Source organism: Pristiophorus japonicus, chromosome 8, assembly GCF_044704955.1.
Source record: "Pristiophorus japonicus isolate sPriJap1 chromosome 8, sPriJap1.hap1, whole genome shotgun sequence".
In the NCBI taxonomy this organism is placed as follows: Eukaryota; Metazoa; Chordata; class Chondrichthyes; family Pristiophoridae; genus Pristiophorus; species Pristiophorus japonicus.
In genome coordinates, this window is record NC_091984.1 from 150,266,862 (window position 1) to 150,336,526 (window position 69,665).

Below are 69,665 nucleotides of genomic sequence, written 5' to 3' on the forward strand. Positions count from 1 at the left end.
TCTGAAGTGACTCAAGATTCTGAAGTGTCTGAAGTGCCTGGTGCCTGAAGTGACTCAAGTGTCTGAAGTGTCTGAAGTGTCTGAAGTGTCTGAAGTGACTGAAGTGACGGAAGTGTCTGAAGTGACTGAAGTGATTGAAGTGTCTGAAGTGTCTGAAGTGTCTGAAGTGTTTGAAGTGTTTGAAGTGTTTGAAGTGACTGAAGTGACTGAAGTGTCTGAAGTGTCTGAAGTGTCTGAAGTGACTGAAGGGATTGAAGTGTCTGAAGTGTCTGAAGTGACTGAAGGGATTGAAATGACTGAAGTGTTTGAAGTGTTTGAAGTGTTTGAAGTGTTTGAAGTGTTTGAAGTGACTGAAGTGTCTGAAGTGTCTGAAGTGTCTGAAGCGACTGAAGTGTCTGAAGCGACTGAAGTGTCTGAAGCGACTGAAGTGTCTGAAGTGTCTGAAGTGTCTGAAGTGTCTGAAGTGTCTGAAGTGACTGAAGTGACTGAAGTGACTGAAGTGTCTGAAGTGTCTGAAGTGTCTGAAGTGTCTGAAGGGATTGAAGTGTCTAAAGTGTCTAAAGTGTCTAAAGTGTCTGAAGTGTCTGAAGTGTCTGAAGTGACTGAAGGGATTGAAGGGATTGAAGTGTCTGAATTGTCTGAAGTGATGTGACTGAAGTGTCTGAAGTGAAGTGACTGAAGTGTCTGAAGTGTTGGAAGTGTCTGAAGTGCCTGCAGTCACTGAAGTGTCTGAAGGGATTGAAGTGACTGAAGGGATTGAAGTGTCTGAAGTGTCTAAAGTGTCTGAAGTGTCGAAAGTGACTGAAGTGTCTGAAGTGACTGAAGTGTCTGAAGTGACTCAAGATTCTGAAGTGTCTGAAGTGCCTGGTGCCTGAAGTGACTCAAATGTCTGAAGTGTCTGAAGTGACTGAAGTGTCTGGATTGTCTGAAGTGACTGAAGGGATTGAAGTGTTTGAAGTGTTTGAAGTGTTTGAAGTGTTTGAAGTGTTTGAAGTGTTTGAAGTGTTTGAAGTGTTTGAAGTGTTTGAAGTGTTTGAAGTGACTGAAGTGACGGAAGTGACGGAAGTGTCTCAAGTGTCTGAAGTGACTGAAGTGTCTGAAGTGTCTGAAGTGTCTGAAGTGTCTGAAGTGTCTTAAGTGACGGAAGTGTCTGAAGTGACTGAAGGGATTGAAGTGACTGAAGTGTCTGAAGTGACTGAAGTGTCTGAAGTGTCTGAAGTGACTGAAGGGATTGAAGTGTCTGAAGTGTTTGAAGTGTTTGAAGTGACTGAAGTGTCTGAAGTGACTGAAGTGTCTGAAGTGTCTGAAGTGTCTGAAGTGTCTGAAGTGACTGAAGTGACTGAAGAGTCTGAAATGACTGAAGTGACTGAAGAGTCTGAATTGTCTGAAGTGACTGATGTGACGGAAGTGACGGAAGTGACTGAAGTGACTGAAGTGTCTGAAGTGACTGAAGTGACTGAAGTGTCTGAAGTGTCTGAAGTGTCTGAAGTGTCTGAAGTGACTGAAGTGTTTGAAGTGTTTGAAGTGTTTGAAGTGACTGAAGTGTCTGAAGTGACTGAAGTGTCTGAAGTGTCTGAAGTGACTGAAGTGACTGAAGAGTCTGAATTGTCTGAAGTGACTGATGTGACGGAAGTGACGGAAGTGACTGAAGTGACTGAAGTGACTGAAGTGTCTGAAGTGTCTGAAGTGTCTGAAGTGTCTGAAGTGTCTGAAGTGTCTGAAGTGTCTGAAGTGTTTGAAGTGTTTGAAGTGACTGAAGTGACTGAAGGGATTGAAGTGTCTGAAGTGTCTGAAGTGTCTGAAGTGTCTGAAGTGTCTGAAGTGACTGAAGTGACTGAAGAGTCTGAAGTGTCTGAAGTGACTGAAGTGTCTGAAGTGTCTGAAGTGTCTGAAGTGACTGAAGTGTGTGAAGTGACTGAAGTGTCTGAAGTGTCTGAAGTGTCTGAAGTGACAGATGTGAATTAAGTGACGGAAGTGACGGAAGTGACTGAAGTGACTGAAGTCTCTGAAGTGTCTGAAGTGACGGAAGGGATTGAAGTGACTGAAGTGTCTGAAGTCTGAAGTGTCTGAAGTGACTGAAGTGTTTGAAGTGTTTGTAGTGTCTGAAGTCTCTGAAGTGTCTGAAGTGACTGAAGTGTTTGAAGTGTTTGAAGTGTTTGAAGTGTTTGAAGTGACTGAAGTGTCTGAAGTGTCTGAAGTGACTGAAGGGATTGAAGTGACTGAAGTGTTTGAAGTGTTTGAAGTGTCTGAAGTGTCTGAAGTGTCTGAAGTGACTGAAGTGTCTGAAGTGACTGAAGTGTCTGAAGTGTCTGAAGTGACTCAAGATTCTGAAGTGTCTGAAGTGCCTGGTGCCTGAAGTGACTCAAGTGTCTGAAGTGTCTGAAGTGACTGAAGTGACTGAAGTGTCTGAAGAGTCTGAATTGTCTGAAGTGACTGAAGGGATTGAAATGACTGAAGTGTTTGAAGTGTTTGAAGTGTTTGAAGTGTTTGAAGTGTTTGAAGTGTTTGAAGTGTTTGAAGTGACTGAAGGGATTGAAGTGTCTGAAGTGACTGAAGGGATTGAAGTGTCTGAAGTGACTGAAGTGTTTGAAGTGTTTGAAGTGTTTGAAGTGTTTGAAGTGTTTGAAGTGTTTGAAGTGACTGAAGTGACTGAAGTGACTGAAGTGACTGAAGTGTCTGATGTGTCTGAAGTGTCTGAAGTGTCTGAAGTGTCTGAAGTGACTGAAGTGTCTTAAGTGACTGAAGTGCCTGAAGTGTCTGAAGTGAAGTGATTGAAGGGACTGAAGTGACTGAAAGGACTAAAGTGTCTGAAGTGTCTGAAGTGACTGAAGTGCCTGAAGTTCCTGAAGTGTCTGAAGTGATTGAAGTGACTGAAGAGATTGAAGTGACTGAAGTGTCTGAAGTGTCTGAAGTGACTGAAGTGACTGAAGTGTCTTAAGTGACTGAAGTGCCTGAAGTGTCTGAAGTGAAGTGACTGAAGGGACTGAAGTGTCTGAATTGTCTGAAGTGACTGAAGGGATTGAAATGACTGAAGTGTTTGAAGTGTTTGAAGTGTTTGAAGTGTTTGAAGTGTCTGAAGTGTCTGAAGTGACTGAAGGGATTGAAATGACTGAAGTGTTTGAAGTGTTTGAAGTGTTTGAAGTGTTTGAAGTGACTGAAGTGACTGAAGTGTCTGAAGTGTCTGAAGTGTCTGAAGTGACTGAAGGGATTGAAGTGTCTGAAGTGTTTGAAGTGTTTGAAGTGTTTGAAGTGACTGAAGTGACTGAAGTGACTGAAGTGACTGAAGTGTCTGATGTGTCTGAAGTGACTGAAGTGTCTAAAGTGACTGAAGTGTCTGAAGTGTCTGAAGTGTCTGAAGTGAAATGATTGAAGGGACTGAAAGGACTAAAGTGTCTGAAGTGTCTGAAGTGACTGAAGTGCCTGAAGTTCCTGAAGTGTCTGAAGTGATTGAAGTGACTGAAGAGATTGAAGTGACTGAAGTGTCTGAAGTGTCTGAAGTGTCTGAAGTGACTGAAGTGTCTTAAGTGACTGAAGTGCCTGAAGTGTCTGAAGTGAAGTGACTGAAGGGACTGAAGTGACTGAAAGGACTAAAGTGTCTGAAGTGACTGAAGTGTCTGAAGTGAAGTGACTGAAGTGACTGAAGTGTCTGAAGTGACTGAAGTGTCTGAAGTGTCTGAAGTGACTGAAGGGACTGAAGTGACTGAAAGGACTAAATGGACTGAAGTGTCTGAAGTTTCTGAAGTGTCTGATGTGTCTGAAGTGTCTGATGTGTCTGAAGCGACTGAAGTGACTGAAGTGACTGATGTGTCTGAAGCGACTGAAGTGACTGAAGTGATTGAAGTGATTGAAGTGTCTGAAGTGACTGAAGTGTCTGAAGTGACTGAAGTGACTGAAGTGTCTGAAGTGTCTGAAGTGACTGAGGGGACTGAAGTGACTGAGGGGACTGAAGTGACTGAAGGGACTGAAGTGTCTGAAGTGTCTGAAGTGCCTGAAGGGACTGAAGTGTCTGAAGTGTCTGAAGTGTCTGATGTGACTGAAGGGACTGAAGGGTCTGAAGTGTCTGAAGTGTCTGATGTGACTGAAGTGACTGAGGGGACTGAAGTGACTGAGGGGACTGAAGTGACTGAAGGGACTGAAGTGTCTGAAGTGTCTGAATTGACTGAAGTGTCTGAAGGGTCTGAAGTGTCTGAAGTGTCTGATGTGTCTGAAGTGACTGAAGTGAAGTGACTGAAGGGACTGAAGTGTCTGAAGTGATTGAAGTGTCTGAAGTGTCTGAAGTGAAGTGACTGAAATGCCTGAAGTTCCTGAAGTTCCTGAAGTGCCTGAAGTGACTGAAGTGACTGAAGAGATTGAAGTGACTGAAGTGTCTGAAGTGTTGAAGTGTCTGAAGTGTCTGAAAAGTCTGAAGTGTCTGAAGTGTCTGAAGTGTCTGAAGTGTCTGAAGTGTCTGAAGTGTCTGAAGTGTCTGAAGTGTCTGAAGTGTCTGAAGTGTCTGAAGTGTCTGAAGTGACTGAAGTGACTGAAGTGACTGAATGGATTGAAGTGACTGAATGGACTGAAGGGACTGAAGTGACTGAAGTGTCTGATGTGTCTGATGTGTCTGATGTGTCTGAAGTTTCTGAAGTGACTGAAAGGACTAAAGTGTCTGAAGTGTCTGAAGTGCCTGAAGTTCCTGAAGTGACTGAAGTGTCTGAAGTGATTGAAGTGATTGAAGTGACTGACGTGTCTGAAGTGTCTGAAGTGTCTGAAGTGTCTGAAGTGTCTGAAGTGTCTGAAGTGTCTGAAGTGACTGAAGTGACTGAAGTGACTGAAGTGACTGAAGTGACTGAAGTGTCTGATGTGTCTGAAGTGTCTGATGTGTCTGAAGTTTCTGATGTGTCTGATGTGTCTGAAGTGACTGAAGTGACTGAAGTGACTGAATGGACTGAAGGGACTGAAGTGACTGAAGTGTCTGATGTGTCTGAAGTGTCTGATGTGTCTGAAGTGACTGAAGTGACTGAAGTGACTGAAGTGACTGAAGTGACTGAAGTGACTGAATGGACTGAAGGGTCTGATGTGTCTGATGTCTCTGATGTGTCTGATGTGTCTGAAGTGACTGAAGGGACTGAAGTGTCTGAAGTGACTGAAGAGATTGATGTGTCTGAAGTGTCTCAAGTGTCTAAAGTATCTGAAGTGTCTGAAGTGTCTGAAGTGTCTCAAGTGACTGAAGTGACTGAAGTGACTGAAGTGTCTGAATGGACTGAAGTGACTGAAATGTCTGAATGGACTGAAGTGACTGAAGTGACTGAAGTGACTGAAGTGTCTGAATGGACTGAAGTGTCTGAATGGACTGAAGTGACTGAATGGACTGAAGTGACTGAATGGACTGAAGGGACTGAAGTGTCTGAAGTGTCTGAAGTGTCTGAAGTGTCTGAAGTGTCTGAAGTGACTGATGTGTCTGAAGTGACTGAGGTGACTGAATGGACTGAACGGACTGAAGGGACTGAAGTGTCTGAAGTGACTGAAATGTCTGATGTGTCTGAAGTGACTGAAGGAACTGAAGTGTCTGAAGTGACTGAAGTGTCTGAAGTGTCTGAAGTGTCTGAAGTGTCTGAAGTGTCTGAAGTGACTGAAGTGTCTGAAGTGATTGAAGTGACTGACGTGACTGACGTGTCTGAAGTGTCTGAAGTGTCTGAAGTGTCTGAAGTGACTGAAGTGACTGAAGTGACTGAAGTGCCTGAACTGTCTGAAGTGAAGTGACTGAAGGGACTGAAGTGACTGAACGGACTGAAGGGACTGAAGTGTCTGAATTGACTGAAGTGTCTGAAGTGACTGAAGTGTCTGATGTGTCTGATGTATCTGAAGTGTCTGATGTGTCTGATGTGTCTGAAGTGACTGAAGTGACTGAAGTGACTGATGTGACTGAAGTGACTGAATGGACTGAAGGGACTGAAGTGACTGAAGTGTCTGATGTGTCTGAAGTGTCTGATGTGTCTGAAGTGACTGAAGTGACTGAAGTGACTGAAGTGACTGAATGGACTGAAGGGTCTGATGTGTCTGATGTCTCTGATGTGTCTGAAGTGACTGAAGGGACTGAAGTGTCTGAAGTGTCTGAAGTGACTGAAGAGATTGAAGTGTCTGAAGTGACTGAAGTGACTGAAGTGTCTGAAGTGTCTGAAGTGATTGAAGTGACTGAAGTGTCTGAAGTGACTGAAGTGACTGATGTGTCTGAAGTGACTGAAGTGAAGTGTCTGAAGTGACTGAAGTGTCTGAAGTGATTGAAGTGACTGAAGAGATTGAAGTGTCTGAAGTGACTGAAGTGATTGAAGTGACTGAAGAGATTGAAGTGTCTGAAGTGACTGAAGTGTCTGAAGTGTCTGAAGTGTCTGAAGTGTCTGAAGTGACTTAAGTGACTGAAGTGTCTGAAGTGTCTGAAGTGACTGAAGTGTCTGAAGTGAAGTGACTGAAGTGACTGAAGTGTCTGAAGTGACTGAAGTGCCTGAAGTGCCTGAGGTGACTGATGTGTCTGAAGTGACTGAAGTGTCTGATATGTCTGAAGTGTCTCATGTGTCTGAAGTGTCTCAAGTGTCTAAAGTATCTGAAGTGTCTGAAGTGTCTGAAGTGTCTGAAGTGTCTGAAGTGTCTGAAGTGTCTGAAGTGTCTGAAGTGTCTCAAGTGACTGAAGTGACTGAAGTGACTGAAGTGTCTGAATGGACTGAAGTGTCTGAATGGACTGAAGTGACTGAATGGACTGAAGTGACTGAAGTGACTGAAGTGTCTGAATGGACTGAAGTGACTGAATGGACTGAAGGGACTGAAGTGTCTGAAGTGTCTGAAGTGTCTGAAGTGTCTGAAGTGACTGATGTGTCTGAAGTGACTGAGGTGACTGAATGGACTGAAGGGACTGAAGTGTCTGAAGTGACTGAAGTGTCTGAAATGTCTGATGTGTCTGAAGTGACTGAAGTGTCTGAAGTGTCTGAAGTGTCTGAAGTGTCTGAAGTGTCTGAAGTGCCTGAAGTGCCTGAAGTGCCTGAAGTGCCTGAAGTGCCTGAAGTGCCTGAAGTGACTGAAGTGACTGAAGGGATTGAAGGGACTGAAAGGTCTGAAGTGTCTGAAGTGTCTGAAGTGTCTGAAGTGTCTGATGTGTCTGATGTGTCTGAAGTGCCTGAAGTGACTGAAGTGACTGAAGTGACTGAAGTGACTGAAGTGACTGAAGTGACTGAAGTGACTGAAGTGACTGAACGGACTGAATGGACTGAAGGGTCTGATGTGTCTGATGTCTCTGATGTGTCTGATGTGTCTGAAGTGACTGAAGTGACTGAATGGACTGAAGTGATTGAATGGACTGAAGGGACTGAAGTGTCTGAAGTGACTGAAGTGACTGAAGTGCCTGAAGTGACTGAAGTGCCTGAATGGACTGAAGTGACTGAAGTGTCTGAAGTGTCTGAAGTGTCTGATGTGTCTGAAGTGTCTGATGTGTCTGAAGTGACTGAAGTGACTGAAGTGACTGAAGTGACTGAAGTGTCTGAAGTGTCTGAAGTGTCTGAAGTGTCTGAAGTGTCTGAAGTGCCTGAAGTGCCTGAAGTGACTGAAGTGACTGAAGGGATTGAAGGGACTGAAGGGACTGAAAGGTCTGAAGTGTCTGAAGTGTCTGAAGTGTCTGAAGTGTCTGAAGTGTCTGAAGTGTCTGATGTGTCTGAAGTGACTGAAGTGCCTGAAGTGACTGAAGTGACTGAAGTGACTGAAGTGACTGAAGTGACTGAAGTGACTGAACGGACTGAATGGACTGAAGGGTCTGATGTGTCTGATGTCTCTGATGTGTCTGATGTGTCTGAAGTGACTGAAGTGACTGAAGTGACTGAAGTGTCTGAAGTGTCTGAAGTGACTGAAGTGTCTGAAGTGAAGTGACTGAAGTGACTGAAGTGTCTGAAGTGACTGAAGTGCCTGAAGTGCCTGAAGTGCCTGAGGTGACTGATGTGTCTGAAGTGACTGAAGTGTCTGATATGTCTGAAGTGTCTGAAGTGACTGAAGTGACTGAAGTGACTGAAGTGTCTGAATGGACTGAAGTGACTTGAAGTGTCTGAAGTGACTGAAGTGCCTGAAGTGCCTGAAGTGACTGAGGTGACTGAGGTGACTGAATGGACTGAAGGGATTGAAGTGTCTGAATTGACTGAATGAACTGAAGTGACTTAATGGACTGAAGTGTCTGATGTGTCTGAAGTGTCCGATGTGTCTGAAGTGTCTGATGTGTCTGAAGTGACTGAAGTGACTGAACGGACTGAAGTGTCTGAAGCGTCTGAAGTGCCTGAAGTGACTGAGGTGACTGAACGGACTGAAGGGACTGAAGTGTCTGAAGTGTCTGAATTGACTGAAGTGTCTGAAGTGTCTGAAGTGTCTGAAGTGTCTGATGTGTCTGAAGTGACTGAAGTGACTAAAGTGACTGAAGTGACTGAAGTGACTGAAGTGACTGAAGTGACTGAATGGACTGAAGTGATTGAATGGACTGAAGGGACTGAAGTGTCTGAAGTGACTGAAGTGACTGAAGTGCCTGAAGTGCCTGAAGTGACTGAATGAACTGAAGGGACTGAAGTGTCTGAAGTGTCTGAAGTGTCTGAAGTGACTGAAGTGTCTGAAGTGACTTAAGTGACTTAAGTGTCTGAAGTGTCTGAAGTGACTGAAGTGTCTGAAGTGACTGAAGTGTCTGAAGTGACTGAAGTGTCTGAAGTGAAGTGACTGAAGTGACTGAAGTGTCTGAAGTGACTGAAGTGCCTGAAGTGCCTGAGGTGACTGATGTGTCTGAAGTGTCTGAAGTGTCTGAAGTGACTGAAGTGACTGAAGTGACTGAAGTGTCTGAATGAACTGAAGTGACTGAAGTGACTGAAGTGACTGAAGTGACTGAAGTGACTGAACGGACTGAAGGGACTGAAGTGTCTGAAGTGTCTGAAGTGTCTGAAGTGTCTGAATTGACTGAAGTGTCTGATGTGTCTGAAGTGACTGAAGTGACTGAAGTGACTGAATGGACTGAATGGACTGAAGTGATTGAATGGACTGAAGGGACTGAAGTGTCTGAAGTGACTGAAGTGCCTGAAGTGACTGAAGTGCCTGAAGTGACTGAATGAACTGAAGGGACTGAAGTGTCTGAAGTGTCTGAAGTGTCTGAAGTGTCTGAAGTGACTGAAGTGACTGAAGTGTCTGAAGTGTCTGAAGTGACTTAAGTGACTTAAGTGTCTGAAGTGTCTGAAGTGACTGAAGTGACTGAAGTGTCTGAAGTGTCTGAAGTGACTGAAGTGTCTGAAGTGAAGTGACTGAAGTAACTGAAGTGTCTGAAGTGACTGAAGTGACTGAAGTGACTGAAGTGCCTGAAGTGCCTGAGGTGACTGATGTGTCTGAAGTGACTGAAGTGTCTGATATGTCTGAAGTGTCTGAAGTGTCTGAAGTGTCTGAAGTGTCTGAAGTGACTGAAGTGACTGAAGTGACTGAATGGACTGAAGTGACTGAAGTGACTGAAGTGTCTGAATGGACTGAAGTGACTGAAGTGACTGAAGTGACTGAAGTGTCTGAAGTGACTGAAGTGTCTGAAGTGTCTGAAGTGTCTGAAGTGTCTGAAGTGTCTGAAGTGTCTGAAGTGTCTGAAGTGACTGAAGTGTCTGAATGGATTGAAGTGACTGAAGTGACTGAAGTGTCTGAATGGACTGAAGTGACTGAAGTGACTGAAGTGACTGAAGTTACTGAAGTGTCTGAAGTGTCTGAATGGACTGAAGTGTCTGATGTGTCTGAAGTGTCTGATGTGTCTGAAGTGACTGAAGTGACTGAAGTGACTGAAGTGACTGAAGTGACTGAAGTGACTGAAGTGACTGAAGTGTCTGAATGGACTGAAGTGACTGAATGGACTGAAGGGACTGAAGTGTCTGATGTGTCTGATGTGTCTGAATGGACTGAAGTGACTGAAGTGTCTGAATGGACTGAAGTGACTGAAGTGTCTGAATGGACTGAAGTGACTGAAGTGTCTGAATGGACTGAAGTGACTGAATGGACTGAAGGGTCTGAAGTGTCTGTTGTGTCTGAAGTGTCTGATGTGTCTGATGTGTCTGAAGTGACTGATGTGTCTGAAGTGACTGAGATGACTGAATGGACTGAACGGACTGAAGGGACTGAATTGTCTAAAGTGTCTGAAGTGTCTGAAGTGACTGAAGTGACTGAAGTGTCTGAATGGACTGAAGTGACTGAAGTGACTGAAGTGACTGAAGTGTCTGAATGGACTGAAGTGACTGAAGTGACTGAAGTGTCTGAATGGACTGAAGTGACTGAATGGACTGAAGGGACTGAAGTGTCTGATGTGTCTGAAGTGTCTGATGTGTCTGAAGTGGCTGATGTGTCTGAAGTGACTGAGGTGACTGAATGGACTGAACGGACTGAAGGGACTGAAGGGACTGAAGTGACTGAAGTGACTGAAGTGTCTGAAGTGTCTGAAGTGTCTGAAGTGTCTGAAGTGTCTGAAGTGTCTGAAGTGCCTGAAGTGACTGAAGTGACTGAAGTGACTGAGGTGACTGAAGTGTCTGAAGTGAAGTGTCTGAAGTGTCTGAAGTGTCTGAAGTGTCTGAAGTGTCTGAAGTGTCTGAAGTGACTGAAGTGCCTGAGGTGACTGATGTGTCTGAATGGACTGAAGTGACTGAAGTGTCTGAATGGACTGAAGTGACTGAAGTGACTGAAGTGACTGAAGTGTCTGAATGGACTGAAGTGACTGAATGGACTGAAGGGACTGAAGTGTCTGAAGTGTCTGAAGTGTCTGAAGTGACTGATGTGTCTGAAGTGACTGAGGTGACTGAATGGACTGAACGGACTGAAGGGACTGAAGGGACTGAAGTGTCTGAAGTGACTGAAGTGTCTGAAATGTCTGATGTGTCTGAAGTAACTGAAGTGTCTGAAGTGTCTGAAGTGTCTGAAGTGACTGAAGTGTCTGAAGTGTCTGAAGTGCCTGAAGTTCCTGAAGTGACTGAAGTGTCTGAAGTGTCTGAAGTGATTGAAGTGACTGACGTGTCTGAAATGTCTGAAGTGTCTGAAGTGTCTGAAGTGACTGAAGTGACTGAAGTGACTGAAGTGACTGAAGTGACTGAAGTGACTGAAGTGCCTGAACTGTCTGAAGTGAAGTGACTGAAGGGACTGAAGTGACTGAACGGACTGAAGGGACTGAAGTGTCTGAATTGACTGAAGTGTCTGAAGTGACTGAAGTGTCTGATGTGTCTTATGTGTCTGAAGTGTCTGATGTGTCTGAAGTGTCTGATGTGTCTGATGTGTCTGATGTGTCTGAAGTGACTGAAGTGACTGAAGTGACTGAAGTGACTGAAGTGACTGAAGTGACTGAAGTGACTGAAGTGACTGAATGGACTGAAGTGACTGAATGGACTGAAGTGACTGAATGGACTGAAGTGACTGAAGTGACTGAAGTGACTGAAGGGACTGAAGTGACTGAAGTGTCTGAAGTGTCTGATGTGTCTGATGTGTCTGATGTGTCTGAAGTGACTGAAGTGACTGAAGTGACTGAAGTGACTGAACGGACTGAATGGACTGAAGGGTCTGATGTGTCTGATGTCTCTGATGTGTCTGAAGTGACTGAAGGGACTGAAGTGTCTGAAGTGACTGAAGAGATTGAAGTGTCTGAAGGGACTGAAGGGTCTGAAGTGACTGAAGTGACTGATGTGTCTGAAGTGACTGAAGTGAAGTGTCTGAATGGACTGAAGGGTCTGATGTGTCTGATGTCTCTGATGTGTCTGATGTGTCTGAAGTGACTGAAGTGACTGAAGTGACTGAAGTGACTGAATGGACTGAAGGGACTGAAGTGACTGAAGTGTCTGATGTGTCTGAAGTGTCTGATGTGTCTGAAGTGACTGAAGTGACTGAAGTGACTGAAGTGACTGAAGTGACTGAAGTGACTGAATGGACTGAAGGGTCTGATGTGTCTGATGTCTCTGATGTGTCTGATGTGTCTGAAGTGACTGAAGGGACTGAAGTGTCTGAAGTGACTGAAGAGATTGATGTGTCTGAAGTGTCTCAAGTGTCTAAAGTATCTGAAGTGTCTGAAGTGTCTGAAGTGTCTCAAGTGACTGAAGTGACTGAAGTGACTGAAGTGTCTGAATGGACTGAAGTGTCTGAATGGACTGAAGTGACTGAATGGACTGAAGTGACTGAAGTGTCTGAATGGACTGAAGTGACTGAATGGACTGAAGGGACTGAAGTGTCTGAAGTGTCTGAAGTGTCTGAAGTGACTGAACGGACTGAAGGGACTGAAGTGTCTGAATTGACTGAAGTGTCTGAAGTGACTGAAGTGTCTGATGTGTCTTATGTGTCTGAAGTGTCTGATGTGTCTGAAGTGTCTGATGTGTCTGATGTGTCTGATGTGTCTGAAGTGACTGAAGTGACTGAAGTGACTGAAGTGACTGAAGTGACTGAAGTGACTGAATGGACTGAAGTGACTGAAGTGACTGAATGGACTGAAGTGACTGAATGGACTGAAGTGACTGAATGGACTGAAGTGACTGAATGGACTGAAGTGACTGAATGGACTGAATGGACTGAAGGGACTGAAGTGACTGAAGTGTCTGAAGTGTCTGATGTGTCTGATGTGTCTGATGTGTCTGAAGTGACTGAAGTGACTGAAGTGACTGAAGTGACTGAACGGACTGAATGGACTGAAGGGTCTGATGTGTCTGATGTCTCTGATGTGTCTGAAGTGACTGAAGGGACTGAAGTGTCTGAAGTGACTGAAGAGATTGAAGTGTCTGAAGGGACTGAAGGGTCTGAAGTGACTGAAGTGACTGATGTGTCTGAAGTGACTGAAGTGAAGTGTCTGAAGTGACTGAAGTGTCTGAAGTGTCTGAAGTGACTGAAGTGTCTGAAGTGATTGAAGTGACTGAAGAGATTGAAGTGTCTGAAGTGATTGAAGTGACTGAAGAGATTGAAGTGTCTGAAGTGTCTGAAGTGTCTGAAGTGACTTAAGTGTCTGAAGTGTCTGAAGTGACTGAAGTGACTGAAGTGTCTGAAGTGTCTGAAGTGACTGAAGTGTCTGAAGTGAAGTGACTGAAGTGACTGAAGTGTCTGAAGTGACTGAAGTGCCTGAAGTGCCTGAGGTGACTGATGTGTCTGAAGTGACTGAAGTGTCTGATATGTCTGAAGTGTCTGAAGTGACTGAAGTGTCTGAAGTGAAGTGACTGAAGTGACTGAAGTGTCTGAAGTGACTGAAGTGCCTGAAGTGCCTGAGGTGACTGATGTGTCTGAAGTGACTGAAGTGTCTGATATGTCTGAAGTGTCTGAAGTGACTGAAGTGACTGAAGTGACTGAAGTGACTGAAGTGACTGAAGTGACTGAAGTGACTGAATGGACTGAAGTGACTGAAGTGTCTGAATGGACTGAAGTGTCTGAAGTGACTGAAGTGACTGAAGTGACTGAAGTGTCTGAAGTGTCTGAAGTGTCTGAAGTGACTGAAGTGACTGAAGTGTCTGAATGGATTGAAGTGACTGAAGTGACTGAAGTGACTGAAGTGTCTGAAGTGTCTGAATGGACTGAAGTGACTGAATGGACTGAAGGGACTGAAGTGTCTGACGTGTCTGAAGTGTCTGAAGTGTCTGAAGTGTCTGAAGTGTCTGAAGTGTCTGAATGGACTGAAGTGACTGAAGTGACTGAATGGATTGAAGTGTCTGATGTGTCTGAAGTGTCTGATGTGTCTGAATGGACTGAAGTGACTGAATGGACTGAAGGGACTGAAGTGTCTGACGTGTCTGAAGTGTCTGAAGTGTCTGAAGTGTCTGAAGTGACTGAAGTGACTGAAGTGACTGAAGTGTCTGAAGTGTCTGAATGGACTGAAGTGACTGAATGGACTGAAGTGACTTAAGTGACTTAAGTGTCTGAAGTGTCTGAAGTGACTGAAGTGACTGAAATGTCTGAAGTGTCTGAAGTGACTGAAGTGTCTGAAGTGAAGTGACTGAAGTGACTGAAGTGACTGAAGTGTCTGAAGTGACTGAAGTGCCTGAAGTGCCTGAGGTGACTGATGTGTCTGAAGTGACTGAAGTGTCTGATATGTCTGAAGTGTCTGAAGTGTCTGAAGTGTCTGAAGTGTCTGAAGTGTCTGAAGTGTCTGAAGTGTCTGAAGTGTCTGAAGTGTCTGAAGTGACTGAAGTGACTGAAGTGACTGAAGTGACTGAAGTGACTGAATGGACTGAAGTGACTGAATTGACTGAATTGACTGAAGTGACTGAAGTGACTGAAGTGACTGAAGTGACTGAAGTGTCTGAAGTGTCTGAAGTGTCTGAAGTGACTGAAGTGACTGAAGTGACTGAAGTGACTGAAGTGACTGAATTGTCTGAATGGATTGAAGTGTCTGAAGTGTCTGAATGGACTGAAGTGACTGAAGTGACTGAAGTGACTGAAGTGTCTGAATGGATTGAAGTGACTGAAGTGACTGAAGTGACTGAAGTGACTGAAGTGACTGAAGTGACTGAAGTGACTGAAGTGTCTGAATGGACTGAAGTGACTGAAGTGACTGAAGTGTCTGAAGTGTCTGAATGGATTGAAGTGACTGAAGTGACTGAAGTGACTGAAGTGACTGAAGTGACTGAAGTGACTGAAGTGACTGAAGTGTCTGAATGGACTGAAGTGACTGAAGTGACTGAAGTGTCTGAAGTGTCTGAATGGACTGAAGTGACTGAATGGACTGAAGTGACTGAAGTGACTGAAGTGACTGAAGTGACTGAAGTGACTGAAGTGACTGAAGTGTCTGAAGTGTCTGATGTGTCTGAAGTGACTGAAGTGACTGAAGTGACTGAAGTGTCTGAAGTGTCTGAATGGACTGAAGTGACTGAATGGACTGAAGGGGCTGAAGTGTCTGAAGTGTCTGAAGTGACTGAAGTGTCTGAAGTGTCTGAAGTGTCTGAATGGACTGAAGTGACTGAAGTGTCTGAATGGACTGAAGTGACTGAAGTGTCTGAATGGACTGAAGTGACTGAAGTGTCTGAATGGACTGAAGTGACTGAAGTGTCTGAATGGACTGAAGTGACTGAATGGACTGAAGGGTCTGTTGTGTCTGACGTGTCTGAAGTGACTGATGTGTCTGAAGTGACTGAGGTGACTGAATGGACTGAACGGACTGAAGGGACTGAAGTGTCTAAAGTGTCTGAAGTGTCTGAAGTGTCTGAAGTGACTGAAGTGACTGAAGTGTCTGAATGGACTGAAGTGACTGAAGTGACTGAAGTGACTGAAGTGACTGAAGTGTCTGAATGGACTGAAGTGACTGAAGTGTCTGAATGGACTGAAGTGACTGAAGTGACTGAATGGACTGAAGGGACTGAAGTGTCTGAAGTGTCTGAAGTGACTGATGTGTCTGAAGTGACTGAGGTGACTGAATGGACTGAACGGACTGAAGGGACTGAAGTGTCTGAAGTGACTGAAGTGTCTGAAATGTCTGATGTGTCTGAAGTGACTGAAGGAACTGAAGTTTCTGAAGTGTCTGAAGTGACTGAAGTGTCTGAAGTGTCTGAAGTGTCTGAAGTGCCTGAAGTTCCTGAAGTGTCTGAAGTGATTGAAGTGACTGACGTGTCTGAAGTGTCTGAAGTGTCTGAAGTGACTGAAGTGACTGAAGTGACTGAAGTGCCTGAACTGTCTGAAGTGAAGTGACTGAAGGGACTGAAGTGACTGAACGGACTGAAGGGACTGAAGTGTCTGAATTGACTGAAGTGACTGAAGTGACTGAAGTGTCTGATGTGTCTGATGTATCTGAAGTGTCTGATGTGTCTGAAGTGTCTGATGTGTCTGATGTGTCTGAAGTGTCTGATGTGTCTGAAGTGTCTGATGTGTCTGATGTGTCTGAAGTGACTGAAGTGACTGAAGTGACTGAAGTGACTGAATGGACTGAAGTGACTGAATGGACTGAATGGACTGAAGGGACTGAAGGGACTGAAGTGACTGAAGTGTCTGATGTGTCTGAAGTGACTGAAGTGACTGAAGTGACTGAAGTGACTGAAGTGACTGAATGGACTGAAGGGACTGAAGTGACTGAAGTGTCTGATGTGTCTGAAGTGACTGAAGTGACTGAAGGGACTGAAGTGTCTGAAGTGACTGAAGAGATTGAAGTGTCTGAAGTGACTGAAGTGTCTGAAGTGACTGAAGTGTCTGAAATGTCTGATGTGTCTGAAGTGACTGAAGCGTCTGAAGTGTCTGAAGTGTCTGAAGTGCCTGAAGTGCCTGAAGTGACTGAAGGGACTGAAGGGACTGAAAGGACTGAAGTGTCTGAAGTGTCTGAAGTGTCTGAAGTGTCTGAAGTGTCTGAAGTGTCTGAAGTGTCTGATGTGTCTGAAGTGACTGAAGTGACTGAAGTGACTGAAGTGACTGAAGTGACTGAAGTGACTGAACGGAATGAATGGACTGAAGGGTCTGATGTGTCTGATGTCTCTGATGTCTCTGATGTGTCTGATGTGTCTGATGTGTCTGAAGTGACTGAAGTGAATGAAGTGACTGAATGGACTGAATGGACTGAAGTGATTGAATGGACTGAAGGGACTGAAGTGTCTGAAGTGACTGAAGTGACTGAAGTGCCTGAAGTGACTGAGGTGACTGAACGGACTGAAGGGACTGAAGTGTCTGAAGTGTCTGAAGTGTCTGAATTGACTGAAGTGTCTGAAGTGTCTGATGTGTCTGAAGGGACTGAAGTGACTGAAGTGACTGAAGTGACTGAAGTGACTGAAGTGACTGAAGTGACTGAATGGACTGAATGGACTGAATGGACTGAAGGGACTGAAGTGTCTGAAGTGACTGAAGTGACTGAAGTGCCTGAAGTGACTGAATGGACTGAATGGACTGAAGTGATTGAATGGACTGAAGGGTCTGAAGTGACTGAAGTGACTGAAGTGCCTGAAGTGACTGAATGAACTGAAGGGACTGAAGTGTCTGAAGTGTCTGAAGTGTCTGAAGTGACTGAAGTGTCTGAAGTGACTTAAGTGACTTAAGTGTCTGAAGTGTCTGAAGTGTCTGAAGTGACTGAAGTGACTGAAGTGTCTGAAGTGTCTGAAGTGACTGAAGTGTCTGAAGTGAAGTGACTGAAGTGACTGAAGTGTCTGAAGTGACTGAAGTGCCTGAAGTGCCTGAGGTGACTGATGTGTCTGAAGTGACTGAAGTGTCTGATATGTCTGAAGTGTCTGAAGTGTCTGAAGTGTCTGAAGTGTCTGAAGTGTCTGAAGTGACTGAAGTGACTGAAGTGACTGAAGTGACTGAAGTGACGGAAGTGTCTGAAGTGTCTGAAGTGACTGAAGTGACTGAAGTGACTGAAGTGACTGAAGTGACTGAAGTGACTGAAGTGTCTGAAGTGTCTGAAGTGACTGAAGTGCCTGAAGTGACTGAGGTGACTGAATGGACTGAATGGACTGAAGGGACTGAAGGGATTGAAGTGTCTGAATTGACTGAATGAACTGAAGTGACTTAATGGACTGAAGTGTCTGATGTGTCTGAAGTGTCCGATGTGTCTGAAGTGTCTGATGTGTCTGAAGTGACTGAAGTGACTGAATGGACTGAAGTGTCTGAAGCGTCTGAAGTGCCTGAAGTGACTGAGGTGACTGAAGGGACTGAAGGGACTGAAGTGTCTGAAGTGTCTGAATTGACTGAAGTGTCTGAAGTGTCTGAAGTGTCTGAAGTGTCTGAAGTGTCTGAAGTGACTGAAGTGACTGAAGTGACTGAATGGACTGAATGGACTGAAGGGACTGAAGTGTCTGAAGTGTCTGAAGTGTCTGAAGTGACTGAAGTGTCTGAAGTGACTTAAGTGACTTAAGTGTCTGAAGTGTCTGAAGTGACTGAAGTGTCTGAAGTGACTGAAGTGTCTGAAGTTAAGTGACTGAAGTGACTGAAGTGTCTGAAGTGACTGAAGTGCCTGAAGTGCCTGAGGTGACTGATGTGTCTGAAGTGACTGAAGTGTCTGAAGTGTCTGAAGTGACTGAAGTGACTGAAGTGACTGAAGTGACTGAAGTGTCTAAATGGACTGAAGTGACTGAAGTGACTGAAGTGACTGAATGGACTGAAGTGACTGAAGAGTCTGAAGAGCCTGAAGTGACTGAGGTGACTGAACGGACTGAAGGGACTGAAGTGTCTGAAGTGTCTGAAGTGTCTGAAGTGTCTGAATTGACTGAAGTGTCTGAAGTGACTGAAGGGATTGAAGTGACTGAAGTGTCTGAAGTGACTGAAGTGTCTGAAGTGTCTGAAGTGACTGAAGGGATTGAAGTGACTGAAGTGTCTGAAGTGTTTGAAGTGTTTGAAGTGACTGAAGTGTCTGAAGTGACTGAAGTGTCTGAAGTGTCTGAAGTGTCTGAAGTGACTGAAGTGACTGAAGAGTCTGAAATGACTGAAGTGACTGAAGAGTCTGAATTGTCTGAAGTGACTGATGTGACGGAAGTGACGGAAGTGACTGAAGTGACTGAAGTGACTGAAGTGTCTGAAGTGACTGAAGTGACTGAAGTGACTGAAGTGTCTGAAGTGTTTGAAGTGTTTGAAGTGTTTGAAGTGTTTGAAGTGACTGAAGGGATTGAAGTGTCTGAAGTGTCTGAAGTGTCTGAAGTGTCTGAAGTGTCTGAAATGACTGAAGTGACTGAAGAGTCTGAATTGTCTGAAGTGACTGATGTGACAGAAGTGACGGAAGTGACTGAAGTGACTGAAGTGTCTGAAGTGACTGAAGTGACTGAAGTGACTGAAGTGTCTGAAGTGTCTGAAGTGTTTGAAGTGTTTGAAGTGACTGAAGTGACTGAAGTGACTGAAGGGATTGAAGTGTCTGAAGTGTCTGAAGTGTCTGAAGTGACTGAAGTGTCTGAAGTGTCTGAAGTGACTGAAGTGACTGAAGTGACTGAAGTGTCTGAAGTGTCTGAAGTGACTGAAGTGTTTGAAGTGTTTGAAGTGTTTGAAGTGACTGAAGTGTCTGAAGTGTCTGAAGTGTCTGAAGTGACTGAAGTGTTTGAAGTGTTTGAAGTGTTTGAAGTGACTGAAGTGTCTGAAGTGTCTGAAGTGACTGAAGTGACTGAAGTGTCTGAAGTGTCTGAAGTGTCTGAAGTGACTGAAGAGTCTGAAGAGTCTGAATTGTCTGAAGTGACTGATGTGACGGAAGTGACGGAAGTGACTGAAGTGACTGAAGTGTCTGAAGTGTCTGAAGTGTCTGAAGTGTCTGAAGTGTTTGAAGTGACTGAAGTGACTGAAGGGATTGAAGTGTCTGAAGTGTCTGAAGTGTCTGAAGTGACTGAAGTGACTGAAGAGTCTGAAGTGTCTGAAGTGACTGAAGTGTCTGAAGTGTCTGAAGTGTCTGAAGTGTCTGAAGTGACTGAAGTGTGTGAAGTGACTGAAGTGTCTGAAGTGTCTGAAGTGTCTGAAGTGACAGATGTGACGGAAGTGACGGAAGTGACGGAAGTGACTGAAGTGACTGAAGTCTCTGAAGTGTCTGAAGTGACGGAAGGGATTGAAGTGACTGAAGTGTCTGAAGTCTGAAGTGTCTGAAGTGACTGAAGTGTTTGAAGTGTTTGTAGTGTCTGAAGTCTCTGAAGTGTCTGAAGTGACTGAAGTGTTTGAAGTGTTTGAAGTGACTGAAGTGTCTGAAGTGTCTGAAGTGACTGAAGGGATTGAAGTGACTGAAGTGTTTGAAGTGTTTGAAGTGTCTGAAGTGTCTGAAGTGACTGAAGTGTCTGAAGTGATTGAAGTGTCTGAAGTGACTCAAGATTCTGAAGTGTCTGAAGTGCCTGGTGCCTGAAGTGACTCAAGTGTCTGAAGTGTCTGAAGTGACTGAAGTGACTGAAGTGTCTGAAGAGTCTGAATTGTCTGAAGTGACTGAAGGGATTGAAATGACTGAAGTGTTTGAAGTGTTTGAAGTGTTTGAAGTGTCTGAAGTGACTGAAGGGATTGAAGTGTCTGAAGTGACTGAAGTGACTGAAGTGACGGAAGTGTCTGAAGTGTCTGAAGTGTCTGAAGGGATTGAAGTGTCTGAAGTGACTGAAGTGTTTGAAGTGTTTGAAGTGTTTGAAGTGACTGAAGTGACTGAAGTGTCTGAAGTGACTGAAGTGTTTGAAGTGTTTGAAGTGTTTGAAGTGTTTGAAGTGACTGAAGTGACGGAAGTGTCTGAAGTGACTGAAGGGATTGAAGTGTCTGAAGTGTCTGAAGTGACTGAAGTGTCTGAAGTGTCGGAAGTGTCTGAAGTGCCTGCAGTCACTGAAGTGTCTGAAGGGATTGAAGTGACTGAAGGGATTGAAGTGTCTGAAGTGTCTAAAGTGTCTGAAGTGTCTGAAGTGACTCAAGATTCTGAAGTGTCTGAAGTGCCTGGTGCCTGAAGTGACTCAAGTGTCTGAAGTGTCTGAAGTGTCTGAAGTGTCTGAAGTGTCTGAAGTGACTGAAGTGACGGAAGTGTCTGAAGTGACTGAAGTGATTGAAGTGTCTGAAGTGTCTGAAGTGTCTGAAGTGTTTGAAGTGTTTGAAGTGTTTGAAGTGACTGAAGTGACTGAAGTGTCTGAAGTGTCTGAAGTGTCTGAAGTGACTGAAGGGATTGAAGTGTCTGAAGTGTCTGAAGTGACTGAAGGGATTGAAATGACTGAAGTGTTTGAAGTGTTTGAAGTGTTTGAAGTGTTTGAAGTGTTTGAAGTGACTGAAGTGTCTGAAGTGTCTGAAGTGTCTGAAGCGACTGAAGTGTCTGAAGCGACTGAAGTGTCTGAAGCGACTGAAGTGTCTGAAGTGTCTGAAGTGTCTGAAGTGTCTGAAGTGTCTGAAGTGACTGAAGTGACTGAAGTGTCTGAAGTGTCTGAAGTGTCTGAAGTGTCTGAAGGGATTGAAGTGTCTAAAGTGTCTAAAGTGTCTAAAGTGTCTGAAGTGTCTGAAGTGTCTGAAGTGACTGAAGGGATTGAAGGGATTGAAGTGTCTGAATTGTCTGAAGTGATGTGACTGAAGTGTCTGAAGTGAAGTGACTGAAGTGTCTGAAGTGTTGGAAGTGTCTGAAGTGCCTGCAGTCACTGAAGTGTCTGAAGGGATTGAAGTGACTGAAGGGATTGAAGTGTCTGAAGTGTCTAAAGTGTCTGAAGTGTCGAAAGTGACTGAAGTGTCTGAAGTGACTGAAGTGTCTGAAGTGACTCAAGATTCTGAAGTGTCTGAAGTGCCTGGTGCCTGAAGTGACTCAAATGTCTGAAGTGTCTGAAGTGACTGAAGTGTCTGGATTGTCTGAAGTGACTGAAGGGATTGAAGTGTTTGAAGTGTTTGAAGTGTTTGAAGTGTTTGAAGTGTTTGAAGTGTTTGAAGTGTTTGAAGTGTTTGAAGTGTTTGAAGTGACTGAAGTGACGGAAGTGACGGAAGTGTCTCAAGTGTCTGAAGTGACTGAAGTGTCTGAAGTGTCTGAAGTGTCTGAAGTGTCTTAAGTGACGGAAGTGTCTGAAGTGACTGAAGGGATTGAAGTGACTGAAGTGTCTGAAGTGACTGAAGTGTCTGAAGTGTCTGAAGTGACTGAAGGGATTGAAGTGTCTGAAGTGTTTGAAGTGTTTGAAGTGACTGAAGTGTCTGAAGTGACTGAAGTGTCTGAAGTGTCTGAAGTGTCTGAAGTGTCTGAAGTGACTGAAGTGACTGAAGAGTCTGAAATGACTGAAGTGACTGAAGAGTCTGAATTGTCTGAAGTGACTGATGTGACGGAAGTGACGGAAGTGACTGAAGTGACTGAAGTGTCTGAAGTGACTGAAGTGACTGAAGTGTCTGAAGTGTCTGAAGTGTCTGAAGTGTCTGAAGTGACTGAAGTGTTTGAAGTGTTTGAAGTGTTTGAAGTGACTGAAGTGTCTGAAGTGACTGAAGTGTCTGAAGTGTCTGAAGTGACTGAAGTGACTGAAGAGTCTGAATTGTCTGAAGTGACTGATGTGACGGAAGTGACGGAAGTGACTGAAGTGACTGAAGTGACTGAAGTGTCTGAAGTGTCTGAAGTGTCTGAAGTGTCTGAAGTGTCTGAAGTGTCTGAAGTGTTTGAAGTGTTTGAAGTGACTGAAGTGACTGAAGGGATTGAAGTGTCTGAAGTGTCTGAAGTGTCTGAAGTGTCTGAAGTGTCTGAAGTGTCTGAAGTGACTGAAGTGACTGAAGAGTCTGAAGTGTCTGAAGTGACTGAAGTGTCTGAAGTGTCTGAAGTGTCTGAAGTGACTGAAGTGTGTGAAGTGACTGAAGTGTCTGAAGTGTCTGAAGTGTCTGAAGTGACAGATGTGAATTAAGTGACGGAAGTGACGGAAGTGACTGAAGTGACTGAAGTCTCTGAAGTGTCTGAAGTGACGGAAGGGATTGAAGTGACTGAAGTGTCTGGTGTCTGAAGTGACTGAAGTGTTTGAAGTGTTTGTAGTGTCTGAAGTCTCTGAAGTGTCTGAAGTGACTGAAGTGTTTGAAGTGTTTGAAGTGTTTGAAGTGTTTGAAGTGACTGAAGTGTCTGAAGTGTCTGAAGTGACTGAAGGGATTGAAGTGACTGAAGTGTTTGAAGTGTTTGAAGTGTCTGAAGTGTCTGAAGTGTCTGAAGTGACTGAAGTGTCTGAAGTGACTGAAGTGTCTGAAGTGTCTGAAGTGACTCAAGATTCTGAAGTGTCTGAAGTGCCTGGTGCCTGAAGTGACTCAAGTGTCTGAAGTGTCTGAAGTGACTGAAGTGACTGAAGTGTCTGAAGAGTCTGAATTGTCTGAAGTGACTGAAGGGATTGAAATGACTGAAGTGTTTGAAGTGTTTGAAGTGTTTGAAGTGTCTGAAGTGACTGAAGGGATTGAAGTGTCTGAAGTGACTGAAGTGTTTGAAGTGTTTGAAGTGTTTGAAGTGTTTGAAGTGTTTGAAGTGACTGAAGTGACTGAAGTGACTGAAGTGACTGAAGTGACTGAAGTGTCTGATGTGTCTGAAGTGTCTGAAGTGTCTGAAGTGTCTGAAGTGACTGAAGTGTCTTAAGTGACTGAAGTGCCTGAAGTGTCTGAAGTGAAGTGATTGAAGGGACTGAAGTGACTGAAAGGACTAAAGTGTCTGAAGTGTCTGAAGTGACTGAAGTGCCTGAAGTTCCTGAAGTGTCTGAAGTGATTGAAGTGACTGAAGAGATTGAAGTGACTGAAGTGTCTGAAGTGTCTGAAGTGACTGAAGTGACTGAAGTGACTGAAGTGTCTTAAGTGACTGAAGTGCCTGAAGTGTCTGAAGTGAAGTGACTGAAGGGACTGAAGTGTCTGAATTGTCTGAAGTGACTGAAGGGATTGAAATGACTGAAGTGTTTGAAGTGTTTGAAGTGTTTGAAGTGTTTGAAGTGTCTGAAGTGTCTGAAGTGACTGAAGGGATTGAAATGACTGAAGTGTTTGAAGTGTTTGAAGTGTTTGAAGTGTTTGAAGTGACTGAAGTGACTGAAGTGTCTGAAGTGTCTGAAGTGTCTGAAGTGACTGAAGGGATTGAAGTGTCTGAAGTGTTTGAAGTGTTTGAAGTGTTTGAAGTGTTTGAAGTGACTGAAGTGACTGAAGTGACTGAAGTGACTGAAGTGTCTGATGTGTCTGAAGTGACTGAAGTGTCTAAAGTGACTGAAGTGTCTGAAGTGTCTGAAGTGTCTGAAGTGAAATGATTGAAGGGACTGAAAGGACTAAAGTGTCTGAAGTGTCTGAAGTGACTGAAGTGCCTGAAGTTCCTGAAGTGTCTGAAGTGATTGAAGTGACTGAAGAGATTGAAGTGACTGAAGTGTCTGAAGTGTCTGAAGTGTCTGAAGTGACTGAAGTGTCTTAAGTGACTGAAGTGCCTGAAGTGTCTGAAGTGAAGTGACTGAAGGGACTGAAGTGACTGAAAGGACTAAAGTGTCTGAAGTGACTGAAGTGTCTGAAGTGAAGTGACTGAAGTGACTGAAGTGTCTGAAGTGTCTGAAGTGACTGAAGGGACTGAAGTGACTGAAAGGACTAAATGGACTGAAGTGTCTGAAGTTTCTGAAGTGTCTGATGTGTCTGAAGTGTCTGATGTGTCTGAAGCGACTGAAGTGACTGAAGTGACTGAAGTGTCTGATGTGTCTGAAGCGACTGAAGTGACTGAAGTGATTGAAGTGATTGAAGTGTCTGAAGTGACTGAAGTGTCTGAAGTGACTGAAGTGACTGAAGTGTCTGAAGTGTCTGAAGTGACTGAGGGGACTGAAGTGACTGAGGGGACTGAAGTGACTGAAGGGACTGAAGTGTCTGAAGTGTCTGAAGTGCCTGAAGGGACTGAAGTGTCTGAAGTGTCTGAAGTGTCTGAAGTGTCTGAAGTGTCTTAAGTGACGGAAGTGTCTGAAGTGACTGAAGGGATTGAAGTGACTGAAGTGTCTGAAGTGACTGAAGTGTCTGAAGTGTCTGAAGTGACTGAAGGGATTGAAGTGTCTGAAGTGTTTGAAGTGTTTGAAGTGACTGAAGTGTCTGAAGTGACTGAAGTGTCTGAAGTGACTGAAGTGTCTGAAGTGTCTGAAGTGTCTGAAGTGTCTGAAGTGTCTGAAGTGACTGAAGTGACTGAAGAGTCTGAAATGACTGAAGTGACTGAAGAGTCTGAATTGTCTGAAGTGACTGATGTGACGGAAGTGACGGAAGTGACTGAAGTGACTGAAGTGTCTGAAGTGACTGAAGTGACTGAAGTGTCTGAAGTGTCTGAAGTGTCTGAAGTGTCTGAAGTGTCTGAAGTGACTGAAGTGTTTGAAGTGTTTGAAGTGTTTGAAGTGACTGAAGTGTCTGAAGTGACTGAAGTGTCTGAAGTGTCTGAAGTGACTGAAGTGACTGAAGAGTCTGAATTGTCTGAAGTGACTGATGTGACGGAAGTGACGGAAGTGACTGAAGTGACTGAAGTGACTGAAGTGTCTGAAGTGTCTGAAGTGTCTGAAGTGTCTGAAGTGTCTGAAGTGTTTGAAGTGTTTGAAGTGACTGAAGTGACTGAAGGGATTGAAGTGTCTGAAGTGTCTGAAGTGTCTGAAGTGTCTGAAGTGTCTGAAGTGACTGAAGTGACTGAAGAGTCTGAAGTGTCTGAAGTGACTGAAGTGTCTGAAGTGTCTGAAGTGTCTGAAGTGACTGAAGTGTGTGAAGTGACTGAAGTGTCTGAAGTGTCTGAAGTGTCTGAAGTGACAGATGTGAATTAAGTGACGGAAGTGACGGAAGTGACTGAAGTGACTGAAGTCTCTGAAGTGTCTGAAGTGACGGAAGGGATTGAAGTGACTGAAGTGTCTGGTGTCTGAAGTGACTGAAGTGTTTGAAGTGTTTGTAGTGTCTGAAGTCTCTGAAGTGTCTGAAGTGACTGAAGTGTTTGAAGTGTTTGAAGTGTTTGAAGTGTTTGAAGTGACTGAAGTGTCTGAAGTGTCTGAAGTGACTGAAGGGATTGAAGTGACTGAAGTGTTTGAAGTGTTTGAAGTGTCTGAAGTGTCTGAAGTGTCTGAAGTGACTGAAGTGTCTGAAGTGACTGAAGTGTCTGAAGTGTCTGAAGTGACTCAAGATTCTGAAGTGTCTGAAGTGCCTGGTGCCTGAAGTGACTCAAGTGTCTGAAGTGTCTGAAGTGACTGAAGTGACTGAAGTGTCTGAAGAGTCTGAATTGTCTGAAGTGACTGAAGGGATTGAAATGACTGAAGTGTTTGAAGTGTTTGAAGTGTTTGAAGTGTCTGAAGTGACTGAAGGGATTGAAGTGTCTGAAGTGACTGAAGTGTTTGAAGTGTTTGAAGTGTTTGAAGTGTTTGAAGTGTTTGAAGTGACTGAAGTGACTGAAGTGACTGAAGTGACTGAAGTGTCTGATGTGTCTGAAGTGTCTGAAGTGTCTGAAGTGTCTGAAGTGACTGAAGTGTCTTAAGTGACTGAAGTGCCTGAAGTGTCTGAAGTGAAGTGATTGAAGGGACTGAAGTGACTGAAAGGACTAAAGTGTCTGAAGTGTCTGAAGTGACTGAAGTGCCTGAAGTTCCTGAAGTGTCTGAAGTGATTGAAGTGACTGAAGAGATTGAAGTGACTGAAGTGTCTGAAGTGTCTGAAGTGTCTGAAGTGACTGAAGTGACTGAAGTGACTGAAGTGTCTTAAGTGACTGAAGTGCCTGAAGTGTCTGAAGTGAAGTGACTGAAGGGACTGAAGTGTCTGAATTGTCTGAAGTGACTGAAGGGATTGAAATGACTGAAGTGTTTGAAGTGTTTGAAGTGTTTGAAGTGTTTGAAGTGTCTGAAGTGTCTGAAGTGACTGAAGGGATTGAAATGACTGAAGTGTTTGAAGTGTTTGAAGTGTTTGAAGTGTTTGAAGTGACTGAAGTGACTGAAGTGTCTGAAGTGTCTGAAGTGTCTGAAGTGACTGAAGGGATTGAAGTGTCTGAAGTGTTTGAAGTGTTTGAAGTGTTTGAAGTGTTTGAAGTGACTGAAGTGACTGAAGTGACTGAAGTGACTGAAGTGTCTGATGTGTCTGAAGTGACTGAAGTGTCTAAAGTGACTGAAGTGTCTGAAGTGTCTGAAGTGTCTGAAGTGAAATGATTGAAGGGACTGAAAGGACTAAAGTGTCTGAAGTGTCTGAAGTGACTGAAGTGCCTGAAGTTCCTGAAGTGTCTGAAGTGATTGAAGTGACTGAAGAGATTGAAGTGACTGAAGTGTCTGAAGTGTCTGAAGTGTCTGAAGTGACTGAAGTGTCTTAAGTGACTGAAGTGCCTGAAGTGTCTGAAGTGAAGTGACTGAAGGGACTGAAGTGACTGAAAGGACTAAAGTGTCTGAAGTGACTGAAGTGTCTGAAGTGAAGTGACTGAAGTGACTGAAGTGTCTGAAGTGTCTGAAGTGACTGAAGGGACTGAAGTGACTGAAAGGACTAAATGGACTGAAGTGTCTGAAGTTTCTGAAGTGTCTGATGTGTCTGAAGTGTCTGATGTGTCTGAAGCGACTGAAGTGACTGAAGTGACTGAAGTGTCTGATGTGTCTGAAGCGACTGAAGTGACTGAAGTGATTGAAGTGATTGAAGTGTCTGAAGTGACTGAAGTGTCTGAAGTGACTGAAGTGACTGAAGTGTCTGAAGTGTCTGAAGTGACTGAGGGGACTGAAGTGACTGAGGGGACTGAAGTGACTGAAGGGACTGAAGTGTCTGAAGTGTCTGAAGTGCCTGAAGGGACTGAAGTGTCTGAAGTGTCTGAAGTGTCTGATGTGACTGAAGGGACTGAAGGGTCTGAAGTGTCTGAAGTGTCTGATGTGACTGAAGTGACTGAGGGGACTGAAGTGACTGAGGGGACTGAAGTGACTGAAGGGACTGAAGTGTCTGAAGTGTCTGAAGTGCCTGAAGGGACTGAAGTGTCTGAAGTGTCTGAAGTGTCTGATGTGACTGAAGGGACTGAAGGGTCTGAAGTGTCTGAAGTGTCTGATGTGTCTGAAGTGACTGAAGTGAAGTGACTGAAGGGACTGAAGTGTCTGAAGTGATTGAAGTGTCTGAAGTGTCTGAAGTGAAGTGACTGAAATGCCTGAAGTTCCTGAAGTTCCTGAAGTGCCTGAAGTGACTGAAGTGACTGAAGAGATTGAAGTGACTGAAGTGTCTGAAGTGTTGAAGTGTCTGAAGTGTCTGAAAAGTCTGAAGTGTCTGAAGTGTCTGAAGTGTCTGAAGTGTCTGAAGTGTCTGAAGTGTCTGAAGTGTCTGAAGTGTCTGAAGTGACTGAAGTGACTGAAGTGACTGAATGGATTGAAGTGACTGAATGGACTGAAGGGACTGAAGTGACTGAAGTGTCTGAAGTGATTGAAGTGATTGAAGTGACTGACGTGTCTGAAGTGTCTGAAGTGTCTGAAGTGTCTGAAGTGTCTGAAGTGTCTGAAGTGACTGAAGTGACTGAAGTGACTGAAGTGACTGAAGTGACTGAAGTGTCTGATGTGTCTGAAGTGTCTGATGTGTCTGAAGTTTCTGATGTGTCTGATGTGTCTGAAGTGACTGAAGTGACTGAAGTGACTGAAGTGACTGAATGGACTGAAGGGACTGAAGTGACTGAAGTGTCTGATGTGTCTGAAGTGTCTGATGTGTCTGAAGTGACTGAAGTGACTGAAGTGACTGAAGTGACTGAAGTGACTGAAGTGACTGAATGGACTGAAGGGTCTGATGTGTCTGATGTCTCTGATGTGTCTGATGTGTCTGAAGTGACTGAAGGGACTGAAGTGTCTGAAGTGACTGAAGAGATTGATGTGTCTGAAGTGTCTCAAGTGTCTAAAGTATCTGAAGTGTCTGAAGTGTCTGAAGTGTCTCAAGTGACTGAAGTGACTGAAGTGACTGAAGTGTCTGAATGGACTGAAGTGTCTGAATGGACTGAAGTGACTGAATGGACTGAAGTGACTGAAGTGTCTGAATGGACTGAAGTGACTGAATGGACTGAAGGGACTGAAGTGTCTGAAGTGTCTGAAGTGTCTGAAGTGTCTGAAGTGACTGATGTGTCTGAAGTGACTGAGGTGACTGAATGGACTGAACGGACTGAAGGGACTGAAGTGTCTGAAGTGACTGAAGTGTCTGAAATGTCTGATGTGTCTGAAGTGACTGAAGTGTCTGAAGTGTCTGAAGTGACTGAAGTGCCTGAAGTGCCTGAGGTGACTGATGTGTCTGAAGTGTCTGATATGTCTGAAGTGTATCATGTGTCTGAAGTGTCTAAAGTGTCTAATGTATCTGAAGTGTCTGAAGTGTCTGAAGTGTCTGAAGTGTCTGAAGTGTCTGAAGTGACTGAAGTGCCTGAAGTGCCTGAGGTGACTGATGTGTCTGAATGGACTGAAGTGACTGAAATGTCTGAATGGACTGAAGTGACTGAAGTGACTGAAGTGACTGAAGTGTCTGAATGGACTGAAGTGTCTGAATGGACTGAAGTGACTGAATGGACTGAAGTGACTGAATGGACTGAAGTGTCTGAAGTGTCTGAAGTGACTGATGTGTCTGAAGTGACTGAGGTGACTGAATGGACTGAACGGACTGAAGGGACTGAAGTGTCTGAAGTGACTGAAATGTCTGATGTGTCTGAAGTGACTGAAGGAACTGAAGTGTCTGAAGTGACTGAAGTGTCTGAAGTGTCTGAAGTGTCTGAAGTGTCTGAAGTGTCTGAAGTGACTGAAGTGTCTGAAGTGATTGAAGTGACTGACGTGACTGACGTGTCTGAAGTGTCTGAAGTGTCTGAAGTGTCTGAAGTGACTGAAGTGACTGAAGTGACTGAAGTGCCTGAACTGTCTGAAGTGAAGTGACTGAAGGGACTGAAGTGACTGAACGGACTGAAGGGACTGAAGTGTCTGAATTGACTGAAGTGTCTGAAGTGACTGAAGTGTCTGATGTGTCTGATGTATCTGAAGTGTCTGATGTGTCTGAAGTGTCTGATGTGTCTGATGTGTCTGAAGTGACTGAAGTGACTGAAGTGACTGATGTGACTGAAGTGACTGAATGGACTGAAGGGACTGAAGTGACTGAAGTGTCTGATGTGTCTGAAGTGTCTGATGTGTCTGAAGTGACTGAAGTGACTGAAGTGACTGAAGTGACTGAAGTGACTGAATGGACTGAAGGGTCTGATGTGTCTGATGTCTCTGATGTGTCTGAAGTGACTGAAGGGACTGAAGTGTCTGAAGTGTCTGAAGTGACTGAAGAGATTGAAGTGTCTGAAGTGACTGAAGTGACTGAAGTGTCTGAAGTGTCTGAAGTGATTGAAGTGACTGAAGTGTCTGAAGTGACTGAAGTGACTGATGTGTCTGAAGTGACTGAAGTGAAGTGTCTGAAGTGACTGAAGTGTCTGAAGTGATTGAAGTGACTGAAGAGATTGAAGTGTCTGAAGTGACTGAAGTGATTGAAGTGACTGAAGAGATTGAAGTGTCTGAAGTGTCTGAAGTGTCTGAAGTGTCTGAAGTGACTTAAGTGACTGAAGTGTCTGAAGTGTCTGAAGTGACTGAAGTGTCTGAAGTGAAGTGACTGAAGTGACTGAAGTGTCTGAAGTGACTGAAGTGCCTGAAGTGCCTGAGGTGACTGATGTGTCTGAAGTGACTGAAGTGTCTGATATGTCTGAAGTGTCTCATGTGTCTGAAGTGTCTCAAGTGTCTAAAGTATCTGAAGTGTCTGAAGTGTCTGAAGTGTCTGAAGTGTCTGAAGTGTCTGAAGTGTCTCAAGTGACTGAAGTGACTGAAGTGACTGAAGTGTCTGAATGGACTGAAGTGTCTGAATGGACTGAAGTGACTGAATGGACTGAAGTGACTGAAGTGACTGAAGTGTCTGAATGGACTGAAGTGACTGAATGGACTGAAGGGACTGAAGTGTCTGAAGTGTCTGAAGTGTCTGAAGTGTCTGAAGTGACTGATGTGTCTGAAGTGACTGAGGTGACTGAATGGACTGAAGGGACTGAAGTGTCTGAAGTGACTGAAGTGTCTGAAATGTCTGATGTGTCTGAAGTGACTGAAGTGTCTGAAGTGTCTGAAGTGTCTGAAGTGTCTGAAGTGTCTGAAGTGTCTGAAGTGCCTGAAGTGCCTGAAGTGCCTGAAGTGCCTGAAGTGCCTGAAGTGCCTGAAGTGACTGAAGTGACTGAAGGGATTGAAGGGACTGAAAGGTCTGAAGTGTCTGAAGTGTCTGAAGTGTCTGAAGTGTCTGAAGTGTCTGATGTGTCTGATGTGTCTGAAGTGCCTGAAGTGACTGAAGTGACTGAAGTGACTGAAGTGACTGAAGTGACTGAAGTGACTGAAGTGACTGAAGTGACTGAAGTGACTGAAGTGACTGAACGGACTGAATGGACTGAAGGGTCTGATGTGTCTGATGTCTCTGATGTGTCTGATGTGTCTGAAGTGACTGAAGTGACTGAATGGACTGAAGTGATTGAATGGACTGAAGGGACTGAAGTGTCTGAAGTGACTGAAGTGACTGAAGTGCCTGAAGTGACTGAAGTGCCTGAATGGACTGAAGTGACTGAAGTGTCTGAAGTGTCTGAAGTGTCTGATGTGTCTGAAGTGTCTGATGTGTCTGAAGTGACTGAAGTGACTGAAGTGACTGAAGTGACTGAAGTGTCTGAAGTGTCTGAAGTGTCTGAAGTGTCTGAAGTGTCTGAAGTGCCTGAAGTGCCTGAAGTGACTGAAGTGACTGAAGGGATTGAAGGGACTGAAGGGACTGAAAGGTCTGAAGTGTCTGAAGTGTCTGAAGTGTCTGAAGTGTCTGAAGTGTCTGATGTGTCTGAAGTGACTGAAGTGCCTGAAGTGACTGAAGTGACTGAAGTGACTGAAGTGACTGAAGTGACTGAACGGACTGAATGGACTGAAGGGTCTGATGTGTCTGATGTCTCTGATGTGTCTGATGTGTCTGAAGTGACTGAAGTGACTGAAGTGACTGAAGTGTCTGAAGTGTCTGAAGTGACTGAAGTGTCTGAAGTGAAGTGACTGAAGTGACTGAAGTGACTGAAGTGTCTGAAGTGACTGAAGTGCCTGAAGTGCCTGAGGTGACTGATGTGTCTGAAGTGACTGAAGTGTCTGATATGTCTGAAGTGTCTGAAGTGACTGAAGTGACTGAAGTGACTGAAGTGTCTGAATGGACTGAAGTGACTTGAAGTGTCTGAAGTGACTGAAGTGCCTGAAGTGCCTGAAGTGACTGAGGTGACTGAGGTGACTGAATGGACTGAAGGGATTGAAGTGTCTGAATTGACTGAATGAACTGAAGTGACTTAATGGACTGAAGTGTCTGATGTGTCTGAAGTGTCCGATGTGTCTGAAGTGTCTGATGTGTCTGAAGTGACTGAAGTGACTGAACGGACTGAAGTGTCTGAAGCGTCTGAAGTGCCTGAAGTGACTGAGGTGACTGAACGGACTGAAGGGACTGAAGTGTCTGAAGTGTCTGAATTGACTGAAGTGTCTGAAGTGTCTGAAGTGTCTGAAGTGTCTGATGTGTCTGAAGTGACTGAAGTGACTGAAGTGACTGAAGTGACTGAAGTGACTGAAGTGACTGAAGTGACTGAAGTGACTGAATGGACTGAAGTGATTGAATGGACTGAAGGGACTGAAGTGTCTGAAGTGACTGAAGTGACTGAAGTGCCTGAAGTGCCTGAAGTGACTGAATGAACTGAAGGGACTGAAGTGTCTGAAGTGTCTGAAGTGTCTGAAGTGTCTGAAGTGTCTGAAGTGACTGAAGTGTCTGAAGTGACTTAAGTGACTTAAGTGTCTGAAGTGTCTGAAGTGTCTGAAGTGACTGAAGTGTCTGAAGTGACTGAAGTGTCTGAAGTGACTGAAGTGTCTGAAGTGAAGTGACTGAAGTGACTGAAGTGTCTGAAGTGACTGAAGTGCCTGAAGTGCCTGAGGTGACTGATGTGTCTGAAGTGTCTGAAGTGTCTGAAGTGACTGAAGTGACTGAAGTGACTGAAGTGTCTGAATGAACTGAAGTGACTGAAGTGACTGAAGTGACTGAAGTGACTGAAGTGACTGAAGTGACTGAACGGACTGAAGGGACTGAAGTGTCTGAAGTGTCTGAAGTGTCTGAAGTGTCTGAATTGACTGAAGTGTCTGATGTGTCTGAAGTGACTGAAGTGACTGAAGTGACTGAATGGACTGAATGGACTGAAGTGATTGAATGGACTGAAGGGACTGAAGTGTCTGAAGTGACTGAAGTGCCTGAAGTGACTGAAGTGCCTGAAGTGACTGAATGAACTGAAGGGACTGAAGTGTCTGAAGTGTCTGAAGTGTCTGAAGTGTCTGAAGTGACTGAAGTGTCTGAAGTGTCTGAAGTGACTTAAGTGACTTAAGTGTCTGAAGTGTCTGAAGTGACTGAAGTGACTGAAGTGTCTGAAGTGTCTGAAGTGACTGAAGTGTCTGAAGTGAAGTGACTGAAGTAACTGAAGTGTCTGAAGTGACTGAAGTGACTGAAGTGACTGAAGTGCCTGAAGTGCCTGAGGTGACTGATGTGTCTGAAGTGACTGAAGTGTCTGATATGTCTGAAGTGTCTGAAGTGTCTGAAGTGTCTGAAGTGTCTGAAGTGTCTGAAGTGACTGAAGTGACTGAAGTGACTGAATGGACTGAAGTGACTGAAGTGACTGAAGTGTCTGAATGGACTGAAGTGACTGAAGTGACTGAAGTGACTGAAGTGTCTGAAGTGACTGAAGTGTCTGAAGTGTCTGAAGTGTCTGAAGTGTCTGAAGTGTCTGAAGTGTCTGAAGTGACTGAAGTGTCTGAATGGATTGAAGTGACTGAAGTGACTGAAGTGTCTGAATGGACTGAAGTGACTGAAGTGACTGAAGTGACTGAAGTTACTGAAGTGTCTGAAGTGTCTGAATGGACTGAAGTGTCTGATGTGTCTGAAGTGTCTGATGTGTCTGAAGTGACTGAAGTGACTGAAGTGACTGAAGTGACTGAAGTGACTGAAGTGACTGAAGTGTCTGAATGGACTGAAGTGACTGAATGGACTGAAGGGACTGAAGTGTCTGATGTGTCTGATGTGTCTGAATGGACTGAAGTGACTGAAGTGTCTGAATGGACTGAAGTGACTGAAGTGTCTGAATGGACTGAAGTGACTGAAGTGTCTGAATGGACTGAAGTGACTGAATGGACTGAAGGGTCTGAAGTGTCTGTTGTGTCTGAAGTGTCTGATGTGTCTGATGTGTCTGAAGTGACTGATGTGTCTGAAGTGACTGAGGTGACTGAATGGACTGAACGGACTGAAGGGACTGAATTGTCTAAAGTGTCTGAAGTGTCTGAAGTGACTGAAGTGACTGAAGTGTCTGAATGGACTGAAGTGACTGAAGTGACTGAAGTGACTGAAGTGTCTGAATGGACTGAAGTGACTGAAGTGACTGAAGTGTCTGAATGGACTGAAGTGACTGAATGGACTGAAGGGACTGAAGTGTCTGATGTGTCTGAAGTGTCTGATGTGTCTGAAGTGGCTGATGTGTCTGAAGTGACTGAGGTGACTGAATGGACTGAACGGACTGAAGGGACTGAAGGGACTGAAGTGACTGAAGTGTCTGAAGTGACTGAAGTGTCTGAAGTGTCTGAAGTGTCTGAAGTGTCTGAAGTGTCTGAAGTGCCTGAAGTGACTGAAGTGACTGAAGTGACTGAGGTGACTGAAGTGTCTGAAGTGAAGTGTCTGAAGTGTCTGAAGTGTCTGAAGTGTCTGAAGTGTCTGAAGTGTCTGAAGTGTCTGAAGTGACTGAAGTGCCTGAGGTGACTGATGTGTCTGAATGGACTGAAGTGACTGAAGTGTCTGAATGGACTGAAGTGACTGAAGTGACTGAAGTGACTGAAGTGTCTGAATGGACTGAAGTGACTGAATGGACTGAAGGGACTGAAGTGTCTGAAGTGTCTGAAGTGTCTGAAGTGACTGATGTGTCTGAAGTGACTGAGGTGACTGAATGGACTGAACGGACTGAAGGGACTGAAGGGACTGAAGTGTCTGAAGTGACTGAAGTGTCTGAAATGTCTGATGTGTCTGAAGTAACTGAAGTGTCTGAAGTGTCTGAAGTGTCTGAAGTGACTGAAGTGTCTGAAGTGTCTGAAGTGCCTGAAGTTCCTGAAGTGACTGAAGTGTCTGAAGTGTCTGAAGTGATTGAAGTGACTGACGTGTCTGAAGTGTCTGAAGTGTCTGAAGTGTCTGAAGTGTCTGAAGTGTCTGAAGTGACTGAAGTGACTGAAGTGACTGAAGTGACTGAAGTGACTGAAGTGCCTGAACTGTCTGAAGTGAAGTGACTGAAGGGACTGAATTGACTGAACGGACTGAAGGGACTGAAGTGTCTGAATTGACTGAAGTGTCTGAAGTGACTGAAGTGTCTGATGTGTCTTATGTGTCTGAAGTGTCTGATGTGTCTGAAGTGTCTGATGTGTCTGATGTGTCTGATGTGTCTGAAGTGACTGAAGTGACTGAAGTGACTGAAGTGACTGAAGTGACTGAAGTGACTGAAGTGACTGAAGTGACTGAAGTGACTGAATGGACTGAAGTGACTGAAGTGACTGAATGGACTGAAGTGACTGAATGGACTGAAGTGACTGAATGGACTGAATGGACTGAAGGGACTGAAGTGACTGAAGTGTCTGAAGTGTCTGATGTGTCTGATGTGTCTGAAGTGACTGAAGTGACTGAAGTGACTGAACGGACTGAATGGACTGAAGGGTCTGATGTGTCTGATGTCTCTGATGTGTCTGAAGTGACTGAAGGGACTGAAGTGTCTGAAGTGACTGAAGAGATTGAAGTGTCTGAAGGGACTGAAGGGTCTGAAGTGACTGAAGTGACTGATGTGTCTGAAGTGACTGAAGTGAAGTGTCTGAAGTGACTGAAGTGTCTGAAGTGTCTGAAGTGACTGAAGTGTCTGAAGTGATTGAAGTGACTGAAGAGATTGAAGTGTCTGAAGTGATTGAAGTGACTGAAGAGATTGAAGTGTCTGAAGTGTCTGAAGTGTCTGAAGTGACTTAAGTGTCTGAAGTGTCTGAAGTGACTGAAGTGACTGAAGTGTCTGAAGTGTCTGAAGTGACTGAAGTGTCTGAAGTGAAGTGACTGAAGTGACTGAAGTGTCTGAAGTGACTGAAGTGCCTGAAGTGCCTGAGGTGACTGATGTGTCTGAAGTGACTGAAGTGTCTGATATGTCTGAAGTGTCTGAAGTGTCTGAAGTGACTGAAGTGACTGAAGTGACTGAAGTGACTGAAGTGACTGAAGTGACTGAATGGACTGAAGTGACTGAAGTGTCTGAATGGACTGAAGTGTCTGAAGTGACTGAAGTGACTGAAGTGACTGAAGTGTCTGAAGTGTCTGAAGTGTCTGAAGTGACTGAAGTGACTGAAGTGTCTGAATGGATTGAAGTGACTGAAGTGACTGAAGTGACTGAAGTGTCTGAAGTGTCTGAATGGACTGAAGTGACTGAATGGACTGAAGGGACTGAAGTGTCTGACGTGTCTGAAGTGTCTGAAGTGTCTGAAGTGTCTGAAGTGTCTGAAGTGTCTGAAGTGTCTGAATGGACTGAAGTGACTGAAGTGACTGAATGGATTGAAGTGTCTGATGTGTCTGAAGTGTCTGATGTGTCTGAATGGACTGAAGTGACTGAATGGACTGAAGGGACTGAAGTGTCTGACGTGTCTGAAGTGTCTGAAGTGTCTGAAGTGTCTGAAGTGACTGAAGTGACTGAAGTGACTGAAGTGTCTGAAGTGTCTGAATGGACTGAAGTGACTGAATGGACTGAAGTGACTTAAGTGACTTAAGTGTCTGAAGTGTCTGAAGTGACTGAAGTGACTGAAATGTCTGAAGTGTCTGAAGTGACTGAAGTGTCTGAAGTGAAGTGACTGAAGTGACTGAAGTGACTGAAGTGTCTGAAGTGACTGAAGTGCCTGAAGTGCCTGAGGTGACTGATGTGTCTGAAGTGACTGAAGTGTCTGATATGTCTGAAGTGTCTGAAGTGTCTGAAGTGTCTGAAGTGTCTGAAGTGTCTGAAGTGTCTGAAGTGTCTGAAGTGTCTGAAGTGACTGAAGTGACTGAAGTGACTGAAGTGACTGAATGGACTGAAGTGACTGAATTGACTGAATTGACTGAAGTGACTGAAGTGACTGAAGTGACTGAAGTGTCTGAAGTGTCTGAAGTGTCTGAAGTGACTGAAGTGACTGAAGTGACTGAAGTGACTGAAGTGACTGAATTGTCTGAATGGATTGAAGTGTCTGAAGTGTCTGAATGGACTGAAGTGACTGAAGTGACTGAAGTGACTGAAGTGTCTGAATGGATTGAAGTGACTGAAGTGACTGAAGTGACTGAAGTGACTGAAGTGACTGAAGTGACTGAAGTGACTGAAGTGACTGAAGTGTCTGAATGGACTGAAGTGACTGAAGTGACTGAAGTGTCTGAAGTGTCTGAATGGACTGAAGTGACTGAATGGACTGAAGTGACTGAAGTGACTGAAGTGACTGAAGTGACTGAAGTGACTGAAGTGACTGAAGTGACTGAAGTGACTGAAGTGTCTGAAGTGTCTGAAGTGACTGAAGTGACTGAAGTGACTGAAGTGTCTGAATGGACTGAAGTGACTGAATGGACTGAAGGGGCTGAAGTGTCTGAAGTGTCTGAAGTGACTGAAGTGTCTGAAGTGTCTGAAGTGTCTGAATGGACTGAAGTGACTGAAGTGTCTGAATGGACTGAAGTGACTGAAGTGTCTGAATGGACTGAAGTGACTGAAGTGTCTGAATGGACTGAAGTGACTGAATGGACTGAAGGGTCTGTTGTGTCTGACGTGTCTGAAGTGACTGATGTGTCTGAAGTGACTGAGGTGACTGAATGGACTGAACGGACTGAAGGGACTGAAGTGTCTAAAGTGTCTGAAGTGTCTGAAGTGTCTGAAGTGACTGAAGTGACTGAAGTGTCTGAATGGACTGAAGTGACTGAAGTGACTGAAGTGACTGAAGTGACTGAAGTGTCTGAATGGACTGAAGTGACTGAAGTGTCTGAATGGACTGAAGTGACTGAAGTGACTGAATGGACTGAAGGGACTGAAGTGTCTGAAGTGTCTGAAGTGACTGATGTGTCTGAAGTGACTGAGGTGACTGAATGGACTGAACGGACTGAAGGGACTGAAGTGTCTGAAGTGACTGAAGTGTCTGAAATGTCTGATGTGTCTGAAGTGACTGAAGGAACTGAAGTTTCTGAAGTGTCTGAAGTGACTCAAGTGTCTGAAGTGTCTGAAGTGTCTGAAGTGCCTGAAGTTCCTGAAGTGTCTGAAGTGATTGAAGTGACTGACGTGTCTGAAGTGTCTGAAGTGTCTGAAGTGACTGAAGTGACTGAAGTGACTGAAGTGCCTGAACTGTCTGAAGTGAAGTGACTGAAGGGACTGAAGTGACTGAACGGACTGAAGGGACTGAAGTGTCTGAATTGACTGAAGTGACTGAAGTGACTGAAGTGTCTGATGTGTCTGATGTATCTGAAGTGTCTGATGTGTCTGAAGTGTCTGATGTGTCTGATGTGTCTGAAGTGTCTGATGTGTCTGAAGTGTCTGATGTGTCTGATGTGTCTGAAGTGACTGAAGTGACTGAAGTGACTGAAGTGACTGAAGTGACTGAATGGACTGAAGTGACTGAATGGACTGAATGGACTGAAGGGACTGAAGGGACTGAAGTGACTGAAGTGTCTGATTTGTCTGAAGTGACTGAAGTGACTGAAGTGACTGAAGTGACTGAATGGACTGAAGGGACTGAAGTGACTGAAGTGTCTGATGTGTCTGAAGTGACTGAAGTGACTGAAGGGACTGAAGTGTCTGAAGTGACTGAAGAGATTGAAGTGTCTGAAGTGACTGAAGTGTCTGAAGTGACTGAAGTGTCTGAAATGTCTGATGTGTCTGAAGTGACTGAAGCGTCTGAAGTGTCTGAAGTGTCTGAAGTGCCTGAAGTGCCTGAAGTGACTGAAGGGACTGAAGGGACTGAAAGGACTGAAGTGTCTGAAGTGTCTGAAGTGTCTGAAGTGTCTGAAGTGTCTGAAGTGTCTGAAGTGTCTGAAGTGTCTGAAGTGTCTGAAGTGTCTGATGTGTCTGAAGTGACTGAAGTGACTGAAGTGACTGAAGTGACTGAAGTGACTGAACGGAATGAATGGACTGAAGGGTCTGATGTGTCTGATGTCTCTGATGTCTCTGATGTGTCTGATGTGTCTGATGTGTCTGAAGTGACTGAAGTGAATGAAGTGACTGAATGGACTGAATGGACTGAAGTGATTGAATGGACTGAAGGGACTGAAGTGTCTGAAGTGACTGAAGTGACTGAAGTGCCTGAAGTGACTGAGGTGACTGAACGGACTGAAGGGACTGAAGTGTCTGAAGTGTCTGAAGTGTCTGAATTGACTGAAGTGTCTGAAGTGTCTGATGTGTCTGAAGGGACTGAAGTGACTGAAGTGACTGAAGTGACTGAAGTGACTGAAGTGACTGAATGGACTGAATGGACTGAAGTGATTGAATGGACTGAAGGGACTGAAGTGTCTGAAGTGACTGAAGTGACTGAAGTGCCTGAAGTGACTGAATGGACTGAATGGACTGAAGTGATTGAATGGACTGAAGGGTCTGAAGTGACTGAAGTGACTGAAGTGCCTGAAGTGACTGAATGAACTGAAGGGACTGAAGTGTCTGAAGTGTCTGAAGTGTCTGAAGTGTCTGAAGTGACTGAAGTGTCTGAAGTGACTTAAGTGACTTAAGTGTCTGAAGTGTCTGAAGTGTCTGAAGTGACTGAAGTGACTGAAGTGTCTGAAGTGTCTGAAGTGACTGAAGTGTCTGAAGTGAAGTGACTGAAGTGACTGAAGTGTCTGAAGTGACTGAAGTGCCTGAAGTGCCTGAGGTGACTGATGTGTCTGAAGTGACTGAAGTGTCTGATATGTCTGAAGTGTCTGAAGTGTCTGAAGTGTCTGAAGTGTCTGAAGTGTCTGAAGTGTCTGAAGTGACTGAAGTGACTGAAGTGACTGAAGTGACTGAAGTGACGGAAGTGTCTGAAGTGTCTGAAGTGACTGAAGTGACTGAAGTGACTGAAGTGACTGAAGTGACTGAAGTGTCTGAAGTGACTGAAGTGTCTGAAGTGTCTGAAGTGACTGAAGTGCCTGAAGTGACTGAGGTGACTGAATGGACTGAATGGACTGAAGGGACTGAAGGGATTGAAGTGTCTGAATTGACTGAATGAACTGAAGTGACTTAATGGACTGAAGTGTCTGATGTGTCTGAAGTGTCCGATGTGTCTGAAGTGTCTGATGTGTCTGAAGTGACTGAAGTGACTGAATGGACTGAAGTGTCTGAAGCGTCTGAAGTGCCTGAAGTGACTGAGGTGACTGAAGGGACTGAAGGGACTGAAGTGTCTGAAGTGTCTGAATTGACTGAAGTGTCTGAAGTGTCTGAAGTGTCTGAAGTGTCTGAAGTGTCTGAAGTGACTGAAGTGACTGAAGTGACTGAATGGACTGAATGGACTGAAGGGACTGAAGTGTCTGAAGTGTCTGAAGTGTCTGAAGTGACTGAAGTGTCTGAAGTGACTTAAGTGACTTAAGTGTCTGAAGTGTCTGAAGTGACTGAAGTGTCTGAAGTGACTGAAGTGTCTGAAGTTAAGTGACTGAAGTGACTGAAGTGTCTGAAGTGACTGAAGTGCCTGAAGTGCCTGAGGTGACTGATGTGTCTGAAGTGACTGAAGTGTCTGAAGTGTCTGAAGTGACTGAAGTGACTGAAGTGACTGAAGTGACTGAAGTGACTGAAGTGTCTAAATGGACTGAAGTGACTGAAGTGACTGAAGTGACTGAATGGACTGAAGTGACTGAAGAGTCTGAAGAGCCTGAAGTGACTGAGGTGACTGAACGGACTGAAGGGACTGAAGTGTCTGAAGTGTCTGAAGTGTCTGAAGTGTCTGAATTGACTGAAGTGTCTGAAGTGACTGAAGGGATTGAAGTGACTGAAGTGTCTGAAGTGACTGAAGTGTCTGAAGTGTCTGAAGTGACTGAAGGGATTGAAGTGACTGAAGTGTCTGAAGTGTTTGAAGTGTTTGAAGTGACTGAAGTGTCTGAAGTGACTGAAGTGTCTGAAGTGTCTGAAGTGTCTGAAGTGACTGAAGTGACTGAAGAGTCTGAAATGACTGAAGTGACTGAAGAGTCTGAATTGTCTGAAGTGACTGATGTGACGGAAGTGACGGAAGTGACTGAAGTGACTGAAGTGACTGAAGTGTCTGAAGTGACTGAAGTGACTGAAGTGACTGAAGTGTCTGAAGTGTTTGAAGTGTTTGAAGTGTTTGAAGTGTTTGAAGTGTTTGAAGTGACTGAAGGGATTGAAGTGTCTGAAGTGTCTGAAGTGTCTGAAGTGTCTGAAGTGTCTGAAATGACTGAAGTGACTGAAGAGTCTGAATTGTCTGAAGTGACTGATGTGACAGAAGTGACGGAAGTGACTGAAGTGACTGAAGTGTCTGAAGTGACTGAAGTGACTGAAGTGTCTGAAGTGTCTGAAGTGTTTGAAGTGTTTGAAGTGACTGAAGGGATTGAAGTGTCTGAAGTGTCTGAAGTGTCTGAAGTGACTGAAGTGTCTGAAGTGTCTGAAGTGACTGAAGTGTCTGAAGTGTCTGAAGTGTCTGAAGTGTCTGAAGTGACTGAAGTGTTTGAAGTGTTTGAAGTGTTTGAAGTGACTGAAGTGTCTGAAGTGACTGAAGTGACTGAAGTGTCTGAAGTGTCTGAAGTGTCTGAAGTGACTGAAGTGACTGAAGAGTCTGAATTGTCTGAAGTGACTGATGTGACGGAAGTGACGGAAGTGACTGAAGTGACTGAAGTGTCTGAAGTGTCTGAAGTGTCTGAAGTGTCTGAAGTGTTTGAAGTGACTGAAGTGACTGAAGGGATTGAAGTGTCTGAAGTGTCTGAAGTGTCTGAAGTGACTGAAGTGACTGAAGAGTCTGAAGTGTCTGAAGTGTCTGAAGTGACTGAAGTGTCTGAAGTGTCTGAAGTGTCTGAAGTGTCTGAAGTGACTGAAGTGTGTGAAGTGACTGAAGTGTCTGAAGTGTCTGAAGTGTCTGAAGTGACAGATGTGACGGAAGTGACGGAAGTGACGGAAGTGACTGAAGTGACTGAAGTCTCTGAAGTGTCTGAAGTGACGGAAGGGATTGAAGTGACTGAAGTGTCTGAAGTCTGAAGTGTCTGAAGTGACTGAAGTGTTTGAAGTGTTTGTAGTGTCTGAAGTCTCTGAAGTGTCTGAAGTGACTGAAGTGTTTGAAGTGTTTGAAGTGACTGAAGTGTCTGAAGTGTCTGAAGTGACTGAAGGGATTGAAGTGACTGAAGTGTTTGAAGTGTTTGAAGTGTCTGAAGTGTCTGAAGTGACTGAAGTGTCTGAAGTGATTGAAGTGTCTGAAGTGACTCAAGATTCTGAAGTGTCTGAAGTGCCTGGTGCCTGAAGTGACTCAAGTGTCTGAAGTGTCTGAAGTGACTGAAGTGACTGAAGTGTCTGAAGAGTCTGAATTGTCTGAAGTGACTGAAGGGATTGAAATGACTGAAGTGTTTGAAGTGTTTGAAGTGTTTGAAGTGTCTGAAGTGACTGAAGGGATTGAAGTGTCTGAAGTGACTGAAGTGTTTGAAGTGTTTGAAGTGTTTGAAGTGACTGAAGTGACTGAAGTGACTGAAGTGACTGAAGTGTCTGATGTGTCTGAAGTGACTGAAGTGTCTAAAGTGACTGAAGTGAAGTGATTGAAGGGACTGAAGTGACTGAAAGGACTAAAGTGTCTGAAGTGTCTGAAGTGAAGTGATTGAAGGGACTGAAGTGACTGAAAGGACTAAAGTGTCTGAAGTGTCTGAAGTGACTGAAGTGCCTGAAGTTCCTGAAGTGTCTGAAGTGATTGAAGTGACTGAAGAGATTGAAGTGACTGAAGTGTCTGAAGTGTCTGAAGTGTCTGAAGTGTCTCAAGTGACTGAAGTGACTGAAGTGACTGAAGTGTCTGAATGGACTGAAGTGTCTGAATGGACTGAAGTGACTGAATGGACTGAAGTGACTGAAGTGACTGAAGTGTCTGAATGGACTGAAGTGACTGAATGGACTGAAGGGACTGAAGTGTCTGAAGTGTCTGAAGTGTCTGAAGTGTCTGAAGTGACTGATGTGTCTGAAGTGACTGAGGTGACTGAATGGACTGAAGGGACTGAAGTGTCTGAAGTGACTGAAGTGTCTGAAATGTCTGATGTGTCTGAAGTGACTGAAGTGTCTGAAGTGTCTGAAGTGTCTGAAGTGTCTGAAGTGTCTGAAGTGCCTGAAGTGCCTGAAGTGCCTGAAGTGCCTGAAGTGCCTGAAGTGCCTGAAGTGACTGAAGTGACTGAAGGGATTGAAGGGACTGAAAGGTCTGAAGTGTCTGAAGTGTCTGAAGTGTCTGAAGTGTCTGAAGTGTCTGATGTGTCTGATGTGTCTGAAGTGCCTGAAGTGACTGAAGTGACTGAAGTGACTGAAGTGACTGAAGTGACTGAAGTGACTGAAGTGACTGAAGTGACTGAAGTGACTGAAGTGACTGAACGGACTGAATGGACTGAAGGGTCTGATGTGTCTGATGTCTCTGATGTGTCTGATGTGTCTGAAGTGACTGAAGTGACTGAATGGACTGAAGTGATTGAATGGACTGAAGGGACTGAAGTGTCTGAAGTGACTGAAGTGACTGAAGTGCCTGAAGTGACTGAAGTGCCTGAATGGACTGAAGTGACTGAAGTGTCTGAAGTGTCTGAAGTGTCTGATGTGTCTGAAGTGTCTGATGTGTCTGAAGTGACTGAAGTGACTGAAGTGACTGAAGTGTCTGAAGTGTCTGAAGTGTCTGAAGTGTCTGAAGTGTCTGAAGTGCCTGAAGTGCCTGAAGTGACTGAAGTGACTGAAGGGATTGAAGGGACTGAAGGGACTGAAAGGTCTGAAGTGTCTGAAGTGTCTGAAGTGTCTGAAGTGTCTGAAGTGTCTGATGTGTCTGAAGTGACTGAAGTGCCTGAAGTGCCTGAAGTGACTGAAGTGACTGAAGTGACTGAAGTGACTGAAGTGACTGAACGGACTGAATGGACTGAAGGGTCTGATGTGTCTGATGTCTCTGATGTGTCTGATGTGTCTGAAGTGACTGAAGTGACTGAAGTGACTGAAGTGTCTGAAGTGTCTGAAGTGACTGAAGTGTCTGAAGTGAAGTGACTGAAGTGACTGAAGTGTCTGAAGTGACTGAAGTGCCTGAAGTGCCTGAGGTGACTGATGTGTCTGAAGTGACTGAAGTGTCTGATATGTCTGAAGTGTCTGAAGTGACTGAAGTGACTGAAGTGACTGAAGTGTCTGAATGGACTGAAGTGACTTGAAGTGTCTGAAGTGACTGAAGTGCCTGAAGTGCCTGAAGTGACTGAGGTGACTGAGGTGACTGAATGGACTGAAGGGATTGAAGTGTCTGAATTGACTGAATGAACTGAAGTGACTTAATGGACTGAAGTGTCTGATGTGTCTGAAGTGTCCGATGTGTCTGAAGTGTCTGATGTGTCTGAAGTGACTGAAGTGACTGAACGGACTGAAGTGTCTGAAGCGTCTGAAGTGCCTGAAGTGACTGAGGTGACTGAACGGACTGAAGGGACTGAAGTGTCTGAAGTGTCTGAATTGACTGAAGTGTCTGAAGTGTCTGAAGTGTCTGAAGTGTCTGATGTGTCTGAAGTGACTGAAGTGACTGAAGTGACTGAAGTGACTGAAGTGACTGAAGTGACTGAAGTGACTGAAGTGACTGAATGGACTGAAGTGATTGAATGGACTGAAGGGACTGAAGTGACTGAAGTGACTGAAGTGCCTGAAGTGCCTGAAGTGACTGAATGAACTGAAGGGACTGAAGTGTCTGAAGTGTCTGAAGTGTCTGAAGTGTCTGAAGTGTCTGAAGTGACTGAAGTGTCTGAAGTGACTTAAGTGACTTAAGTGTCTGAAGTGTCTGAAGTGTCTGAAGTGACTGAAGTGTCTGAAGTGACTGAAGTGTCTGAAGTGACTGAAGTGTCTGAAGTGAAGTGACTGAAGTGACTGAAGTGTCTGAAGTGACTGAAGTGCCTGAAGTGCCTGAGGTGACTGATGTGTCTGAAGTGTCTGAAGTGTCTGAAGTGACTGAAGTGACTGAAGTGACTGAAGTGTCTGAATGAACTGAAGTGACTGAAGTGACTGAAGTGACTGAAGTGACTGAAGTGACTGAAGTGACTGAACGGACTGAAGGGACTGAAGTGTCTGAAGTGTCTGAAGTGTCTGAAGTGTCTGAATTGACTGAAGTGTCTGATGTGTCTGAAGTGACTGAAGTGACTGAAGTGACTGAATGGACTGAATGGACTGAAGTGATTGAATGGACTGAAGGGACTGAAGTGTCTGAAGTGACTGAAGTGCCTGAAGTGACTGAAGTGCCTGAAGTGACTGAATGAACTGAAGGGACTGAAGTGTCTGAAGTGTCTGAAGTGTCTGAAGTGTCTGAAGTGACTGAAGTGTCTGAAGTGTCTGAAGTGACTTAAGTGACTTAAGTGTCTGAAGTGTCTGAAGTGACTGAAGTGACTGAAGTGTCTGAAGTGTCTGAAGTGACTGAAGTGTCTGAAGTGAAGTGACTGAAGTAACTGAAGTGTCTGAAGTGACTGAAGTGACTGAAGTGACTGAAGTGCCTGAAGTGCCTGAGGTGACTGATGTGTCTGAAGTGACTGAAGTGTCTGATATGTCTGAAGTGTCTGAAGTGTCTGAAGTGTCTGAAGTGTCTGAAGTGTCTGAAGTGACTGAAGTGACTGAAGTGACTGAATGGACTGAAGTGACTGAAGTGACTGAAGTGTCTGAATGGACTGAAGTGACTGAAGTGACTGAAGTGACTGAAGTGTCTGAAGTGACTGAAGTGTCTGAAGTGTCTGAAGTGTCTGAAGTGTCTGAAGTGTCTGAAGTGTCTGAAGTGTCTGAAGTGTCTGAAGTGACTGAAGTGTCTGAATGGATTGAAGTGACTGAAGTGACTGAAGTGTCTGAATGGACTGAAGTGACTGAAGTGACTGAAGTGACTGAAGTTACTGAAGTGTCTGAAGTGTCTGAATGGACTGAAGTGTCTGATGTGTCTGAAGTGTCTGATGTGTCTGAAGTGACTGAAGTGACTGAAGTGACTGAAGTGACTGAAGTGACTGAAGTGACTGAAGTGTCTGAATGGACTGAAGTGACTGAATGGACTGAAGGGACTGAAGTGTCTGATGTGTCTGATGTGTCTGAATGGACTGAAGTGACTGAAGTGTCTGAATGGACTGAAGTGACTGAAGTGTCTGAATGGACTGAAGTGACTGAAGTGTCTGAATGGACTGAAGTGACTGAATGGACTGAAGGGTCTGAAGTGTCTGTTGTGTCTGAAGTGTCTGATGTGTCTGATGTGTCTGAAGTGACTGATGTGTCTGAAGTGACTGAGGTGACTGAATGGACTGAACGGACTGAAGGGACTGAATTGTCTAAAGTGTCTGAAGTGTCTGAAGTGACTGAAGTGACTGAAGTGTCTGAATGGACTGAAGTGACTGAAGTGACTGAAGTGACTGAAGTGTCTGAATGGACTGAAGTGACTGAAGTGACTGAAGTGTCTGAATGGACTGAAGTGACTGAATGGACTGAAGGGACTGAAGTGTCTGATGTGTCTGAAGTGTCTGATGTGTCTGAAGTGGCTGATGTGTCTGAAGTGACTGAGGTGACTGAATGGACTGAACGGACTGAAGGGACTGAAGGGACTGAAGTGACTGAAGTGTCTGAAGTGACTGAAGTGTCTGAAGTGTCTGAAGTGTCTGAAGTGTCTGAAGTGTCTGAAGTGCCTGAAGTGACTGAAGTGACTGAAGTGACTGAGGTGACTGAAGTGTCTGAAGTGAAGTGTCTGAAGTGTCTGAAGTGTCTGAAGTGTCTGAAGTGTCTGAAGTGTCTGAAGTGTCTGAAGTGACTGAAGTGCCTGAGGTGACTGATGTGTCTGAATGGACTGAAGTGACTGAAGTGTCTGAATGGACTGAAGTGACTGAAGTGACTGAAGTGACTGAAGTGTCTGAATGGACTGAAGTGACTGAATGGACTGAAGGGACTGAAGTGTCTGAAGTGTCTGAAGTGTCTGAAGTGACTGATGTGTCTGAAGTGACTGAGGTGACTGAATGGACTGAACGGACTGAAGGGACTGAAGGGACTGAAGTGTCTGAAGTGACTGAAGTGTCTGAAATGTCTGATGTGTCTGAAGTAACTGAAGTGTCTGAAGTGTCTGAAGTGTCTGAAGTGACTGAAGTGTCTGAAGTGTCTGAAGTGCCTGAAGTTCCTGAAGTGACTGAAGTGTCTGAAGTGTCTGAAGTGATTGAAGTGACTGACGTGTCTGAAGTGTCTGAAGTGTCTGAAGTGTCTGAAGTGTCTGAAGTGACTGAAGTGACTGAAGTGACTGAAGTGACTGAAGTGACTGAAGTGCCTGAACTGTCTGAAGTGAAGTGACTGAAGGGACTGAATTGACTGAACGGACTGAAGGGACTGAAGTGTCTGAATTGACTGAAGTGTCTGAAGTGACTGAAGTGTCTGATGTGTCTTATGTGTCTGAAGTGTCTGATGTGTCTGAAGTGTCTGATGTGTCTGATGTGTCTGATGTGTCTGAAGTGACTGAAGTGACTGAAGTGACTGAAGTGACTGAAGTGACTGAAGTGACTGAAGTGACTGAAGTGACTGAAGTGACTGAATGGACTGAAGTGACTGAAGTGACTGAATGGACTGAAGTGACTGAATGGACTGAAGTGACTGAATGGACTGAATGGACTGAAGGGACTGAAGTGACTGAAGTGTCTGAAGTGTCTGATGTGTCTGATGTGTCTGAAGTGACTGAAGTGACTGAAGTGACTGAAGTGACTGAACGGACTGAATGGACTGAAGGGTCTGATGTGTCTGATGTCTCTGATGTGTCTGAAGTGACTGAAGGGACTGAAGTGTCTGAAGTGACTGAAGAGATTGAAGTGTCTGAAGGGACTGAAGGGTCTGAAGTGACTGAAGTGACTGATGTGTCTGAAGTGACTGAAGTGAAGTGTCTGAAGTGACTGAAGTGTCTGAAGTGTCTGAAGTGACTGAAGTGTCTGAAGTGATTGAAGTGACTGAAGAGATTGAAGTGTCTGAAGTGATTGAAGTGACTGAAGAGATTGAAGTGTCTGAAGTGTCTGAAGTGTCTGAAGTGACTTAAGTGTCTGAAGTGTCTGAAGTGACTGAAGTGACTGAAGTGTCTGAAGTGTCTGAAGTGACTGAAGTGTCTGAAGTGAAGTGACTGAAGTGACTGAAGTGTCTGAAGTGACTGAAGTGCCTGAAGTGCCTGAGGTGACTGATGTGTCTGAAGTGACTGAAGTGTCTGATATGTCTGAAGTGTCTGAAGTGACTGAAGTGACTGAAGTGACTGAAGTGACTGAAGTGACTGAAGTGACTGAATGGACTGAAGTGACTGAAGTGTCTGAATGGACTGAAGTGTCTGAAGTGACTGAAGTGACTGAAGTGACTGAAGTGTCTGAAGTGTCTGAAGTGTCTGAAGTGACTGAAGTGACTGAAGTGTCTGAATGGATTGAAGTGACTGAAGTGACTGAAGTGACTGAAGTGTCTGAAGTGTCTGAATGGACTGAAGTGACTGAATGGACTGAAGGGACTGAAGTGTCTGACGTGTCTGAAGTGTCTGAAGTGTCTGAAGTGTCTGAAGTGTCTGAAGTGTCTGAATGGACTGAAGTGACTGAAGTGACTGAATGGATTGAAGTGTCTGATGTGTCTGAAGTGTCTGATGTGTCTGAATGGACTGAAGTGACTGAATGGACTGAAGGGACTGAAGTGTCTGACGTGTCTGAAGTGTCTGAAGTGTCTGAAGTGTCTGAAGTGACTGAAGTGACTGAAGTGACTGAAGTGTCTGAAGTGTCTGAATGGACTGAAGTGACTGAATGGACTGAAGTGACTTAAGTGACTTAAGTGTCTGAAGTGTCTGAAGTGACTGAAGTGACTGAAATGTCTGAAGTGTCTGAAGTGACTGAAGTGTCTGAAGTGAAGTGACTGAAGTGACTGAAGTGACTGAAGTGTCTGAAGTGACTGAAGTGCCTGAAGTGCCTGAGGTGACTGATGTGTCTGAAGTGACTGAAGTGTCTGATATGTCTGAAGTGTCTGAAGTGTCTGAAGTGTCTGAAGTGTCTGAAGTGTCTGAAGTGTCTGAAGTGTCTGAAGTGTCTGAAGTGACTGAAGTGACTGAAGTGACTGAAGTGACTGAATGGACTGAAGTGACTGAATTGACTGAATTGACTGAAGTGACTGAAGTGACTGAAGTGACTGAAGTGTCTGAAGTGTCTGAAGTGTCTGAAGTGACTGAAGTGACTGAAGTGACTGAAGTGACTGAAGTGACTGAATTGTCTGAATGGATTGAAGTGTCTGAAGTGTCTGAATGGACTGAAGTGACTGAAGTGACTGAAGTGACTGAAGTGTCTGAATGGATTGAAGTGACTGAAGTGACTGAAGTGACTGAAGTGACTGAAGTGACTGAAGTGACTGAAGTGACTGAAGTGACTGAAGTGTCTGAATGGACTGAAGTGACTGAAGTGACTGAAGTGTCTGAAGTGTCTGAATGGACTGAAGTGACTGAATGGACTGAAGTGACTGAAGTGACTGAAGTGACTGAAGTGACTGAAGTGACTGAAGTGACTGAAGTGACTGAAGTGACTGAAGTGTCTGAAGTGTCTGATGTGTCTGAAGTGACTGAAGTGACTGAAGTGACTGAAGTGTCTGAATGGACTGAAGTGACTGAATGGACTGAAGGGGCTGAAGTGTCTGAAGTGTCTGAAGTGACTGAAGTGTCTGAAGTGTCTGAAGTGTCTGAATGGACTGAAGTGACTGAAGTGTCTGAATGGACTGAAGTGACTGAAGTGTCTGAATGGACTGAAGTGACTGAAGTGTCTGAATGGACTGAAGTGACTGAATGGACTGAAGGGTCTGTTGTGTCTGACGTGTCTGAAGTGACTGATGTGTCTGAAGTGACTGAGGTGACTGAATGGACTGAACGGACTGAAGGGACTGAAGTGTCTAAAGTGTCTGAAGTGTCTGAAGTGACTGAAGTGACTGAAGTGTCTGAATGGACTGAAGTGACTGAAGTGACTGAAGTGACTGAAGTGACTGAAGTGTCTGAATGGACTGAAGTGACTGAAGTGTCTGAATGGACTGAAGTGACTGAAGTGACTGAATGGACTGAAGGGACTGAAGTGTCTGAAGTGTCTGAAGTGACTGATGTGTCTGAAGTGACTGAGGTGACTGAATGGACTGAACGGACTGAAGGGACTGAAGTGTCTGAAGTGACTGAAGTGTCTGAAATGTCTGATGTGTCTGAAGTGACTGAAGGAACTGAAGTTTCTGAAGTGTCTGAAGTGACTCAAGTGTCTGAAGTGTCTGAAGTGTCTGAAGTGCCTGAAGTTCCTGAAGTGTCTGAAGTGATTGAAGTGACTGACGTGTCTGAAGTGTCTGAAGTGTCTGAAGTGACTGAAGTGACTGAAGTGACTGAAGTGCCTGAACTGTCTGAAGTGAAGTGACTGAAGGGACTGAAGTGACTGAACGGACTGAAGGGACTGAAGTGTCTGAATTGACTGAAGTGACTGAAGTGACTGAAGTGTCTGATGTGTCTGATGTATCTGAAGTGTCTGATGTGTCTGAAGTGTCTGATGTGTCTGATGTGTCTGAAGTGTCTGATGTGTCTGAAGTGTCTGATGTGTCTGATGTGTCTGAAGTGACTGAAGTGACTGAAGTGACTGAAGTGACTGAATGGACTGAAGTGACTGAATGGACTGAATGGACTGAAGGGACTGAAGGGACTGAAGTGACTGAAGTGTCTGATTTGTCTGAAGTGACTGAAGTGACTGAAGTGACTGAAGTGACTGAATGGACTGAAGGGACTGAAGTGACTGAAGTGTCTGATGTGTCTGAAGTGACTGAAGTGACTGAAGGGACTGAAGTGTCTGAAGTGACTGAAGAGATTGAAGTGTCTGAAGTGACTGAAGTGTCTGAAGTGACTGAAGTGTCTGAAATGTCTGATGTGTCTGAAGTGACTGAAGCGTCTGAAGTGTCTGAAGTGTCTGAAGTGCCTGAAGTGCCTGAAGTGACTGAAGGGACTGAAGGGACTGAAAGGACTGAAGTGTCTGAAGTGTCTGAAGTGTCTGAAGTGTCTGAAGTGTCTGAAGTGTCTGAAGTGTCTGAAGTGTCTGAAGTGTCTGAAGTGTCTGATGTGTCTGAAGTGACTGAAGTGACTGAAGTGACTGAAGTGACTGAAGTGACTGAACGGAATGAATGGACTGAAGGGTCTGATGTGTCTGATGTCTCTGATGTCTCTGATGTGTCTGATGTGTCTGATGTGTCTGAAGTGACTGAAGTGAATGAAGTGACTGAATGGACTGAATGGACTGAAGTGATTGAATGGACTGAAGGGACTGAAGTGTCTGAAGTGACTGAAGTGACTGAAGTGCCTGAAGTGACTGAGGTGACTGAACGGACTGAAGGGACTGAAGTGTCTGAAGTGTCTGAAGTGTCTGAATTGACTGAAGTGTCTGAAGTGTCTGATGTGTCTGAAGGGACTGAAGTGACTGAAGTGACTGAAGTGACTGAAGTGACTGAAGTGACTGAATGGACTGAATGGACTGAAGTGATTGAATGGACTGAAGGGACTGAAGTGTCTGAAGTGACTGAAGTGACTGAAGTGCCTGAAGTGACTGAATGGACTGAATGGACTGAAGTGATTGAATGGACTGAAGGGTCTGAAGTGACTGAAGTGACTGAAGTGCCTGAAGTGACTGAATGAACTGAAGGGACTGAAGTGTCTGAAGTGTCTGAAGTGTCTGAAGTGACTGAAGTGTCTGAAGTGACTTAAGTGACTTAAGTGTCTGAAGTGTCTGAAGTGTCTGAAGTGACTGAAGTGACTGAAGTGTCTGAAGTGTCTGAAGTGTCTGAAGTGACTGAAGTGTCTGAAGTGAAGTGACTGAAGTGACTGAAGTGTCTGAAGTGACTGAAGTGCCTGAAGTGCCTGAGGTGACTGATGTGTCTGAAGTGACTGAAGTGTCTGATATGTCTGAAGTGTCTGAAGTGTCTGAAGTGTCTGAAGTGTCTGAAGTGTCTGAAGTGACTGAAGTGACTGAAGTGACTGAAGTGACTGAAGTGACGGAAGTGTCTGAAGTGTCTGAAGTGACTGAAGTGACTGAAGTGACTGAAGTGACTGAAGTGACTGAAGTGTCTGAAGTGTCTGAAGTGACTGAAGTGCCTGAAGTGACTGAGGTGACTGAATGGACTGAATGGACTGAAGGGACTGAAGGGATTGAAGTGTCTGAATTGACTGAATGAACTGAAGTGACTTAATGGACTGAAGTGTCTGATGTGTCTGAAGTGTCCGATGTGTCTGAAGTGTCTGATGTGTCTGAAGTGACTGAAGTGACTGAATGGACTGAAGTGTCTGAAGCGTCTGAAGTGCCTGAAGTGACTGAGGTGACTGAAGGGACTGAAGGGACTGAAGTGTCTGAAGTGTCTGAATTGACTGAAGTGTCTGAAGTGTCTGAAGTGTCTGAAGTGTCTGAAGTGTCTGAAGTGACTGAAGTGACTGAAGTGACTGAATGGACTGAATGGACTGAAGGGACTGAAGTGTCTGAAGTGTCTGAAGTGTCTGAAGTGACTGAAGTGTCTGAAGTGACTTAAGTGACTTAAGTGTCTGAAGTGTCTGAAGTGACTGAAGTGTCTGAAGTGACTGAAGTGTCTGAAGTTAAGTGACTGAAGTGTCTGAAGTGACTGAAGTGCCTGAAGTGCCTGAGGTGACTGATGTGTCTGAAGTGACTGAAGTGTCTGAAGTGTCTGAAGTGACTGAAGTGACTGAAGTGACTGAAGTGACTGAAGTGACTGAAGTGTCTAAATGGACTGAAGTGACTGAAGTGACTGAAGTGACTGAATGGACTGAAGTGACTGAAGAGTCTGAAGAGCCTGAAGTGACTGAGGTGACTGAACGGACTGAAGGGACTGAAGTGTCTGAAGTGTCTGAAGTGTCTGAAGTGTCTGAATTGACTGAAGTGTCTGAAGTGACTGAAGGGATTGAAGTGACTGAAGTGTCTGAAGTGACTGAAGTGTCTGAAGTGTCTGAAGTGACTGAAGGGATTGAAGTGACTGAAGTGTCTGAAGTGTTTGAAGTGTTTGAAGTGACTGAAGTGTCTGAAGTGACTGAAGTGTCTGAAGTGTCTGAAGTGTCTGAAGTGACTGAAGTGACTGAAGAGTCTGAAATGACTGAAGTGACTGAAGAGTCTGAATTGTCTGAAGTGACTGATGTGACGGAAGTGACGGAAGTGACTGAAGTGACTGAAGTGACTGAAGTGTCTGAAGTGACTGAAGTGACTGAAGTGACTGAAGTGACTGAAGTGTCTGAAGTGTTTGAAGTGTTTGAAGTGTTTGAAGTGTTTGAAGTGACTGAAGGGATTGAAGTGTCTGAAGTGTCTGAAGTGTCTGAAGTGTCTGAAGTGTCTGAAATGACTGAAGTGACTGAAGAGTCTGAATTGTCTGAAGTGACTGATGTGACAGAAGTGACGGAAGTGACTGAAGTGACTGAAGTGTCTGAAGTGACTGAAGTGACTGAAGTGTCTGAAGTGTCTGAAGTGTTTGAAGTGTTTGAAGTGACTGAAGGGATTGAAGTGTCTGAAGTGTCTGAAGTGTCTGAAGTGACTGAAGTGTCTGAAGTGTCTGAAGTGACTGAAGTGTCTGAAGTGTCTGAAGTGTCTGAAGTGTCTGAAGTGTCTGAAGTGACTGAAGTGTTTGAAGTGTTTGAAGTGTTTGAAGTGACTGAAGTGTCTGAAGTGACTGAAGTGACTGAAGTGTCTGAAGTGTCTGAAGTGTCTGAAGTGACTGAAGTGACTGAAGAGTCTGAATTGTCTGAAGTGACTGATGTGACGGAAGTGACGGAAGTGACTGAAGTGACTGAAGTGTCTGAAGTGTCTGAAGTGTCTGAAGTGTCTGAAGTGTTTGAAGTGACTGAAGTGACTGAAGGGATTGAAGTGTCTGAAGTGTCTGAAGTGTCTGAAGTGACTGAAGTGACTGAAGAGTCTGAAGTGTCTGAAGTGTCTGAAGTGACTGAAGTGTCTGAAGTGTCTGAAGTGTCTGAAGTGTCTGAAGTGACTGAAGTGTGTGAAGTGACTGAAGTGTCTGAAGTGTCTGAAGTGTCTGAAGTGACAGATGTGACGGAAGTGACGGAAGTGACGGAAGTGACTGAAGTGACTGAAGTCTCTGAAGTGTCTGAAGTGACGGAAGGGATTGAAGTGACTGAAGTGTCTGAAGTCTGAAGTGTCTGAAGTGACTGAAGTGTTTGAAGTGTTTGTAGTGTCTGAAGTCTCTGAAGTGTCTGAAGTGACTGAAGTGTTTGAAGTGTTTGAAGTGACTGAAGTGTCTGAAGTGTCTGAAGTGACTGAAGGGATTGAAGTGACTGAAGTGTTTGAAGTGTTTGAAGTGTCTGAAGTGTCTGAAGTGACTGAAGTGTCTGAAGTGATTGAAGTGTCTGAAGTGACTCAAGATTCTGAAGTGTCTGAAGTGCCTGGTGCCTGAAGTGACTCAAGTGTCTGAAGTGTCTGAAGTGACTGAAGTGACTGAAGTGTCTGAAGAGTCTGAATTGTCTGAAGTGACTGAAGGGATTGAAATGACTGAAGTGTTTGAAGTGTTTGAAGTGTTTGAAGTGTCTGAAGTGACTGAAGGGATTGAAGTGTCTGAAGTGACTGAAGTGTTTGAAGTGTTTGAAGTGTTTGAAGTGACTGAAGTGACTGAAGTGACTGAAGTGACTGAAGTGTCTGATGTGTCTGAAGTGACTGAAGTGTCTAAAGTGACTGAAGTGAAGTGATTGAAGGGACTGAAGTGACTGAAAGGACTAAAGTGTCTGAAGTGTCTGAAGTGAAGTGATTGAAGGGACTGAAGTGACTGAAAGGACTAAAGTGTCTGAAGTGTCTGAAGTGACTGAAGTGCCTGAAGTTCCTGAAGTGTCTGAAGTGATTGAAGTGACTGAAGAGATTGAAGTGACTGAAGTGTCTGAAGTGTCTGAAGTGACTGAAGTGACTGAAGTGTCTTAAGTGACTGAAGTGTCTGAAGTGAAGTGACTGAAGGGACTGAAGTGTCTGAATTGTCTGAAGTGACTGAAGGGATTGAAATGACTGAAGTGTTTGAAGTGTTTGAAGTGTTTGAAGTGTTTGAAGTGTCTGAAGTGACTGAAGGGATTGAAATGACTGAAGTGTTTGAAGTGTTTGAAGTGTTTGAAGTGTTTGAAGTGACTGAAGTGACTGAAGTGTCTGAAGTGTCTGAAGTGTCTGAAGTGACTGAAGGGATTGAAGTGTCTGAAGTGACTGAAGGGATTGAAGTGTCTGAAGTGTCTGAAGTGTTTGAAGTGACTGAAGTGACTGAAGTGACTGAAGTGACTGAAGTGTCTGATGTGTCTGAAGTGACTGAAGTGTCTAAAGTGACTGAAGTGTCTGAAGTGTCTGAAGTGTCTGAAGTGAAATGATTGAAGGGACTGAAAGGACTAAAGTGTCTGAAGTGTCTGAAGTGACTGAAGTGCCTGAAGTTCCTGAAGTGTCTGAAGTGATTGAAGTGACTGAAGAGATTGAAGTGACTGAAGTGTCTGAAGTGTCTGAAGTGACTGAAGTGACTGAAGTGTCTTAAGTGACTGAAGTGCCTGAAGTGTCTGAAGTGAAGTGACTGAAGGGACTGAAGTGACTGAAAGGACTAAAGTGTCTGAAGTGACTGAAGTGTCTGAAGTGAAGTGACTGAAGTGACTGAAGTGTCTGAAGTGTCTGAAGTGACTGAAGGGACTGAAGTGACTGAAAGGACTAAATGGACTGAAGTGTCTGAAGTTTCTGAAGTGTCTGATGTGTCTGAAGTGTCTGATGTGTCTGAAGCGACTGAAGTGACTGAAGTGACTGAAGTGTCTGATGTGTCTGAAGCGACTGAAGTGACTGAAGTGATTGAAGTGATTGAAGTGTCTGAAGTGACTGAAGTGTCTGAAGCGACTGAAGTGTCTGAAGTGACTGAGGGGACTGAAGTGACTGAGGGGACTGAAGTGACTGAAGGGACTGAAGTGTCTGAAGTGTCTGAAGTGCCTGAAGGGACTGAAGTGTCTGAAGTGTCTGAAGTGTCTGATGTGACTGAAGGGACTGAATAGTCTGAAGTGTCTGAAGTGTCTGATGTGACTGAAGTGACTGAGGGGACTGAAGTGACTGAGGGGACTGAAGTGACTGAAGGGACTGAAGTGTCTGAAGTGTCTGAAGTGCCTGAAGGGACTGAAGTGTCTGAAGTGTCTGAAGTGTCTGATGTGACTGAAGGGACTGAAGGGTCTGAAGTGTCTGAAGTGTCTGATGTGTCTGAAGTGACTGAAGTGAAGTGACTGAAGGGACTGAAGTGTCTGAAGTGATTGAAGTGTCTGAAGTGTCTGAAGTGAAGTGACTGAAATGCCTGAAGTTCCTGAAGTTCCTGAAGTGCCTGAAGTGACTGAAGTGACTGAAGAGATTGAAGTGACTGAAGTGTCTGAAGTGTTGAAGTGTCTGAAGTGTCTGAAAAGTCTGAAGTGTCTGAAGTGTCTGAAGTGTCTGAAGTGTCTGAAGTGTCTGAAGTGTCTGAAGTGACTGAAGTGACTGAATGGATTGAAGTGACTGAATGGACTGAAGGGACTGAAGTGACTGAAGTGTCTGATGTGTCTGATGTGTCTGATGTGTCTGAAGTTTCTGAAGTGACTGAAAGGACTAAAGTGTCTGAAGTGTCTGAAGTGCCTGAAGTTCCTGAAGTGACTGAAGTGTCTGAAGTGATTGAAGTGATTGAAGTGACTGACGTGTCTGAAGTGTCTGAAGTGTCTGAAGTGTCTGAAGTGTCTGAAGTGTCTGAAGTGTCTGAAGTGTCTGAAGTGACTGAAGTGACTGAAGTGACTGAAGTGCCTGAACTGTCTGAAGTGAAGTGACTGAAGGGACTGAAGTGACTGAACGGACTGAAGGGACTGAAGTGTCTGAATTGACTGAAATGTCTGAAGTGACTGAAGTGTCTGATGTGTCTGAAGTGTCTGATGTGTCTGAAGTTTCTGATGTGTCTGATGTGTCTGAAGTGACTGAAGTGACTGAAGTGACTGAATGGACTGAAGGGACTGAAGTGACTGAAGTGTCTGATGTGTCTGAAGTGTCTGATGTGTCTGAAGTGACTGAAGTGACTGAAGTGACTGAAGTGACTGAAGTGACTGAATGGACTGAAGGGTCTGATGTGTCTGATGTGTCTGATGTCTCTGATGTGTCTGATGTGTCTGAAGTGACTGAAGGGACTGAAGTGTCTGAAGTGACTGAAGAGATTGATGTGTCTGAAGTGTCTCAAGTGTCTAAAGTATCTGAAGTGTCTGAAGTGTCTGAAGTGTCTGAAGTGTCTCAAGTGTCTCAAGTGTCTCAAGTGACTGAAGTGACTGAAGTGACTGAAGTGTCTGAATGGACTGAAGTGTCTGAATGGACTGAAGTGACTGAATGGACTGAAGTGACTGAATGGACTGAAGTGACTGAAGTGTCTGAATGGACTGAAGTGACTGAATGGACTGAAGGGACTGAAGTGTCTGAAGTGTCTGAAGTGTCTGAAGTGACTGATGTGTCTGAAGTGACTGAGGTGACTGAATGGACTGAACGGACTGAAGGGACTGAAGTGTCTGAAGTGACTGAAGTGTCTGAAATGTCTGATGTGTCTGAAGTGACTGAAGTGTCTGAAGTGACTGAAGTGCCTGAAGTGCCTGAGGTGACTGATGTGTCTGAAGTGTCTGATATGTCTGAAGTGTATCATGTGTCTGAAGTGTCTAAAGTGTCTAATGTATCTGAAGTGTCTGAAGTGTCTGAAGTGTCTGAAGTGACTGAAGTGCCTGAAGTGCCTGAGGTGACTGATGTGTCTGAATGGACTGAAGTGACTGAAATGTCTGAATGGACTGAAGTGACTGAAGTGACTGAAGTGACTGAAGTGTCTGAATGGACTGAAGTGACTGAATGGACTGAAGTGACTGAATGGACTGAAGGGACTGAAGTGTCTGAAGTGTCTGAAGTGTCTGAAGTGTCTGAAGTGTCTGAAGTGTCTGAAGTGTCTGATGTGTCTGAAGTGACTGAGGTGACTGAATGGACTGAACGGACTGAAGGGACTGAAGTGACTGAAATGTCTGATGTGTCTGAAGTGACTGAAGGAACTGAAGTGTCTGAAGTGTCTGAAGTGTCTGAAGTGACTGAAGTGTCTGAAGTGTCTGAAGTGTCTGAAGTGCCTGAAGTTCCTGAAGTGACTGAAGTGTCTGAAGTGATTGAAGTGACTGACGTGACTGAAGTGTCTGAAGTGTCTGAAGTGTCTGAAGTGTCTGAAGTGTCTGAAGTGTCTGAAGTGACTGAAGTGACTGAAGTGACTGAAGTGCCTGAACTGTCTGAAGTGAAGTGACTGAAGGGACTGAAGTGACTGAACGGACTGAAGGGACTGAAGTGTCTGAATTGACTGAAGTGTCTGAAGTGACTGAAGTGTCTGATGTGTCTGATGTATCTGAAGTGTCTGATGTGTCTGAAGTGTCTGATGTGTCTGATGTGTCTGAAGTGACTGAAGTGACTGAAGTGACTGATGTGACTGAAGTGACTGAATGGACTGAAGGGACTGAAGTGTCTGATGTGTCTGAAGTGTCTGATGTGTCTGAAGTGACTGAAGTGACTGAAGTGACTGAATGGACTGAAGGGTCTGATGTGTCTGATGTCTCTGATGTGTCTGAAGTGACTGAAGGGACTGAAGTGTCTGAAGTGTCTGAAGTGACTGAAGAGATTGAAGTGTCTGAAGTGACTGAAGTGACTGAAGTGTCTGAAGTCTCTGAAGTGTCTGAAGTGATTGAAGTGACTGAAGTGTCTGAAGTGACTGAAGTGACTGATGTGTCTGAAGTGACTGAAGTGAAGTGTCTGAAGTGACTGAAGTGTCTGAAGTGATTGAAGTGACTGAAGAGATTGAAGTGTCTGAAGTGACTGAAGTGATTGAAGTGACTGAAGAGATTGAAGTGTCTGAAGTGTCTGAAGTGTCTGAAGTGACTTAAGTGACTGAAGTGTCTGAAGTGTCTGAAGTGACTGAAGTGTCTGAAGTGAAGTGACTGAAGTGTCTGAAGTGACTGAAGTGCCTGAAGTGCCTGAGGTGACTGATGTGTCTGAAGTGACTGAAGTGTCTGAAGTGTCTGAAGTGTCTGAAGTGTCTGAAGTGTCTGAAGTGTCTCAAGTGACTGAAGTGACTGAAGTGACTGAAGTGACTGAAGTGTCTGAATGGACTGAAGTGTCTGAATGGACTGAAGTGACTGAATGGACTGAAGTGACTGAAGTGACTGAAGTGTCTGAATGGACTGAAGTGTCTGAATGGACTGAAGTGACTGAATGGACTGAAGTGACTGAAGTGACTGAAGTGTCTGAATGGACTGAAGTGACTGAATGGACTGAAGGGACTGAAGTGTCTGAAGTGTCTGAAGTGTCTGAAGTGACTGATGTGTCTGAAGTGACTGAGGTGACTGAACGGACTGAAGGGACTGAAGTGTCTGAAGTGACTGAAGTGTCTGAAATGTCTGATGTGTCTGAAGTGACTGAAGTGTCTGAAGTGTCTGAAGTGTCTGAAGTGTCTGAAGTGTCTGAAGTGTCTGAAGTGTCTGAAGTGTCTGAAGTGCCTGAAGTGCCTGAAGTGCCTGAAGTGCCTGAAGTGACTGAAGGGATTGAAGGGACTGAAGGGACTGAAAGGTCTGAAGTGTCTGAAGTGTCTGAAGTGTCTGATGTGTCTGATGTGTCTGAAGTGACTGAAGTGACTGAAGTGACTGAAGTGACTGAAGTGACTGAAGTGCCTGAAGTGACTGAAGTGCCTGAATGGACTGAAGTGACTGAAGTATCTGAAGTGTCTGAAGTGTCTGATGTGTCTGAAGTGTCTGATGTGTCTGAAGTGACTGAAGTGACTGAAGTGACTGAAGTGACTGAGGTGTCTGAAGTGTCTGAAGTGTCTGAAGTGTATGAAGTGTCTGAAGTGCCTGAAGTGCCTGAAGTGACTGAAGTGACTGAAGGGATTGAAGGGACTGAAGGGACTGAAAGGTCTGAAGTGTCTGAAGTGTCTGAAGTGTCTGAAGTGTCTGATGTGTCTGAAGTGACTTAAGTGACTTAAGTGTCTGAAGTGACTGAAGTGTCTGAAGTGACTGAAGTGTCTGAAGTGACTGAAGTGTCTGAAGTGAAGTGACTGAAGTGACTGAAGTGTCTGAAGTGACTGAAGTGCCTGAAGTGCCTGAGGTGACTGATGTGTCTGAAGTGTCTGAAGTGTCTGAAGTGTCTGAAGTGACTGAAGTGACTGAAGTGACTGAAGTGACTGAAGTGTCTGAATGAACTGAAGTGACTGAAGTGACTGAAGTGACTGAAGTGACTGAACGGACTGAAGGGACTGAAGTGTCTGAAGTGTCTGAAGTGTCTGAATTGACTGAAGTGTCTGAAGTGTCTGAAGTGTCTGATGTGTCTGAAGTGACTGAAGTGACTGAATGGACTGAATGGACTGAAGTGATTGAATGGACTGAAGGGACTGAAGTGTCTGAAGTGACTGAAGTGCCTGAAGTGACTGAAGTGCCTGAAGTGACTGAATGAACTGAAGGGACTGAAGTGTCTGAAGTGACTGAAGTGTCTGAAGTGACTTAAGTGACTTAAGTGTCTGAAGTGTCTGAAGTGACTGAAGTGACTGAAGTGACTGAAGTGCCTGAAGTGCCTGAGGTGACTGATGTGTCTGAAGTGACTGAAGTGTCTGATATGTCTGAAGTGTCTGAAGTGTCTGAAGTGTCTGAAGTGTCTGAAGTGTCTGAAGTGTCTGAAGTGTCTGAAGTGACTGAAGTGACTGAAGTGACTGAATGGACTGAAGTGACTGAAGTGACTGAAGTGTCTGAATGGACTGAAGTGACTGAAGTGACTGAAGTGACTGAAGTGTCTGAAGTGTCTGAAGTGTCTGAAGTGTCTGAAGTGTCTGAAGTGACTGAAGTGTCTGAATGGATTGAAGTGACTGAAGTGTCTGAATGGACTGAAGTGACTGAAGTGACTGAAGTGACTGAAGTTACTGAAGTGTCTGAAGTGTCTGAATGGACTGAAGTGTCTGATGTGTCTGAAGTGTCTGATGTGTCTGAAGTGACTGAAGTGATTGAAGTGACTGAAGTGACTGAAGTGACTGAAGTGACTGAAGTGACTGAAGTGTCTGAATGGACTGAAGTGACTGAATGGACTGAAGGGACTGAAGTGTCTGATGTGTCTGATGTGTCTGAAGTGACTGAAGTGACTGAAGTGTCTGAATGGACTGAAGTGACTGAAGTGTCTGAATGGACTGAAGTGACTGAAGTGTCTGAATGGACTGAAGTGACTGAAGTGTCTGAATGGACTGAAGTGACTGAATGGACTGAAGGGTCTGAAGTGTCTGTTGTGTCTGAAGTGTCTGATGTGTCTGAAGTGACTGATGTGTCTGAAGTGACTGAGGTGACTGAATGGACTGAACGGACTGAAGGGACTGAATTGTCTAAAGTGTCTGAAGTGTCTGAAGTGACTGAAGTGACTGAAGTGTCTGAATGGACTGAAGTGACTGAAGTGACTGAAGTGACTGAAGTGACTGAAGTGACTGAAGTGACTGAAGTGTCTGAATGGACTGAAGTGACTGAAGTGACTGAAGTGTCTGAATGGACTGAAGTGACTGAATGGACTGAAGGGACTGAAGTGTCTGATGTGTCTGAAGTGTCTGATGTGTCTGAAGTGGCTGATGTGTCTGAAGTGACTGAGGTGACTGAATGGACTGAACGGACTGAAGGGACTGAAGGGACTGAAGTGACTGAAGTGTCTGAAGTGACTGAAGTGTCTGAAGTGTCTGAAGTGTCTGAAGTGCCTGAAGTGACTGAAGTGACTGAAGTGACTGAGGTGACTGAAGTGACTGAAGTGTCTGAAGTGAAGTGTCTGAAGTGTCTGAAGTGTCTGAAGTGTCTGAAGTGTCTGAAGTGTCTGAAGTGTCTGAAGTGCCTGAGGTGACTGATGTGTCTGAATGGACTGAAGTGACTGAAGTGTCTGAATGGACTGAAGTGACTGAAGTGACTGAAGTGACTGAAGTGTCTGAATGGACTGAAGTGACTGAATGGACTGAAGGGACTGAAGTGTCTGAAGTGTCTGAAGTGTCTGAAGTGTCTGAAGTAACTGATGTGTCTGAAGTGACTGAGGTGACTGAATGGACTGAACGGACTGAAGGGACTGAAGGGACTGAAGTGTCTGAAGTGACTGAAGTGTCTGAAATGTCTGATGTGTCTGAAGTAACTGAAGTGACTGAAGTGACTGAAGTGACTGAAGTGCCTGAACTGTCTGAAGTGAAGTGACTGAATGGACTGAAGTGACTGAATGGACTGAAGTGACTGAATGGACTGAAGTGACTGAATGGACTGAAGTGACTGAATGGACTGAATGGACTGAAGGGACTGAAGTGACTGAAGTGACTGAAGTGTCTGAAGTGTCTGATGTGTCTGATGTGTCTGAAGTGACTGAAGTGACTGAAGTGACTGAAGTGACTGAACGGACTGAATGGACTGAAGGGTCTGATGTGTCTGATGTCTCTGATGTGTCTGAAGTGACTGAAGGGACTGAAGTGTCTGAAGTGACTGAAGAGATTGAAGTGTCTGAAGGGACTGAAGTGTCTGAAGTGACTGAAGTGACTGATGTGTCTGAAGTGACTGAAGTGAAGTGTCTGAAGTGACTGAAGTGTCTGAAGTGTCTGAAGTGACTGAAGTGTCTGAAGTGATTGAAGTGACTGAAGAGATTGAAGTGTCTGAAGTGACTGAAGTGATTGAAGTGACTGAAGAGATTGAAGTGTCTGAAGTGTCTGAAGTGTCTGAAGTGTCTGAAGTGACTTAAGTGTCTGAAGTGTCTGAAGTGACTGAAGTGACTGAAGTGTCTGAAGTGTCTGAAGTGACTGAAGTGTCTGAAGTGAAGTGACTGAAGTGACTGAAGTGTCTGAAGTGACTGAAGTGCCTGAAGTGCCTGAGGTGACTGATGTGTCTGAAGTGACTGAAGTGTCTGATATGTCTGAAGTGTCTGAAGTGACTGAAGTGACTGAAGTGACTGAAGTGACTGAAGTGACTGAATGGACTGAAGTGACTGAAGTGACTGAAGTGTCTGAATGGACTGAAGTGTCTGAAGTGACTGAAGTGACTGAAGTGACTGAAGTGTCTGAAGTGTCTGAAGTGTCTGAAGTGACTGAAGTGACTGAAGTGTCTGAATGGATTGAAGTGACTGAAGTGACTGAAGTGACTGAAGTGTCTGAAGTGTCTGAATGGACTGAAGTGACTGAATGGACTGAAGGGACTGAAGTGTCTGACGTGTCTGAAGTGTCTGAAGTGTCTGAAGTGTCTGAAGTGTCTGAAGTGTCTGAATGGACTGAAGTGACTGAAGTGACTGAAGTGTCTGAATGGATTGAAGTGACTGAAGTGACTGAAGTGTCTGAATGGACTGAAGGGACTGAAGTGTCTGATGTGTCTGAAGTGTCTGATGTGTCTGAAGTGTCTGAAGTGACTGAAGTGACTGAAGTGTCTGAAGTGACTTAAGTGACTTAAGTGTCTGAAGTGTCTGAAGTGACTGAAGTGACTGAAATGTCTGAAGTGTCTGAAGTGACTGAAGTGTCTGAAGTGAAGTGACTGAAGTGACTGAAGTGCCTGAAGTGCCTGAGGTGACTGATGTGTCTGAAGTGACTGAAGTGTCTGATATGTCTGAAGTGTCTGAAGTGTCTGAAGTGTCTGAAGTGTCTGAAGTGTCTGAAGTGACTGAAGTGACTGAATGGACTGAAGTGACTGAATTGACTGAATTGACTGAAGTGACTGAAGTGACTGAAGTGACTGAAGTGACTGAAGTGACTGAAGTGACTGAAGTGTCTGAAGTGTCTGAAGTGTCTGAAGTGTCTGAAGTGTCTGAAGTGACTGAAGTGACTGAATTGTCTGAATGGATTGAAGTGTCTGAAGTGTCTGAATGGACTGAAGTGACTGAAGTGACTGAAGTGACTGAAGTGTCTGAATGGATTGAAGTGACTGAAGTGACTGAAGTGACTGAAGTGACTGAAGTGACTGAAGTGACTGAAGTGACTGAAGTGTCTGAATGGACTGAAGTGACTGAAGTGACTGAAGTGACTGAAGTGTCTGAAGTGTCTGAATGGACTGAAGTGACTGAATGGACTGAAGTGACTGAAGTGACTGAAGTGACTGAAGTGACTGAAGTGACTGAAGTGACTGAAGTGACTGAAGTGTCTGAAGTGTCTGATGTGTCTGAAGTGACTGAAGTGACTGAAGTGACTGAAGTGACTGAAGTGTCTGAATGGACTGAAGTGACTGAATGGACTGAAGGGGCTGAAGTGTCTGAAGTGTCTGAAGTGTCTGAAGTGTCTGAAGTGTCTGAATGGACTGAAGTGACTGAAGTGTCTGAATGGACTGAAGTGACTGAAGTGTCTGAATGGACTGAAGTGACTGAAGTGTCTGAATGGACTGAAGTGACTGAATGGACTGAAGGGTCTGTTGTGTCTGACGTGTCTGAAGTGACTGATGTGTCTGAAGTGACTGAGGTGACTGAATGGACTGAACGGACTGAAGGGACTGAAGTGTCTAAAGTGTCTGAAGTGTCTGAAGTGTCTGAAGTGACTGAAGTGACTGAAGTGTCTGAATGGACTGAAGTGACTGAAGTGACTGAAGTGACTGAAGTGACTGAAGTGTCTGAATGGACTGAAGTGACTGAAGTGTCTGAATGGACTGAAGTGACTGAAGTGACTGAATGGACTGAATGGACTGAAGGGACTGAAGTGTCTGAAGTGTCTGAAGTGACTGATGTGTCTGAAGTGACTGAGGTGACTGAATGGACTGAACGGACTGAAGGGACTGAAGTGTCTGAAGTGACTGAAGTGTCTGAAATGTCTGATGTGTCTGAAGTGACTGAAGGAACTGAAGTTTCTGAAGTGTCTGAAGTGACTGAAGTGTCTGAAGTGTCTGAAGTGTCTGAAGTGCCTGAAGTTCCTGAAGTGTCTGAAGTGATTGAAGTGACTGACGTGTCTGAAGTGTCTGAAGTGTCTGAAGTGACTGAAGTGACTGAAGTGACTGAAGTGACTGAAGTGCCTGAACTGTCTGAAGTGAAGTGACTGAAGGGACTGAAGTGACTGAACGGACTGAAGGGACTGAAGTGTCTGAATTGACTGAAGTGACTGAAGTGACTGAAGTGTCTGATGTGTCTGATGTATCTGAAGTGTCTGATGTGTCTGAAGTGTCTGATGTGTCTGATGTGTCTGAAGTGTCTGATGTGTCTGAAGTGTCTGATGTGTCTGATGTGTCTGAAGTGACTGAAGTGACTGAAGTGACTGAAGTGACTGAAGTGACTGAATGGACTGAAGTGACTGAATGGACTGAATGGACTGAAGGGACTGAAGGGACTGAAGTGACTGAAGTGTCTGATGTGTCTGAAGTGACTGAAGTGACTGAAGTGACTGAAGTGACTGAATGGACTGAAGGGACTGAAGTGACTGAAGTGTCTGATGTGTCTGAAGTGACTGAAGTGACTGAAGGGACTGAAGTGTCTGAAGTGACTGAAGAGATTGAAGTGTCTGAAGTGACTGAAGTGTCTGAAGTCTCTGAAGTGTCTGAAGTGATTGAAGTGACTGAAGTGTCTGAAGTGACTGAAGTGACTGATGTGTCTGAAGTGACTGAAGTGAAGTGTCTGAAGTGACTGAAGTGTCTGAAGTGTCTGAAGTGTCTGAAGTGACTGAAGTGTCTGAAGTGATTGAAGTGACTGAAGAGATTGAAGTGTCTGAAGTGACTGAAGTGATTGAAGTGACTGAAGAGATTGAAGTGTCTGAAGTGTCTGAAGTGTCTGAAGTGTCTGAAGTGTCTGAAGTGACTTAAGTGACTGAAGTGTCTGAAGTGACTGAAGTGACTGAAGTGTCTGAAGTGTCTGAAGTGACTGAAGTGCCTGAAGTGACTGATGTGTCTGAAGTGACTGAAGTGTCTGATATGTCTGAAGTGTCTCATGTGTCTGAAGTGTCTCAAGTGTCTCAAGTGTCTAAAGTGTCTAAAGTGTCTGAAGTGTCTGAAGTGTCTGAAGTGTCTGAAGTGTCTGAAGTGTCTGAAGTGTCTGAAGTGACTGAACTGTCTGAAGTGTCTGAATGGACTGAAGTGACTGAATTGACTGAAGTGACTGAAGTGACTGAAGTGTCTGAATGGACGGAAGGGACTGAAGTGTCTGATGTGTCTGAAGTGACTGATGTGTCTGAAGTGACTGAGGTGACTGAATGGACTGAACGGACTGAAGGGACTGAAGTGTCTGAAGTGACTGAAGTGTCTGAAATGTCTGATGTGTCTGAAGTGACTGAAGCGTCTGAAGTGTCTGAAGTGTCTGAAGTGCCTGAAGTGCCTGAAGTGCCTGAAGTGACTGAAGGGACTGAAGGGACTGAAAGGACTGAAGTGTCTGAAGTGTCTGAAGTGTCTGAAGTGTCTGAAGTGACTGAAGTGACTGAAGTGACTGAAGTGACTGAAGTGACTGAAGTGACTGAAGGGAATGAATGGACTGAAGGGTCTGATGTGTCTGATGTCTCTGATGTCTCTGATGTGTCTGATGTGTCTGATGTGTCTGAAGTGACTGAAGTGAATGAAGTGACTGAATGGACTGAATGGACTGAAGTGATTGAATGGACTGAAGGGACTGAAGTGTCTGAAGTGACTGAAGTGACTGAAGTGCCTGAAGTGACTGAGGTGACTGAACGGACTGAAGGGACTGAAGTGTCTGAAGTGTCTGAAGTGTCTGAATTGACTGAAGTGTCTGAAGTGTCTGATGTGTCTGAAGTGACTGAAGTGACTGAAGTGACTGAAGTGCCTGAAGTGACTGAATGGACTGAATGGACTGAAGTGATTGAATGGACTGAAGGGACTGAAGTGTCTGAAGTGACTGAAGTGACTGAAGTGCCTGAAGTGACTGAATGGACTGAATGGACTGAAGTGATTGAATGGACTGAAGGGTCTGAAGTGACTGAAGTGACTGAAGTGCCTGAAGTGACTGAATGAACTGAAGGGACTGAAGTGTCTGAAGTGTCTGAAGTGTCTGAAGTGACTGAAGTGTCTGAAGTGACTTAAGTGACTTAAGTGTCTGAAGTGTCTGAAGTGTCTGAAGTGACTGAAGTGACTGAAGTGTCTGAAGTGACTGAAGTGTCTGAAGTGAAGTGACTGAAGTGACTGAAGTGTCTGAAGTGACTGAAGTGCCTGAAGTGCCTGAGGTGACTGATGTGTCTGAAGTGACTGAAGTGTCTGATATGTCTGAAGTGTCTGAAGTGTCTGAAGTGACTGAAGTGACTGAAGTGACTGAAGTGACTGAAGTGACGGAAGTGTCTGAAGTGTCTGAAGTGTCTGAAGTGACTGAAGTGACTGAAGTGACTGAAGTGACTGAAGTGACTGAAGTGACTGAAGTGTCTGAAGTGTCTGAAGTGACTGAAGTGCCTGAAGTGCCTGAAGTGACTGAGGTGACTGAATGGACTGAATGGACTGAAGGGACTGAAGGGATTGAAGTGTCTGAATTGACTGAATGAACTGAAGTGACTTAATGGACTGAAGTGTCTGATGTGTCTGAAGTGTCTGAAGTGTCCGATGTGTCTGAAGTGTCTGATGTGTCTGAAGTGACTGAAGTGACTGAATGGACTGAAGTGTCTGAAGCGTCTGAAGTGCCTGAAGTGACTGAGGTGACTGAAGGGACTGAAGGGACTGAAGTGTCTGAAGTGTCTGAATTGACTGAAGTGTCTGAAGTGTCTGAAGTGTCTGAAGTGTCTGAAGTGACTGAAGTGACTGAAGTGACTGAATGGACTGAATGGACTGAAGGGACTGAAGTGTCTGAAGTGTCTGAAGTGTCTGAAGTGTCTGAAGTGACTGAAGTGTCTGAAGTGACTTAAGTGACTTAAGTGTCTGAAGTGTCTGAAGTGACTGAAGTGTCTGAAGTGACTGAAGTGTCTGAAGTTAAGTGACTGAAGTGACTGAAGTGTCTGAAGTGACTGAAGTGCCTGAAGTGCCTGAGGTGACTGATGTGTCTGAAGTGACTGAAGTGTCTGAAGTGTCTGAAGTGACTGAAGTGACTGAAGTGACTGAAGTGACTGAAGTGACTGAAGTGTCTAAATGGACTGAAGTGACTGAAGTGACTGAAGTGACTGAATGGACTGAAGTGACTGAAGAGTCTGAAGAGCCTGAAGTGACTGAGGTGACTGAACGGACTGAAGGGACTGAAGTGTCTGAAGTGTCTGAAGTGTCTGAATTGACTGAAGTGTCTGAAGTGACTGAAGGGATTGAAGTGACTGAAGTGTCTGAAGTGACTGAAGTGTCTGAAGTGTCTGAAGTGACTGAAGGGATTGAAGTGACTGAAGTGTCTGAAGTGTTTGAAGTGTTTGAAGTGACTGAAGTGTCTGAAGTGACTGAAGTGTCTGAAGTGTCTGAAGTGTCTGAAGTGACTGAAGTGACTGAAGAGTCTGAAATGACTGAAGTGACTGAAGAGTCTGAATTGTCTGAAGTGACTGATGTGACGGAAGTGACGGAAGTGACTGAAGTGACTGAAGTGTCTGAAGTGACTGAAGTGACTGAAGTGTTTGAAGTGTTTGAAGTGTTTGAAGTGACTGAAGGGATTGAAGTGTCTGAAGTGTCTGAAGTGTCTGAAGTGTCTGAAGTGTCTGAAGTGTCTGAAGTGTCTGAAGTGTCTGAAGTGTCTGAAGTGTCTGAAATGACTGAAGTGACTGAAGAGTCTGAATTGTCTGAAGTGACTGATGTGACAGAAGTGACGGAAGTGACTGAAGTGACTGAAGTGTCTGAAGTGACTGAAGTGACTGAAGTGTCTGAAGTGTCTGAAGTGTTTGAAGTGTTTGAAGTGACTGAAGTGACTGAAGGGATTGAAGTGACTGAAGTGTCTGAAGTGTCTGAAGTGACTGAAGTGTCTGAAGTGTCTGAAGTGTCTGAAGTGTCTGAAGTGACTGAAGTGTTTGAAGTGTTTGAAGTGACTGAAGTGTCTGAAGTGACTGAAGTGTCTGAAGTGTCTGAAGTGTCTGAAGTGACTGAAGTGACTGAAGAGTCTGAAGAGTCTGAATTGTCTGAAGTGACTGATGTGACGGAAGTGACGGAAGTGACTGAAGTGACTGAAGTGTCTGAAGTGTCTGAAGTGTCTGAAGTGTCTGAAGTGTTTGAAGTGACTGAAGTGACTGAAGGGATTGAAGTGTCTGAAGTGTCTGAAGTGTCTGAAGTGACTGAAGTGACTGAAGTGACTGAAGGGATTGAAGTGTCTGAAGTGTCTGAAGTGTCTGAAGTGTCTGAAGTGTCTGAAGTGTCTGAAGTGACAGATGTGACGGAAGTGACGGAAGTGACGGAAGTGACTGAAGTGACTGAAGTCTCTGAAGTGTCTGAAGTGACGGAAGGGATTGAAGTGACTGAAGTGTCTGAAGTCTGAAGTGTCTGAAGTGACTGAAGTGTTTGAAGTGTTTGTAGTGTCTGAAGTCTCTGAAGTGTCTGAAGTGACTGAAGTGTTTGAAGTGTTTGAAGTGACTGAAGTGTCTGAAGTGTCTGAAGTGACTGAAGGGATTGAAGTGACTGAAGTGTTTGAAGTGTTTGAAGTGTCTGAAGTGTCTGAAGTGTCTGAAGTGACTGAAGTGTCTGAAGTGACTGAAGTGTCTGAAGTGATTGAAGTGTCTGAAGTGACTCAAGATTCTGAAGTGTCTGAAGTGCCTGGTGCCTGAAGTGACTCAAGTGTCTGAAGTGTCTGAAGTGACTGAAGTGACTGAAGTGTCTGAAGAGTCTGAATTGTCTGAAGTGACTGAAGGGATTGAAATGACTGAAGTGTTTGAAGTGTTTGAAGTGTTTGAAGTGTTTGAAGTGTTTGAAGTGTTTGAAGTGTCTGAAGTGACTGAAGGGATTGAAGTGTCTGAAGTGACTGAAGTGTTTGAAGTGTTTGAAGTGTTTGAAGTGTTTGAAGTGACTGAAGTGACTGAAGTGACTGAAGTGACTGAAGTGTCTGATGTGTCTGAAGTGACTGAAGTGTCTAAAGTGACTGAAGTGAAGTGATTGAAGGGACTGAAGTGACTGAAAGGACTAAAGTGTCTGAAGTGTCTGAAGTGAAGTGATTGAAGGGACTGAAGTGACTGAAAGGACTAAAGTGTCTGAAGTGTCTGAAGTGACTGAAGTGCCTGAAGTTCCTGAAGTGTCTGAAGTGATTGAAGTGACTGAAGAGATTGAAGTGACTGAAGTGTCTGAAGTGTCTGAAGTGACTGAAGTGACTGAAGTGTCTTAAGTGACTGAAGTGCCTGA